Genomic DNA, 72089 nt, shown 5'->3' with positions numbered 1-72089 from the left:
GAGAAAAAAAAAAAAAAATATATATTGTGATACGAGTTTTGGTCCATATGATGTCGCCCAGCCCTAATCACAACCTCTGGAACCAAGATGTGAATTTTTTGAATGTGGCCAATGATGAGGGATATATATATATATTTATTTATTTTTTTTATTATTATTATTATTTATTTTTTATTTTTTTTTCCCCAACTGATCCACAATCAGCCAATTAATCTGGATCCCCTCCCGAATTAAATTGAATTTCCCATGGTGTTTATAAGGTCTATCTTTGGTGAATACTCTCTCCTTGAATGGCTAAAATAACACAATCCAATGGGTTTTTTTTTTTAATCAAAACGTGTTAAATCAAATGAATAAATACACAGTTTAAATAAGAAATTCCCAGAATGAGTCTCATTTTTTTTGTTGTAATATAAGAGACTGAGACTGGGAATGAGTCACCGCTGGATGACTGAGGCCAGTTTGTAGCTGTTCCCAGTCCTCCAGCAGTGACTCATCCTCTGCCTCTTACTATGAGAGCAGCACAGTTTGGCGGCTGCGGGAGGGACTACACGCCGATGAGATCACTCACAGGCAGGAAGAAGTCAATGTTTTGCCGGCTTCTCGGGACCAGCTGAGCGCTTCCCACACCGTCTGTAAAACGCGTGACAGCGCCTCAGATCCACCGGAAAACGGAGCTGGAGCAAAGCGCGCGTCGCTTGGGTCGTGCGTATTTGGATAAACAGGTGGATTTGGACACCAACACCTTCGAGGATCCTTCTGTCCTCTCTCTCCCTGGAGTTGAGAGAAGGTAATCCCCACCATGTGAGTGGGCGGGCGCGGGTACCGGAGGCGTGTTGTTTCTACATTATTCAAATCCAGCTGTAGCCCTGGTCCTATAAAACCAGAGCTAGAGCTGTGCGTCAGATACTTTCTCTGCGATGGATAAAGGTGAGTGAACCTGGGCAAAGGGGGGGGGAAGGAAGATGATGGATGATTCCGGTGGTGTCCAAACGGCGAGGGCGCTGAAGCACGCCGCCCTGTGCCTGATGCTGCTGCCCCGGTTCCTGCTGGCCGCCGTCATGCTCTGGCTGCTGGATTTCTTGTGCATCAGGAGAAAAGTGTTGTTGAAAATGGGTCAGAGCCAGCTGGACAGCCCGGAGGACCCGCCGGTGTGCGTGTCGGACTCCAATAAGATGTTCACCTTGGAGTCTCTCAGGGCCGTGTGGTACGGACAGAAACTGGACTTTCTCAAATCCGCGCACCTCGGACGCGTTGCGCCCAACACGGAGGTGGTGCTGGTCCAGGAGCGCAGGCCGGTCCGGATCCTGGACTGCATGAGAGGCAAAAGACCTCTGATCCTCAACTTTGGCAGCTGCTCCTGACCTCCGTTCATGACGCGTCTGGCTGCGTTTCAGCGCGTCGTGAGGCAGTATGAAGACATTGCGGACTTCTTAGTTGTGTACATCGAGGAGGCGCATCCGTCGGACGGATGGGTGAGCACGGACGCTCCGTACCAGATCCCCAAGCACCGGTGCCTGGAGGAGAGACTGGGGGCTGCCAGGCTGATGCTGGCGGAGGTTCCAGGCAGTAACGTGGTGGTGGATACTATGGACAATTCATCCAACGCTGCGTACGGAGCTTACTTTGAAAGACTTTACATCGTGAGGGATGAACGGGTGGTGTACCAGGGGGGCAGGGGTCCAGAAGGATACCGGATCTCTGAACTCAGACATTGGCTAGAGCAGTACCGGGTCGGACTGCTGGACTCACAAACTACAGTGCTCCATGTATAGAGTCCATCTGCTTTTTTGGTTCTTTATATATATATATATATATATATATATCAGGGATGTCAAACTCAATTTAGTTCAGGGGCCAAAAACGGACCAGTTTGATCTCAAATGGGCCACAGATTATTAAAAAAAGAACAATTTTAACATTATTGTGCCATAGTTTTCAATATCAGTTCCAAATCTTGATTTTGTGCCATCGTTTGTGAGAAATTGCTAGATTTCTGCAAGCATTGGTGGTGCTTTCCACAGTTTTAAATTAAAAATGACTGCATTCATGTGGTATAAACAAAGCAAAACATGCAAGCCCCCTAAACATTTAGTAGAGTTTCATTAAATTGCTGAATTTTTCCATCTACAACTGGATCATTCGAAGGTTTACACAATTCATGGTTTTTCTTTTGTGTTATTGTTTGTAAGAAATTGCTCGATTTGTGAAACAAAAAAAAAAAAAAATTAGTTCTTTCCACAATTTTAAATGAAAAATGACTGTTGACATGTTGTATAAACAAAGAAAAATATGGCATAATATAGAAAAAAATATAGCAGAGTTTCATGAAATTGCTGAATTCGTCCATCGACAACTGGATTATTTGGTCATTTACGCAATAATGAATGTTTACATTTTGTGCCATTGTTTGTGAGAAATTGCAAGATTTGTTTTAACACTGAGTTCTTTCCACAATTTGACATTTAAAATGACTGCATTCATGTGGTATAAACAAAGGAAACATGCTATCCCCCTAAAAATATGGTAAATTTTCATAAAACTGCTGAATTTGTCCATCTGCAACTGGGTTATTTGGTAATTTACACAATAATTTTTGTTTTCGCTGTCATTTTTTACTTTTTCCTTCATGCTGCGAGCCAAACTGGATGCTCTGAAGGGCCAGATTAGGCTCCCAGGTCTTGACTTTGACACTTGTTATATATCATTCTGAAGATGCTGCTATAAGGGAAATAATATATATAAATATATATAAAAGAAAGGACTCCCTGAATGGCACACGATGTTGATTAGTCCCACTGACATCAGAACATTGTGCATGTCACAACCTTTAATGTTTATCTCTTTATCAATGACGTGGCTTGATCTTTGAATGAGGTGCAACTGACGATCACTTTAGACTTTTTATACAATAGTCGACCCCCCTTTGTGTATGTGCGTGCGTGTGTGTTCTGGTGAAGCTCTCACTCCGGTGTCTTTGTGAAGTTCGGTTTCTATAGGGTTTCAAACCAGGAGACTGACACTGATGTTTCCGACACCGGCTGCAGGACGTTTCTCCTCCTCTCATGTGCTCATTCTGCCAAATGATGTAAAAAAAAAAAAAAAAAAACAAATGTGAACAAATGGTATGAATAAATGCGTCAGATCACCCACTGATGATGTCATGTTGACTACGCAACAAAAACGCACTGTGAACACTTTTATTTACCCAAGAAGAAAAAATCTTTTATTTTTTATTTTGATCATAATTTAGTGATTCCCAACCAGGGGTACATGTACTCCTAGGGGTACAGGAGCACATTGCAAAGGACACCCAGAAACAGTTCTCAATTCATTCAAAAAAAGACAAGAAAGAAACTCAAAACGTTTTCCTATTATTTTTAGACACATTTACCTTAAACTAACAACACTATTGCTCCATAAAATACTGTATTTTCTTGTAATTTTTGGAAACACGATTGATTTATGCTGTAGAACTGATTTAATCACACTTCTAACATTAAGAATAAATACATTAGTTATATTTTACAACAGAAACTGTATTTACTTATGAAGTAGTCATAAAAGTTTATTTATCTTTGTTAAAACACATTTTGAGTAGATTTAGCCTTCGGTAACCAATGTTAGAGAGACAGGATGGAGTTTCTATTCGTAGAGTTTGCCAAGAAACAAATGAAACCACATTAAATTATAAAGTATGTACTTAGGAGACAAAGAGGGGCTACGCATGATTTGGCAAAAAGGGGTCTTCAAGGGACAAAAAGGGGTTTGGAATCACTGCATGCTTTCCTTGTTGAAACTCAATATCTGTTTTTGGAGTGGGTCCATGAAAGTATCACTAAAACCTAAAACACCTGAGGAGCAAAAAGCAAGAAAAAAAAAAAAAATTGTTAAGCATAAAAGCTTTTTTTAGTCAGCTTAAAAATGCAACATATAGGGCCTAATGTAGCAAATTAAAATATGGTAAATCATTAAGGGGTTGGGGGATCAAAAATGATATGTTGATGATGCATATTAATGGTACTATTATACACTTTTAGGAGGTAAAAAAAAAAAAAAAAAAAAAAAAAATAGCAGGATTTTGATTGGATACTGAGTCTAATTAAAGAGAAAGAGCCATAGTAGCTTTCCAAACATATTAGAGAATATTCAAATAGCAACTGAGAGACATATTTTTTTTTATTTTAATTGGAACCACTGAGAAATGATGTCAATCTAAGATAATCAGCAAGTGTGTCTTACATACATTGAACTGATTTTCAATTCCCAGATGTTAGCGAATCTGAATCTTAGAAAGAAAAAAAAAAAAAAAAAACCAGTATTGCTTATATTTAACAAGAATACTAAATATTTTCTTTAATAACAACATGTATCCAAAAACGACTGATCACGTTACACCATTGATAATGAAGCATCCTCTTTAAATAAACCAGATTAATTAACATATGCATGAAGCTAATCTTCCTCATATAGGGGCTGCACTGTAAAAAGAGCATGACGAGTGCAGCACATCCCAGGAGACCCTTGCCGTGGGGTTTAATGTATTCAACTCTCATCATGCTTCACTTTTCTTCCCATACATCCCGACATATATGTGCTCCACAGCTATGTGCATCCTTAAAGTATTCATGTTGTGCTGCGATGTATAAAGCAAAAAGCCTGAGGAGCTGACACGTAACCTGCACGTCTGACAGTTTCTCTGCTAGATAAGCAGCCATGCTGTGCTCCTCTAAACAGGTCAGGTTTAGATAAGCAGGAATCAGAGGAGGGTTAGAGAGTCCATCAACGATCTTTGACCAAAGACCGTTTTCTTAAGTGAAATTTACACTGTAGGCCTAACTGTAAAAAAAAATAATAAAAAAGCTGTAAATGACAATACTGTAAAGCAATAAACCTCTATTTTGCTCCTTTTTCATGACTTTGTTCATCCAAAGACACACTACAAATAGAAAAAAGCAAAATTCAATCACACAATCTTGTATCAAGCAAAAATATGCCTTTTTTTTTTTAACTTAAAAACAATCCTTAAAGCAAGCACTAAATGACTTGTTCGCTCTAATCCATCTCCCAGAATGCAAAGCTTTAGGAACCTGTTTTCTATAGGGTGGATGTACAGTGTTACATAACAGCCCATTACAGTGAGGCTTTGAACAGCGATGACACACTGTGTGGAGCTGTATTACATCACAGAACCAGTGGCACCAGACAATATACAGTAATACTGTGAGGAATCCTATGTTCATTGTCCCATTGACTCCAGTTAAAGTGCTCTCTCACACTATACAAGGAACTACAGTGGGCGGGGTTAACGCACAGAGCATTTATGTGCGTTGTGTGTGCGCGTGCTTGTTTAGGAACACAAATGAAAAACTTTCCACTCTGAGGTACATGCAAAGTGATGATGCACGTCTCAGTTGGGCTGAATATTCAAATCCTCTTAAGTTTGTTTGAACGTTTAAACTCCGCCCACCTTTAAAATTACTCTTTACCGTCAAACCCAGTGTGTCAAGCTTCTGAGAACATATGCACTTAGAGACATATTATGCAACGTTCGAGGGGTTGTTGTCCTCTTCTGACATCTTGTTTAAATCTATTGATTTAATAATATTTTTTAAATAAAGTATATTTTCATTTGATGAACCACTATTGTCTCTTAAATGACTTCCTATTCTGATTGGCTCATTAACATCATCTGTTAAGGTTTCATTTATTCAGATATTTATCTCATGACATGTTTTGACTGTCAACTGCGCGTCTTCTTCACAGGCGTCTGCTGATTCCTTGCAATAATTCCAGCAAGTTCTCTTTGTCGTCTTTTTAAATAATATGTTAAGCTTAAAATTTATTCAGACAACCGTTTTTCACGAGATGTACTTTGACCTTCTGACATGTTTCAGCAGACGCCTCTGAAGAAAACTGGCAGCTGACAGTCGAAACATGTCCAGAGATCAAAGTACATTTCCTGAAAAACAGTTATGATGTTAAAGCAGAACTAAGTAACTTGCGCTTAGTGCTCCCCCTAAAGGTCACTTTTGGTTTTGTCAATGTCGTAAACACTCCACACCCCACCGCCGCCTGCCCAACCCCACAGCTACATGCGCACCCTTGTCTCCCAAGATGGTAGCAACCGATCACTGAAAAATCCTAATAGAACAGTGACACTAAGGGTGCTTTAACACATAGTCCCATGTGACCATGTGAACAGTATGAGGAAGAGAGACAAGTAATACGGAGTAATACGGAAGGGAGTATGGAAATGTGTGATGTGCAGCTCTGAAAATGGATGGATAGATAGATGGACATTTGTGTGTGTGCTGCCTGATGGAGCACCGGGTTGCGAGTGTGTGCGCGTGCCTGTTGCCGTGACGACAGTGTGTGTGTTTACTGTGCGCTGCTGCTGAGCTGTCACTGCATGGAGCTGCTTCGTTCCTTGGACAAAGGTCTTCTCTGCATTTTTTTTTTTTTTTTTTTTTTTTTTTTTCGCTGGCTCCGCCATGATATAACTTTGGTAAAAGTTAATTTGTAGACAACTGTCACCAGCCACGGTGCTGGTGATAGCCTAGCTTTAGTGTGCATTGGGCTGCTGTAAAGCAGTACATATTACTGCGAGAACAGAGCTGCGAGACTGCCACCGGGTTGGAGGCAGCGAAAGTTGCAAGTGCCGTTTTCTGGCCATCGACAGCGGGGGGGTGGGTGGGGGGGTGAAAGACACCACAGAGTGTCACACCTGACACCATAACATATTATTCAAAAATAACTTGGTGGAGAGTTTGTTGAGGCATGTATGAACTCCAGTTTAAATACTCAGGATGGATTGCCTTCTCCTCTGTGTCTGGAGGAGTTCCTCTCCTCATTCTATTCCACCTGCTCTGACATTTTAGACACCATTCCCCTTTCATGCAAAGGTCCAACAAACCCAAACCAGACCCCTGGTTAAATGACACTCGTACCCTGAGGGGGCACTGTAGGCAGGCAGAACGCAGGTGGAAAAAGGATAAGCTGCATGTATTTCTCGGGATCCTTAGACAGCTTTTATTTATTTATTTATTTATTTATTCAGTTCATTTTTGACATGGTTGCAATCACAGAAATTCATTTTGACATTCAGAGCAAAATCACATCATTGTTTTTTTTTTTTGTTTTTTTTTTTTGTCCTTTTGCATGCCGGAAAGGGTGACGGAAAAAAGCATTATGCTTATCCAGATCCGTCCCCTGATTTGAACACAGATAATTTTACATCAAACCTCGTTTCTTCCCTTGTCAAACATTCTCATCTTCTTCATAATTTCATCTTTTCATTGACGTTTTTTTTTTTTTTTTGTCCTTTTTTATGTGATGTTTTCTCGTCTGCAGTCATTGTTCCTGTTGTTACTCCTCCTCACTGTCCTTTTTTTCCGTATCTCCTCGAGCTTTCTTTTCCAGTCGTTGTTTACGTTCCTCCAACTCTCCAAACGAAATGCAGGCAAAAAAGCAAAACGTAAATATTTGTCAAATGTCATCTCTACTAACGGCAACCGTCCCCATGTGTTGTGCAACACAATGCAATCAGTTACAAATCCCACCGGCAGTGTTTTTAAAAATGTGACCAAATCAACCAGTGAAGATTTCCTCCATTTCTTTGTTGATAAAGCGGCTGCAGTTAGACAAAGTATTAATAGTGCTGTGTCTAGTCTAGCAAACATGCCTTCATCAGATGTCCACAAGATGTCTTGATTGTGTTTGAGCCTGTGTCACTCTCTCATCCTCTGTGGTTGTCCAAAGGTTGAGACCCACCAGCTGTCCTCTCGACATTCTTCCATCCAAGATGCTCAAACAGGTTTTTGACACAGTAGGGCCATGTCTCCTCCCATTCTTCAACAGCTGCCTGAGGTCAGGGTTTGTTCCAACTGTTTTTAAGCAGGCTGTGGTCAAGCCACTGATTAAAAACCCAACCTCGACCCAGTGGTTTTGTCCAAGTTTAGACCTGCGCCCCATCTGTCTATTCACTCTAAAATCCTTGAGAAACTTGTATTCAATCAGTTACATTCATTTCTAGACCAGAATAACATTTTTGAAAAATTCCAGTCGCGCTTCAGGAAAACGCCACAACGCTGAGTCTGCACGACTGAAAGTGCAAAAAGACATCCTGTTGTCTCTGGACTCTAAAAAAAAAAAAAAACCAGTATTGTTGGTGATGCTGGACCTCACTGCAGCATTTGATACGGTGGACCACTCCATCCTCATGACCCGCCTGGCCCAGCAGGTGGGCCTTCAGGGACCCGCGCTGCAGTGGTTCAGGTCCTACTTAATGTACTTTTTCCATTGTTATCAATGACTTTTCCTCCCCCACAGCCTCTCTGTCCTCTGGTGTGCCACAGGGTTCCATTTCAGGTCCAGTTTTATTTTCACTTTACATGTTGCCCCTGGGTTCAGTCATTGCTAGCCATAGTCCTTTTACATGTATGCAGATGATCTCCAAATCTACCTCTTGGTTACGCCAAACTTATTCATGCATTCATCAGCTCATGATTGGATTACTGCCATGCACTGTATTTTGGACACAATCAGACCTGCATACACATATTACAGCTTGTGTAAAATGCTGCTGCTGCCCTGCTCCTCATCGACAATCGCAAACATGACCATATCACACCTGTCCTTTACTCCCTACATTGGCTCCCGGTTTTCAGAATCCAGTACAAACTTTTGCTTTTTGTTTTCGGTTCCATCCACGGCCTCGCACCTGTGTATTTATGTGAGACTTTGACCCCTCACCAGCTGAGCAGAGCCCTACGTTCTGCCTATTGCCACCTGCTCAAGGTGCCCAGGTCACATTTCAAACAGTGGGCCGATCGTGCTTCTGCTGTGGCAGGTCCAAAACTCTGGAACTCGTTGCAGCTCTTTGTTACGTGACAAAGACCTGCCTCTGTTCAAAGCAAAACTAAAGACTCACCTGTTCAGAAGGGTGTTTGACGCACAGTTCTGTGGCACTGTAATAATGGTCTGTTTTTAATGATATATTATGCCGTTTTTAAATCGCATTTTTATTGTGTACAGCGCTTTGGTCGACTTTGGTTATTGTAAAGCGCTTTAGAAATAAAACTTGATTGATTGTTAGTCACCAAAATTATTCCAATCATCTTGTATTCTGTCCATGCATACCTGTAACCACCTTCCCCTGTGACCTCCTTTCACCTGCAGTAATGATTCAACAAGGTACAACTGGACACATGTGTTTAATATGACACAGATAAGACATTTCTTCATCTTTTTTCCATGCAGGCTTTAAAAGTCATGTGACATGTGAGAACAAGGTTTGTAATCACAGCCGAGTCACACCCTGACCTCAGAGCAGAATGCAGATAAAGGTGAAAAAACAGGAGTGTGAAGTTTCTATATAGGCTACAGAATGCCACTGATGTTACTGTAATTGAGTTGCTTTTATGTGTACTTGTACGTTTTAAATAAGTAATTTGTTACATTTCTACACCCAACCGTTACTGAGTAAATTTTTTATTTAATTTTTTCCGTTTCCTTGTCTCTTCAGAAACTTATAGTGTTCATAAATGTAGCTATATCTTGAGCCTAGGAATGTTTTTATTTTGTATTTAATTTATTGGTGTTATTTCATATATATATATATATATATATATAATAATTGCACATTTTGTGGAAAATAAATGAAGTTCCAATTGTTAAAGATTTGGTCTCTTCCTTTTTAAGTTCATACATGAGATTGTTTACAGTATGCAAGGAAATCATGGCAAGATTTATTATGGGGGGGTGAAAATAACTAGTAACTTTTACTTGAGTACTATTTAATTGAGCTACTTTTTACTTGTCCTTGAGTGTTTTTATGTATGACTTACTTGCACTTGAGTACAATTTCAATCAAATAACAGTACATTTACTTGTTTTTCATCTGCCATGTAGACAGTAATTAGGAAACATAAATTGCCAGAGGAAAAACCAATAAAAACTCTATTCAGTAAATAGGATTACATTATGATTAAACCATTACATTACAAAGAAATAAACCATCTAAAAAAAAAAAAATCAATTACCCCAAGTTTCTTATGTGTTAGATTTTAGATTATCAACAACTAAAGGATGGTGCTTTTCGGAAATGGCAGGAGGATCATTAAAACAGGCAGGGAACTGAAGCAGTAGAGTGATGCAGATAATATTTTAGGGATGGAAAAATAGGTGAATTATTCAATAAAGTTGTTTTTTGTTTGTTGTTTTTTCTTTTGGAAAAAAAAATGTCAGCCTGGCAGACAGTCGATCTCCCATTCACCTCAGCATGGCATCTGTATCCTGGTTGCTATGGAAATGTGGTTGCTATGAGATCAGTTTATCTGGAGATCTGGCAGATGCACATGTCACCGGGTGCTGCTCTCATTATGAAAAGCCTTGGTCACCTGACAGAGAGCGGGGACGCGTCACTACTTCTGACTGAAATCGATGGAAAAGTCCTCATGGGAATAGAAACGGGTCAGTGGTGCTCCAAACTCACCATGTATGGAAAGCCATTTGAGCATAAATGTGATATCAACCAGCTCTACTAGTACTCAAAATTAGAGTATGTGTACTTTAGTAGGGCCCAAGTAGACTTCTGAGGCAAAAATAGTCACAAATAGTAGTATAAAGCCTTATATGGTGGGGGGGCTATGGCAGACATGGTAACAGGTGGCCAAAAATGGTCCAAAAGTGGCAAGAAAAAAGTGAAAAGTGACTAAAATGGGCAAAAAGCAGTCAAGAGTGGCCAAAAAAACGGGCAATTTAAGAGGAATCAGGTAGTATTTATTAGAAAAGGGTAGCTTTAATGAGTAAAATGTAGCAAACTATAGTGAAAAAGGGCAAAAACGCGGAACAAAAAGAGGCAAAATGTAAGGAAAAAAGGAAACAAGTGGTATTTATTTGGATGAAAAGTGGCCAAACAAATCATAGAAAGGACAAACATTGGATAAAAGTGTCAAAATTAATTTGCAAAAAAGGACAACAAATAGGGAAAATTGATTATTTATTAGCTAAAGGTAGCTAAAGAATGAAAAAAATGTCAGAACGTTTTGAAAATGAGCAAAAATGGGACAAAAGAAGTTGAAAAATGGTCAAAGGTAAAAAGGGGGTTAAAGTTTCCTTTTTTAAGGTTTTGTGAGGAAATAATAATTAAAATTCAGACATAATAAAAAGCCACACGTTGAGCTTCTACATGGTGTTGCTGATAATGTAGTGGGCTGGTCTCGACACAAAATGCCAGGACTGAATTTTTGTCCCAGTCCACCCTGATTAGATCTACTAGTACTAATCCGTTATCTTTACTAGCGCTACTAGCGGTCTAAAAACAGTCGACTTGCAGTACTAATGATTTTGAGTGTACTTGTCCTGGTTTAAAAAAAAAAAAAAACATTTTATTCTACTAGTAAAGAAAAAGTGTTGGTGAACTAGTACAAAATCCTCTACTGGTACACAAGTTTGTGTAACTAGTACTACTCGTAATAACCGTAAAATATGTTAATGGTAAAAACTCAAACATTTACTAGTAGAGCATCATTTTTGTTTACTAGTACTATTAGTACACTCATAATTACTAGTAGGTTTTTAGTCTACTAGTAGAACTAGTAAAGCCAAAAGATTCATTAGTAGTACTAGTAGACCTAATGCAAACAAAGTAGGAGGGATTATAACCAAATCCAGCCCCGTAATTGGTTGTAATATTTTCAAAGGCAAGCCTGAATTTGCTATTCCCCGCCCCCTTATTCGCATATAAGGTTGCTTATTCACACGTATAGTCCGGTGGACTCTGTGAAATTCAGGCGGTGAATCTGCAACATTGTTTTTCATTTGTTCCGGTCCACTTTCACACATTGTATTTGCCAAGTGCACCAAACTTTCTGAACAGTGTCACACAGGCAAAACGGTCGGTCGCTGATTGGACAGAATACTTCAGCCTCCAACGCCGTGACCATGTGGCGCTGCCCTGTCACTACTGACAGTCGTGTCGTCACATCCTAAATTTGGTCTCTCTTCCTATGTTCTCCAAAGGAAATCTCAAAACAATTCCCTCAGAAATGACAATAATAATTAAAAAATAACCCATAATCACAAAGCCACAACCTGCGCTAATGCTCTACATATGTGAGATGTGACATGTTTTTGTGTGTGCGCTGACAAAGCGACTCTGAAAATAGATGGATGGATGGATGGATATTTGTGTGTGTGTGTGTGTGTGCGCCGTGACGACAGGCACAGCGGCTGCTGCGTGCCTGTCGTCACTGATGGAATTGCTCCGTTACAATAGTTACTTCACTGCAAAGTCCTACGTTTGGTCCTGGTTGCTTTCTCACATGGTTAAAGGCCGCACCATGCTTCGCTTGAGCCGAACCAAGACCTACATTTTTCAGAGGAATAGAGTTTGCTCGTTTGCTCCGCACCAGAGTTTCAGTGAGGACCCCCTCGAAAACGAGATGTTCCATCTCAAGGGGCATATCCTCCAATAAATAAATAAATATTAAATATCAGTGACCTTTCACATATCACAAAAAGACCGGAGTATCCAAGTAAGAGAAGCAAAGAGGTACTGTATGTGTGAAAGCACCATAAGGCTTACTAGTGACACTTTACTTCACTAGTTAAGTGTACTTGCACACTACTAAAACTAAATTGACACACAGTATGTACTCCTAATTTGAGCACTAGTAGAGTTTATATGGTTGATATTAAATGTATGTTGCTATACAGCTTTCTGCCCTAGTTATCTATCCAACAGTGCATGTACAGTACGTGCACCTCAGAGGTCAGGGTACCACCTACAGTACCTCTTCTGTATCTGATAGGAGGAGTCACATACAGTGGTCTGCTTATGTTTAACTGTCCCATGTGTGTCATCATGCTCTTTACACAACTACAGTAATAGTGTGCTAGCAGAAGTGTTATCGAAGCGGGGAAGGTGTTGGTGTGGGTGTGTGGGTGAAGGACAGCAGACTGTCGTGAGTAATGGTGCTACAATAAGGAGGCACCGTGACACATGTCACATCTGAACTCCGGTTCATCAAACCAAGTGACGTTTTAGATTGTGTCTAAAACTCATGTTTGTGTGGTTTTATCAAAGTGCCACAAAATATTCACTAACAGGGCTGTACTCCAGACCAGTGGTTCTCAAAGTTTTTTTTTTACCCATGTACCCCCTTTCTATTATTTCTGAACCCACGACAATATTGTGATCAGAATTCTATAGAAAAAAAAACAAACTATAGAGCACAATGAGTGATAACACACATTTGAAAGAATCCCATTTTAAATAAGTGGAATGAAACAGTACTTAGTGTCTCAGAAATAGATTTATTTCTATAGTTTTTATCATTTCTGGTCATCTAATGCCTGGTCTGGGACCAAGAATGACCCTTGAATTTTCTGTTCATTTTCAAATCAAGATTATTATGATTATCATTTTCAACTAAAAAATAAACATTATAACACCCCATATTTTTTATGTTTTCGTTTGTTAATCTTCCACTTTCTCTGACTTGATGACCGTCCAGTTATGTCAATATTCAACATCTGATAAGGTTACCTATCTTTTACAACTGCTATGCATGCTTTGTTCTTGCAACAAATCCAAAAAAAATATATATATATATTGCATTTATTATCTTGCTTTTTAACTAAACATAAACAATCCAAAACCTCGCATTTTTTTCATGTTTTCGCATGTTAATTTTCTACTTTCTCTTGCTCTAGACCACATCTGTGACCAAGACTTGCCAGAGACCAGAACGCACCACGACAAGACAAGACAAAGACATTCAGGAGTTGAGACCCAAACCATAAAAATCCATCTGAAAAACCAACCCAAGGTTGAACAGTTACAGAGCATTCTCTCTTTAGTTTAAGTTGTTTTTTGTTTTTTTGTTAGATTGACAGACACTCGGGAACAATGAAGAAAAGCAGACTGTCTGAGTAATGGTGCCACAATAAGGAGCTCAGTGTGACACATGTCACATCTGAACTTCTGTTCAACTAAACATTGTGTCCAAAAGTCTCATATTTCTGTGACGTCAACGTGATTTTAGCAAAAAGCTTTGAAAAGTGCCAAAAGAAAAAAAAAAAAAGTGTTGCTTACGTCTTCTACAGGGCTGTACTCTAGACCACATCTGAGACCAGGACTTGCCAGAGACCAGACTTTCTGGAGTCGAGACCTAGTTCACACCAAACCATAAAAATCAATTTTAAAAACCATCACAAGGTTGAACAGTTGAGCATTTTCTCTTTAGATTATCATTAATATATATATATATTTATTTAGTTTTTTTTTTTTTTTTAATTGACAGACAAAAACAAGGCGTTTGCAACACTTTCAAAGTACAACATACAATAAAAAATAAAACTCATATTGACCATTGACTTTTGCTGAAGACAATTTTTTTTTTAAAGTATACAAAAGCCACCAAGAAGTCTAAGAATTACTTTAAATATCTGAACAATAAGATGTTTATTTCTTTGGTGAATGAGACCCAAGTTTAGCATCCTGAGAGGTATTTCTGACTAAAAAGAAGATTTCCAGGTGTCTGACACGACGCGGGGAAAAATTTTCCAATTGGCAAAAACAATCAGTGAGCTAACGCTAAGTGTTTAAAGTCAAATTACAGCATTCATTAATCAGGAACAGTTAATGCATCAATTTATATATAGTGCTTTTTTTGGACACTTAAAGTCGCTTTACAGAATGAAGGCATTATTCTTTCACTCCACACTTAGTGGTGGTAAGCTACTACTGTAGCCTCAGACTGACGGAAGTGCGCCTTCGGTCCCTCTTGCCACCACCAACACTTACTCACACACTACATTCCTACTAGGCAATGTGGGTAAAGTGTCTTGCCCAAGGACACAATGACAGATACAACTGGGGTGACTGCCCCCCCACTGTGGCACGTGGAATTCTCAGTGGTCTCCCATCCAACTACTAACTAGCTTCAGAAATCTAACGGGATCGGGCAATGACAGTTCCATCTGATAGCATGCTTACGACATACATACAAACTACCCAGATAGCACGCATACATCTCGCCGATGTCAGCCTGAGATTGTGCGTTGCCATTCTACTCATAATGCGTCATTTTGTGTGTTTTTTCCCCCCAAATTGGTGATACCACTTATAAAAATTGTAAAAACAACTAAAAAAGTCACTTCTGTGTGCCTCTCTTTATTTTTTCCTCACATAATAAGCTATTAAGTGGTAGTATATTGTTTTTGTTGTTGTTGATATCGCCATATTCCTATCAGATTTAAGTAAATACTTGACTATGAATAGATAAAGCTAAATAAAAGGTTAATATAAGCTGTAGAGAGGCCGCGCTGAGCATCTTTAATCCATCGGCCAAACACCGATGTCTCCGCGACGTCTTCCCAATGACCGAACGCACTTCAACTTCATTCATTCTGCCGACGTCGGCGAGATGTACGTGCGCTATCGGGGTAATCGTCACCAACTTTTGTTGGAGAGGTAAAATGATGGCCAATGGATACACCCTCTTCAGAATAAAAGCACAACATGTTTCTCTTTCCTTGCTAAAGAAGTGAACATTGGATCATGATCTTTTTTTGGATCCCAACCCATGAGTTGAAAACCGTAGTGTTTCAGCACCAAAAGGTGGAGCAGTTAAACCTGTCATGACGCCATGATGTATATAGTTATTATCAAGACTCCAAATTCCAGCAGGAAACGAACACGACAGGATCATTTACAACAACCACATTTTAATGTATAGACGTCAGAACTATTAAGAAATAATAATAAACGTGATTTAGACTTTTATTGTTGGTAGAATTTTCTAGCACAAGTTGATGATTTAGGTAAATAAAGATTAGCGTGACAGGAAACGATACAGTATAAACATGGCTTTAGTTGAGAGTTGAGTTAAAAGCCCATAAAGAAGGTGAAAGTATGAGAAATGTGATCTTGAACCGTAAAGTGGAACGTTTACCTTTCTCTGAGCTTTTTACACTTTGTTTTATTACTCTATGAATCAGAAACCATCCATTGTTCATAAAATGACTTCTTACTAGAGTTCAGGGAAGAAATGCTATGCAAAAAATGTGTGCATGATGTGTAGGTGCACTGACAGCGACCTACACAAACCACCATTTGTAACACTGTTTTTTTTTTTCGTCTTCTTCTTTTAAACGCTGACAAGCATTTATTCCCCTGCACTTCACATGCCCTGTTGAACCCTGACCAGTGATGTTTCCAGTTCACCGCTTTCTGTTCTTTGGACCTCTTTTGAATTCAGAAAACACTCCAAAGGAGCTCGACTCAGTTGTCAACACAATTTTACCTTTGTCATGCACACGCAGCAACACAGTGAGACACCAAAACAAATCAGTGATGGATATAAATAGAGAAATGATGTGTTTTATGTTGTCCAGACATGGGCAACTGGCAGCCCATAGACAGCATGTGGCCCTAAGTGTCATTTTACTGTGGCCTCAAAAGTAAAGGCATGGAATTATTGCAAAAACACACAAAATACCAGAAAAATACACAAAACAGCACCAAAAAAAAAAAAAAACATACAAATTTACATAAAAATACACAAAAGGACAACAACTATACACAAAAATAACTCGTAAATTTACAAAACATCAACAAAATGACAGAAAAAGAATCCAAAGACAAACAAAATGGGTGGAAAATAAAGAAAATGACCTGAAAGAGGAAAAATACCACAACAAAAATACAAAACATAACAAATCCACAACAGACAAATCTACAAAACTGGAAATATTTACAAAACGTCAACAAAATTGCAAAATAATGACTCCAAAAACAAACGTAACAACATTAATACACAAAATGACAGAAAAATATGGAAAATGAGGACCAAACCCATTGTTGTTTAATATATTAATGATCAGATTTATGGTTATTCTAAATTATCTTTATTCAGGGATGGCTCTGACACCATGTAAATCATTTTTACAAAAGATTTTCAAGACTTTTTACAATATACTTTTACTATATATAGCTATGCATGTTTAATTATTGCAATGAAACAAATACATTTGTTTTATTGCAATAAACCAGACATAGGAAACTGGCGGCCCCCAAAACAAGACTGTATTTGGTGAAGTTGGAAGTTACATGAAGCCCAACACACTAAAGTCCAAAAACACAGAAAATGACGGCAAAATGTCAACAAAAGTACACAAAATGATAACAAAGACGCAAAGACTACCACAAAGATGCAATTAAATAAAGGAATTCATTGAAATGCAATAACAAAACATGCATTGCACTTCTTGTAGACGCACTAAACAACCACTTAAACACAAAATGACTTCATAAAAACAACAATTACCGTGTATGTGATCCTCTCAAACCATAGAGGATAGTTGGGGGTTTAGAACATATCAGTTCCCTCTGCAGCTGTGTTACATCTGACTGATTCCACAGGTGTGATCCTAAATTACCTGTGGTCACGGTGACTCGCCTCGTTCCCGTAAAATGAACAGTCCACACTTTTAAACCGTATTCAGTTTTTTGTTTTTTCTGACAAATTTCTTTTCTGTTTTACGTGCAATTTTTTTTTTTTTTTCCCTGTTTTTTGGACTATTTGTTTTCGAAAAACAGAAGAAGAAAAAATGTGTCCGAAAAAACTGAAAAAGTTAGTCAGAAAAAAAAATTACTCTAAAAAAACAGAAGAAAAACAATAATCAGAATTTTTTTTAAAAAAATTAGTCAGAAAAACAGATTAAAAAAAATTAGTCAGAAAAACAGAAAAAAATTACTCTGAAAAACAGAAGAAAAGAAATGGGTCCAAAAAACGGCAAAAAATTATTATGAATAACAGAAAAAAATTACTTTGAAAAACAGAAAAACAAAATAAGTCCAAAAAACAGAAAAAGAAATTGTCAGAAAAACAGAAAAAAATTACTCTGAAAAACAGAAGAAAAAAAAATAGCCCGAAAACATTTTAAAAATTAGCCAAAAAAACTGAAAAAAAAAACAAGATTCAGAAAAACAGAAAAAAATGACTGAAAAACAGAAGAAAAAAAATTTGTCCAAAAAACAGCAAAAAATTACTTTGAAAAACAGGAAAAAAAATAACTTTGAAAAACAGAAAAAAAAAATTACTTTGAAAAACAAAAAAACTAAATTAGTCCGAAAAACAGAAAAGAAATTGTCAGAAAAACAGAAAAAAATGACTGAAAAACAGAAGAAAAAAATAGTCCAAAAATGTTTTAAAAATTAGTAAAAAAAAAAAAAAGAAACTGAACAAAAAAATTACTCTGAATTTGTCTGTATAAATTATTCAGAATTTTTTTAATTTTTTATTAAGTGAATGCAATATGCTTCTGTACAAATGAACTTAAATGCTTTTGAAAACAATCACAAAAAAAACAAAAAAATACCCTGGACAGATTCAACGACCGTCAGAGCTACAAGCAGTTTCTCTCGTGGGGTTCCTGAGGTCACTGGAGGGTCACTAGTATGTGTTTGTGTGTGTGTGTGCGTGTGTGTGAAGCGTGACTTATGAGTTCAACCCGAGAGGTTACGAATGTGGAACATGACCCTCCAGGGAAGATTACATATCTGTCATCCTGAAGGTCGACATCTAGCAGATTATTCCTAGTACACGTAGGAAATCAATAAAGAGCTTTTTCATGAGTTCTAATTTGACGCTCATATGATTGATTGTCTATAAATCAATTCCACTTGGCAATGTTCACAAAGTAGTATTTTCAGTCTGATTTCTTCCATTGAGAATGTGTTTGTGTTTTCCTACAATAAGTATAGAAAATAACAATTAGCACATGAATGTACATCCACTGCTGTGTTTTCTCATGTGAACATCCCCCTCTATGAGATACTTTCTGTAAAACGTCCGTCGATCAGTCAGCAGAGTGGGGGGGAGAAGCATGGAGTGTGAAAGTCCTCCCTCTCTGTGTGCGTCTGTTTCTCCCTCTAATCTTTTCCTTTTTTCCTCTCTTGCGCACACACAGGCCTTGATTCTGCGCCTTTGTGTCTGTGGAGCGAGACTGGAGACAGTCAAGTGAGGCCGCTGTTCTGGTACACGCAGTCCATTTTACAGTCTGACGCTCACTTCAGTCCCCTTGTGCAGACCCAGTGCTTGGGTTCTTTGTTAGAAACGTGTTTGGGGTGTGTGTGTGTGTCCCCATGTGATCCACATGAGGTAATGATAATGAAAGTTTGGAGTTTTTCAACAAGTGTCCAGGTTTGACTTTGTGAGGGGGAAGTACAGGGGAAGTGTTTATTTTTATCTCCTGATTACACGTACACACGGCGCGTTCCCAGTCATAAAAGTCTGATTTTATCACAAAGGGAACAAAATACCCTGAGATTCATACTTTACAGTATCTGCAGGGATGACCTTTCTGTGCAGTGTGCAGTTTAACATGCATGTCAATAGATTTTACCAAACTGATCATGTTTCCTGATTAGCTTAACCTTTCTAGTCCTCCCATGGCTTTTCAATAGTATTGGGGAATGATGACTGTGATCAGGCTCACTTATTGATCCAGTCAGTCAAAAATTAACATAGCCATGATCTGAAAACTGTGTTTATGTTCTTGACTAAAGCATGAACGAAGCTTGAAAGAAAGCACAAACCCTGAACGAAGCACCGACCACAAAACCCAAACGAACCACAAATGGAGCCCGAACCACAAACAAACCGCAAAGCATGACCACAGCTTGAAAAAAAAGCATAAACCTTGAACGAAGCACAAATGAACCACAAAACCCAAACGAAGCACGAACGACAATCGAAGCCCGAACCCCAAACAAACCACAAAGCATGAGTGAAGCATCAAAAAAAAGCACAAACCCCGAACGAAGCACAAAGAAACTATGAACCACAAACGAACCGCGAACCCCGAACGAAGCTTGATAAAAACAAAAACCCTGAACGAAGCACAAACAAACCATGAACCACAGACAAACCAAGAAACCAGAACAAAGCATGAACCACAAACGAACCACAAAGCGTGAACGAAGCTTGATAAAAGCATGAACCCTGAACGAAGCACAAAGAAACTATGAACTATGAATGAAAAATAAAAAAGCACAAACCCTGAATGAAGCACAAACCCTGAATGAAGCACAAACGAACCACGAACCTCAACACCAAAATGAAGCACGGACCACGAACCACAAAGCATGAAAAAAAGCATAAACCTTGAGCGAAGAACCAGTGAACCACAAAACCCAAATGAAGCACAAACCACAATCGAAGCCCGAACCTCAAAGCATGAACGAAGCATCAAAAAAGCACAAACCCTGAACCAAGCACAAAGAAACTATGAACCACAAAGCACGAACAAAGCACAAACAAACCATGAACCACAAACAACCGAGAACCCTGAATACACCACGGACCACCAACCACAAATGACATGTCGCTTTTACCCACTAGATTGGTGCTTTGTGAGAATGCTTTTCATCGACTATAGTTCTGATTTTAACACCATCATAGCACACTTTAAAGTTCCATGCTGTCCTTTTATCAGAGTTCCTCTCCTGGTCGAACCAACACTACAAGAGGAACAGTTTTTGGTCTACGTGGTTTCTAAAACCACGTAGACCAAAAACTGTTCCTCTCTTCTTATCATGCAGTGATTGAGTCCGTGCTGACATCCTGGCTGACGGCGAGCTCTGGAGCCCGTTCTGCTGCTGACAGAAAGAAAAAAAGCTGCAGGCGGTCGTGAAAACAGCAGGAAAAATCATTGGCTGCCAGCTGCCACCAGTAGAGGATGTTTCCTCTTTGAACTGTTACCTTCTGGAAAACGCCAACGTTTCACAAAAACATGCACAGAGACACTTTTTGTTGCGTTGAAGCCTTTTCCACCGTCTGAATGCTTTTACTTATTTTTGTACATAATTACATGTCCACAATCCATGTCCTGTGTTTTTATGTCTTTTTTAATACCGACTAATTTCATAGTCCGCTTGGCCTTACAATGACCTTGTCTGCAAGGTCAACACAGTAAAATGTTTTTACAATATACAGTACTTTTACTATACAGTATATAGCTATGCATGTTTTATTATTGCAATGAAACAAATACATTTGTTTTCTTGAATAAACCAGACATAGGAAACTGGCGGCCCTCAGTCTAGTTTTGTGCGGCCCCCAAAACAAGATTGTAATTGATGAAGTTGGAAGTTATATGACGCCCAACATAACACACAAAACTCCAGAACGGAAATTGCACAAAATGACAACAGTAACACAAAAATTATAACAAAAACACACAATGACTCGAAAAAACACACAAAAAAGCAACAAAAAAATGCCATATTGACAAGAAAACAGGCAAAATTAATTCAAAAACACACAAAATGTATTAAAAACTGAAAAAACACACCAATAAAACCCGCACAAAAGGACTACAAAGACCAAACCTTTTCTTCTTTCCTGTATCAATGCTCAGCTTGGTCTTTATTCTAATTCTACAATCAGACAATCATATTTTTGTGGGCCCAGCTCTGACAGAAGTTGCCCATCTTTGGAATAAACTCTCTACGTGCATGAATATAATATATCACATAGGATGCATCCTTTATAGCACGTATTTGGTCCTTTCAGTGTCAGCTGGGATAAGTTTGGCCCTCAGGCCATAAAAGTTGCAGACCCATGTGACGTTTTAACAGGAAGCCACTAGTTCACTCTGCTGAGGTTCGACAGGAAACAGGAAATTAGATCTCTTGTCTCAATATAAACAGATTTAGACTTTCATTTTTATTTTTGTCATCAAATTTGAAACCCAGACTGAGCACTAATCAACAATGAGTCTAAACACGTCGGCTGCATCACATGCTGGAGGTTAAGGCACCCTGTGACGTCTCTTTTCAGCTCCCATTTTCGCCAAAAAAAAACAACCCACAGACACAAAACGCTGCTGATTTCGAGCCCACAGCTGTTCAGAGAATGAAGTCATTAGGCACTGAATGCTTCTCTGAAAATCTGACGTCTTCACCCATAATTGAGGTCGACTTTCCAAACTTTGGACCACTGTTTCCATGGCAATCGGCTCTGACATCTTCGATCACAAGTTGCTTTTCAGTTGCAAAAACCTGGAGGGGGGCGCTGAGGATTGGATTACACGGAAAAATGATGACAACCAAGGGGAGAGCAGCATGAAAACGTGACATTGCATCTGTCAGTATATCCAGAACTTTAGGGACAGCAGTGATGATCCCACGAGAAGCGAGGGATACACGCACACAAAACCTTTAAATTGTTCTTTTTTTTCATTTTTTACATTAGCTTTAAAATCTTTTACTCATTTGTGTGATAAAGACAACATCAATGTGTCGTTTTTACAGCGTCGTCCTTGTTGACCAAACGTTTTGTGACTTAGGGACAAAAAGTACATGTTGATCTGTTTTTCAAATCCACCTGCAGGTTCATCTGAGTTCAGAACACATCCCAGCAGGGGTGCCAGACACAGGGGACAGCTAGACAGTAGACAGCCCCAAAAATAAAATAAGACAAACTTAACTGACCTCAGAGGAACTGAGTCAGAGAGAATGATGAATATTGTGAGATAATCACACCTAATGTATACCGAAGTGAGAAGTAACCTTTGAATAAAAACGCAGGATGACGGAGCGGAACCAGTTTGAAGAAACGTGAATGAAAATCAAAAGAAGAGCAAGAAATCAACATCGAGGTTCTGATTTGAGATAAATAATGTAATCATCAACTCACAAATGCAAACTAGGTCAAGATTTTTGGAAAGTTTGTCAGATTTCTGATGATTAAGTTAAGTTTTTTTTAAATAATTTTTTTAATTAAAATAATAATAATAATCAGGTTTATGTGCATCATTTACATTGGTTTGTCTTTATGTTAACGTGTTATGATGTGTGAACTATGGTGTGAATGATCCGTCCTGTATAAATCAATGAATTAATGATTCAAGGTGCATAAAATAGAGAAAATGTCTTAAAAGATAAATATGTCTTTTTTGTTTTTAGATTATTCTTTAATGCACACATAACTCATAATAAATATGCTGTATGGGAGGTTCTAATAATGTCTGAGGAAACAGAGAAATTTTCTCAAACTTAAATATTTACATGTGTGCAACTGTAAAGATAGTGCACATGCAGTATAAATGTGAAGATAAACCTCAATTACCATTGAAGAATTAGTGGATATGTTAATATTGTCAGTGTTGAATTTGGCAGAGCAAAGCCAACATATTGTTTACAGGGCAAAATAGCATCCCAATGCTGTATATTAAAGGGATCCTCCACTATTTTTACAAGTTTGGTCTAAAACCAGAAAAAAATAAAGATGCTGATGTAACCCTCTAACTTTTCCTGTTTTTTTTAGAGCAACCTAAAGCATCACAAGTTGCTGTTTTGACTGAAAAAGCTGGCTAAATAATCTAAAAAGCAGGCTGAATGCTCCCCTCTAATAGAAAACAATGGGATGTTTACAGGCAGTAGGGCCCTGTGACATCATCAATCACGTGATTTCAAAATGGCCGAACACAAGCTCTAAAACGGTAAAGTAGTCCCACTTTTAAAAAGCAATAAAATAAATATGGGGCGTATTAATGCATTTTGTCAGGCATAGATCTTCTAATAAGTAGATTTAAGAGATTTTAATTAAGCCAAACCTGTAAAAACAGTCGTGGATCCCTTTAAGAAACCATTGTGTTATAGATACCGTAGGTTTCATAAAAGCTTGCATTTTAGAGTAGAAAAAGCCAGAAAGTCCTCTCGTTTCATCCGCTCTATGACTAATACATCCAACTGTCAATCATCTACCTAACCCATAAACTGAAAGTGGATGACACAATTGGAACTAGAATTTTTGCATTTCCTGAAGAAAATGCAAGTGAGGATGCATGTGCTGGCCCGCGTCGCACTACATTAGCATAGCATTAGCCTAGCGATAGCCTTAACGTTGTAATAACTTAGCAACAATCGCTTTAAAGGTTGAAAAAGGTTGAAAAGGTTGAAAAAGGTTGAAAAAGCTTGAAAAGGGTGAAAAAAGTGAAAAAGGTTGAAAAAGGTTGAAAAGGTTGAAAAAGTTTGAAAAAAGTTGAAGTTTGAAAAGGTTGAAATGGGTTGAAAAAGTTTGAAAAAGTTTGAAAAAGTTGAAAAAGTTTGAAAAGGTTGAAAAAGTTTGAAAAGGTTGAAAAAGTTTGAAAAAGTTGAAAAAGTTTGAAAAGGTTGAAAAAGTTTGAAAAAGTTTGAAAAGGTTGAAACAGTTGAAAAAGGTTGATAAAGTTGAATGGTTTGGATCAGTTTCAAAATGGCCGACAATGAAGAGGGTCTAAGTGTCAAAGAGGGTCAAAAAGGTTTGAACTTTCAATGTAAGTGGAAGAGAGCAAAAATTTCCACGAGAAATAACTCAAAAAGTTGAAAAGTTTTCAAAACACAGATCTAGCAGAGAAGTACAGAATTTTCTGAAGAGTTTGATACCTCAATTGTTGAAAATTGTGGAACGAGTTAGAGGATACGGAAGAATAAGAACATATAAAAAGAAATATAATAAAGTACGACGAATACAATAGTGAGGATGCCAATGCATCCTCACTAATAATTCCCACCTGCATCTGAGAGTGCGTGTGCAATCAACAGAAGCCGTTCACAGAAGATTGGCCACCCTGTTAAACCAATCACACAATCATGTTATTTCCACCTACAAAACCATAAAGATGAGATAATCAACTCTATTTATTTATTTCTTGTTTGCTGATATTCTGCAGGTGCGTTGAGGTGAAAAGTATTTTCTGTAAAGTGGAATTTTTTGCTTTTCACAACAAAATTTGACTTTGAGTCTTTTGACTAAAATGCAACTAAGTCTTACTTAAAATGTAGTCATCAGGACTATTTCAGTTACAGTCTAGTTTTAGCCAACGAAATGACATTGAGATTTTAGTCGACTAAATCTATTACAGATACAGTTGACTAAAATATAAACCACTAGATTTTATGCATTTGGTAAATTTTTACAATGATGGTACAAAATAATTATTAAGCGTAAATACACAGAAATTTGATATGTGTCAGCAAAAAAAAAGATCAGCTTACTTCCTGTTGTCCACGTGTCCCGCCGCGTGCCACGCAACAAAAGTAATTTTGATTGGATGCCTTCAAAAGAAATAAACTTGGTTCTGATTGGATTTTGTCCCATGAGTATATTAGGGTTTCGTTTTTTTAGTTGAATAGTATATATATATAATTTTTTTTTTTTTTTAAATAAAATTGTATTCACTTATTTTTAAAAGAGAGAAAAAAAAATGTATTGTCACTTAAAAAAAAGAAAGAAAAAAAAAGTAGCAGACAATAAAAAATAAATTCAACAAAATTAACACTGGGCGTCAGAGTCCAAAATGTTGCATTTTGGTCCTTGGATAATGATATTTTGTGAAGTTGTGTCTGTCAAGTCATAAAATCTACACATTTTTATGCAGCTAAGAGTTTATGAAACCGGAAGTGAGTTAAATGCACACGCTTTTATGTTCTAACAGTATTTGTCCACTAGATGGCAGCAAAGAAATGGATTACAGATACCCTTGTAACTTTTCTTTGAGCTTGTGTTTTGACTTGTGCTGTCATTTGTATCAGCATGGTAGTCTATATCAGAGTTAGTGTACACTTCTAAAGTGAAGCTTATACAAACTCAGTTTATTTTAAACAATTGTATTGATGTCATTTTAGGTCCCAGTTTTACATTTTAAACCACTAAAGTAATACCAATCCTAATAGGAAGGTTTTTAATTCAGAATTAGACTAATTATTAAAAACACTTAATTTATTCTCCCTCTGTTTGCTCCTTTTTATCCTGCTGAGCCACATCATCTTAAATAAGCTAATAATAATATTATGCGTCATTTATTAGTTCTGAAATTGACTTCTTTCCACCCTCGACAAACAAACAGCATGTGAGGACTTTTTACTTAATAAATCACATTTCTGAAAAATAAACTCACAAAAAGACATCTCGGTCAAATCAATACAAGACGATGATACAAGAAACATGCAGCTTTTCTTGAGAAAACATTTTTTTTACAACGTAATTTAACTGTGAGGTGTAAATTTGATGTTTTAACAGATTGTATTCACTGATCTCATTGTTGCTATGGCAACATTATGAAGCAAGGCCAATGTTGCAGAAGAAATGATAAGGGATAGAAAAAAAAAAAAGGTTGCATTATATTCCCTGAAACCATGTTTCTCATACACTGGAGAATTTCCTCAAGAACCATGAAATGCAAAACGTTTATATTGCAGATTCCTTAAAAGTAACCAATAACCACTCGACAAAGTTTGGTTTTAAGATGAAAATATAAAACTCACATGTTCTCTTTATTGGCTTGTTATAGATAGATGTACACCACTGGAGATCTGGATGAAAGCGCACACACACACACACACATACACACAAAAAGCCACGTGTATGTATGTAGGATCAACATGTGTGTGGAGGTGGAAGAAAAAAAAAAAAACTGAACGGAAAAAGGTCCGAATACAAAGATTCAAAAACTACGCAAATACCAGTTTCTAAAAGAAAATAGTTACATGTGTCGTACACGGTTCCATCTGCTAATAACCTCTACGCTGTACATGGGATGCTTTGTACAAAATATGAAATCTACTGTTTAATAATAGTTAACGTAAAAGTACATTATATGTACAATAAGATGCAGCCTTTTAGTATAAAATGTATACTTAAAGGACACATTTAAAACAGCTTATGTAAAATGAGGAGAGCTCCAAAGAAGCCAATGTTAAAGCCATTTTAAGAAGAACAGCAGCCACCAATGAGACGCCGCAGCAGTCACACACTGACAGGTCTCCCATTAGCGCTCCTTTCCTTAGACGTTAATGGATGCTGCAGGGCGAGGGTGCACGTCTTTGGTAACTGTTGTTCTTCAACACAAATGAAAAGAGCAACAACGAGAAAAATAAAAGGAAAAACAATCTGGACTGCAGGTTTATTTACAGTTTGCTCATTTAGTCGAAAACACTGACTCGTGGATCTGCGCGACCACAAAGAAAAGAACTCACAAAGATTCTAAAAGTAAGGAGCCCTAAAGATTTTCAGGTTTTTAGGGACAGAACAGAGACCAACATGGAACACAGATGGGTAGAAATGGGACCACAGAGGAAGGGGATGTGGATTAATCTCCTGCAGTGACCAGTCACACCCAAACAGACAGCATCACGGATTTCAACTCGTGGGGGTTGTTGTGTTTGTTTTTTCAGTTGCGTTTCACTTTTCTTTCAAGTTTAACCAGGAAGTGCTTTTTTGATGTAGTGGTTTGGGAACGACCCCGCTGCTAGTTAGCCGTCAACTACAAAAAAAAATTAAAAAAAAATCACTTTTTAAGCTTCAACATGACCTGCGCTGAAGTAGAAACCACACTGGGACTTCTACGCTTCTTTTATCCGCTTTTCTTTTCCTTTTTAAAACTAACATTACAATACTTTCGAACAAACAAACATGCCAAGACTGGATTCTGACTTGAGTAAATCTTCCCTCTGTCTACACAAGGCACTGTGAAAAGAAAGGCTTCTGTTTGACCTTTTTTGAACCAAACCACTGCCTCTACAAAGCAATCTACAGAGGGTTTCAGAAATTAAAAGGAAGCAACCTGAAAAGGAGTAGAAAAATCAATGGCTACCGCACAGTTCCTTCCCCTGCTCCACTTCTCTCTGCGTACGCTGACATCGTTTGAGTGCGTCTTTAATAAGCCTCGTGTGAACAGCTGACCTGTACTGAATGCTAATGGTTGCGTTAAACACTGGCTGCATGCAAATAATTAACTAAAACCTTAAATAAACCCACTTGCATGTAAATGGTGCAGCGAACGATGGAATGAAATGGATCCGACCATGTAAACCGTTGGGAGACACGGATGCACAACAGATGATCTCTCAGGAAAAGAAGCAAGCTTGGCACCAAGCTAAGAGATGGAAGCGTTGCCTGCATCTCAAAATGTCACCCGAGTGTGTTAAACTGAACTGCGGCGTGATACTTATTGTCCAAACAAACACATGATCACATCCCAGGCCACAATGTCCAAAAACTTGAAACCGTCAGAGAAATTTAACAGTAAGGAACCGATCAGTCACACAGTCAGGGGTATTGTTTCAGTCTGAGATTAAATGACTCAAATGAGACCAAAGACATCCTCTGTGGAGCTTGTATTAATTACACAAGCACTTGACATCTATAAAGAAGAGGCAAAAATAGAGGAGCAATAATACACACAAACACCTGAGAAGAACGGCCAGACGAGGGCAGCACAGCACCCGAAAACACAAATGGAACAAGGGAAAAGACAGGGAGATGGTGAAAGAACAGAGTCATGGGTGCACAGAGGGGGGTGGGCACAGCTTGTCCTGAAAACCAAACCGGTGCCTGGATGTGTGTCTGTCAGCTGTTGGGGTCAGTGTTGTGCTGGATTGAAATACTAGAGTTGTGCTGACCCACTGCGAGGGTGGGGCAGGGGCCTGTGGTTCCTTGGTGGTGGATGCTGCTGGTTTCCGGTGAAGGTGTGGGTGGTCTTTCAGTGGCCGTCGTGTGTCGTCAGCATTTCCTCAGCCCTTCGGTGTAATTCCAATGCTGTGACGGTGGAGATTTCTTTGGGGAGTTCTGACTTCCTGCGCATCAGCGGACGCTCTCTGCGCTGATCCTTTACGATCTGGATTAAAGAAGAATTCATGTTTTAAGTAAAGCTGGGACTTTAATGCGTTAATTGTGATTAATTAGCATCAAAGCAGATGGCTGCCACCTCTGAGCCTGGTTCTGCTGGAGATTTGTTCCCGTTGAAACAAACTTATTTCTCCCCACTGTAGCTGGTGCTTGTTCATGTTGGGTTTTTTCTTTTTTCTTATATATTTTATACTTTGATAGTACTTGGAGATGACCATTGTTGTAATTTGCGCTATATAAATAAAGTTGAATTTAATTTAATTACAGAAAAATAACACTAAAAAAATAAAACACACACCATTAATCGCCAATTTTTTGCACTCCAAACAGCGCGGAACCTTTTTCATTTTAAGAGTTTCCGGTATACCTATCATACTGATGCACAGACTACAATACAAGAGACTGCTGTGCTGAGTTGGCATTCATTTTGTCTTTTAAAAACACCGAATGGAAAACAAAAGTCCAGTTGTGTGCAAATTGTGCAAGAAAGTTTGCCGAACACCAGAGTTTTTGTAGTCTCAACTAGCACCTCGACGCTAAACATGTAGCAGCTAGCATGGACATTTGGACAGTGCCTCCAACCCGCACTTGACAAGATGACAGGGTTCGCAGCCAAAATGAATAAGTCCATGACTGACAAATGAACAAAGTCAGTGGATAAGTATTATCTGCAGGAGAGAAAAAGCAACAATTTTGGTGTTCAATAATTGTGTTGCTCAGAAAAGTGTTCTTACCATTTTTGATGTGCTAACTTTTTAGCACTACATATGGACCTGATGTTTTATTTCATTTGTATTTCCTATTACTTGGAAACTGACAAAAGTACGATTCAATTTTCCCCCCAATGGTCAAAACTAAAGGTAGCAGAATGAAAATGGCTACGCCTGCGTCTGTTCAAGTCTGTTAAAAACAATAAATAACTTTATAAAGCCACTTTGTTATTTATCAATCTTTTGATCTGCCACAATAATGTAATTCATTTAAATGAAAATACTTCAAGTTGAGGGCTTTTCTCTGCAATTTTTTAGGTGATATTTAAAATTCATTACAGAGCATAATTAATTAATCGCTCAATTTCTTGACAACACTGGTTTGAAGCAACAAAGCATAAAAACTTTAACAGCTGAAACTAAGAAAACAAAACAAAAAAAACACGTTTGCATTCATCTACATTATTTAAATCCTAATAACTGCGAGTTGTTCACCTAAACCTGTGAATGTGACATCTGTGCACACTAACCTGTGTTGCTTGCTCCTCTACGGTTTTCTTTAGCATGTTGACGTCTTCTAGCAGTGGTCCATCCGTCTCCATGTCCATCAGAGTGCCTGGTTCCGTCAAGTCGACGTACGTCAAAAACTTTCAAAAGGAGAAGAAAAGTTGCATGTCAGATAATTGAGGTTTTACAATTACCTTAACGTGTAAGGTAATTGTTTCCCCCTTACCTATCAAGAACAGCAAACACAGGATTATCTTATCTTTTGTAAGATTATCCAATCAGATTATCCTGTGGTCTGAGGTGTGTTAGGAATGAATTTGTTCCAATAATTGGCTCTGAGATGAGTCGGGGCTGACAATCGTAAATGTTAAACCTGTTCAATATTTATGACCTCATCACCTCACGTGCGTGGGGAAAGCCAACTACCACCGATTTATGACCCTGTGATTTGTGACGTGGAACAGAACGTAGCCAATCACGAAGCCGCTGAATTCGAATGATCTTGGAGATCAGAATTTTCATCTCGGAAATACGGAGTTCTGAGTTTCCTGGAACGCAGAATTACGTGTTTCTCAGTCAGCACGCTTCATTTATTGTCCCTGTTAAATAAACAATAAATGAAGCAAGTTGAGTGAAAACACTTAATGCTGCGTTCCAGACAACTCGGTAATTCGGAGTTGAAAAGTTTAGCAGCAGCAGCACATGAAAATAACTCAAACATGGCTGCACGCTATAGTATTATTATATCAATATTAGCACAAGTAGCAGCTCTGACTACAGATGGCGTTCCAAGTCACTTTTTCCAAGTAGGAGGTTGGAAAATCCTTAGTTTGGAGTTGCCTTGAACACAGCATTAGATCATGTCGTTAGATCAAGTGAAATTTCTGTCTTAGAGGTGGGATAGAATGGTACAATACGATCAAAACTGTTCCATGTCTGATATTTTATCTTCATGTGTGATTTAGTAAATCCTTGTGTGTGAACCCTGCTATACTGTACATTTTTCAGCTTATGTGCAGTTTATCACCCTCAATGCAAAACCTGGCTTAATCATTCACTGGCGCACTACTGAGACCAAGCTTTAACCAGGAAAAGGTCAGCAGGACAAACTGATTTTTATTTTTTATTTTTTCTACTCACCTGTGGGTTTGACTTTGCGAGGTACTCAATCTTCTGCCATGCCTCTTCTCTCTCTTTCCATTTCGCTTTTTCTCTAAAACACCAAACAATTCACAAACAGAGTGAAAATACAAATAATTCTTTATTTTGTTCTGTTTTTTTCCCCCATTTCTAACCATGTCTGAGGGTCCATTTCTATGATGCATCATAGAGCACAAAACCCTAGACTCTGACAACATAGACTGAGTTTATTGCACTAATACTCCTGTGTGTTTATTGGTGACTCACTTGCTTTTCTCTGCTCTGAACTGTTGAGTGCAGTCATCAAACAGCTTCTGGTTCATCTCCATGAAGAGCTTCAAAGCGTTGTAGATCAGCCCGTGGATTGTCCTATGAGGATTGCCACATGGGTTGCGTTAGTTAGTCTACGTACATACAACAGTGACTAAAGAAGGCATGTGTGAAGACGCACTTGTTCCAGTGGGTCTTGGAGTTGCGGTAAAGTGCGGGGAACATAATGGGCAGGATCTTGGCAGCGTTATCACTGATGAGGCTCATGATGTACTCATTGTTCCAGTAGTACAAAGCTCGCTCAGCCACCTGTGAGTAGTGGAGTATGAAGGCATTTACAGTGTGAACAGGAAGGAGGCCAAACCATGCAACATGATCTATTGATCAGAGGGCCGATCAGACCTGAAAGTGTGGGCTGGACACACACTTGGCCAGTTGTCTGAAGAGAGGCTCGGTCACTTTGACAAACTCTGAGGGCTCGATGACATCCAGTATCTCCTCCAGTTCATTGAGAAACATCACCTCTTTGGGACTGTGGGTCTTTGGCCAATACTTTAACAAAGCCATCACCGTCTGCCAAAACATAGTTGGGTCACCGGTTTGGTTGTACCATCATATCGCAGATGGGGGACAATAGAAAATAGCTGCTCAGAATTATGATTTTTTTTTTTTTTTTTTTAACTCAGATATAGACAGTGTGGGCCTCAAAGAGATGTAAAAAAAATTGGTTTTGATCTCCACTGTAAATATTCTCTTATTGACATTGTCAAAAAGTTTCACGTATTGCATTGTGGGATGTGGAGTCCTGTAGACCAGTGATTCTCAAACTTTTTTTGGCTTAAGTACCTCCTTTCTCTTATTTCTGAATCCAAGTACCCCCTTTGTAGGACGACAACCTTTTGCTTAGAAAACTATTTAAAAACAACTATAGAGCATAATGATGGAATGAACGAGTGATAAAAACAGTATTTAGTGCAGTGGTTTCCCACCTTTTTTGTATTGTGACCCCATTTTGTTATTTCTGGCGACCCCAAAGACATTTTTTTCTAGAATTAGTTTAATAATAATGTAACCTTTATTGATCATCATAGTGACATTCTTCTCTGCATTTGTTGGGGGTTCAGGGACTTGCTCATCATCCCACAGTGTTGGCCCGGGTGAAACTCAAACCAGCAACCCATTTACAGGACTCCACATTCCACAATGCAATGCGCGACACTGTCAATTAGAGCCTGTTTAAAGTGGAGATTAAAAAAAGTTTTGAACAGCAATTTAATTTCATTCAATTTTACATATTTTTTTTACTCAGAGCAAATGATTGATCTATGAGGCTTATGCTATGTCTTTATCTGAATAAAAAAATATTGTCACGAGTAGCTTTAAAGTTTGATGTACAAATAGAATAAGCTACAAGAATAAATATGGTTTAAGTGTAATCAAATTACACTGAAGTAATTTTGCAATGAGTACTAATTGTTTTTTTTTTTTTTTTGGTTAACACAAATATGGAATTAATTTTAGTTCTCATGCAAACATTCTGAATTTTCATAAATGTTGCCCAACGCAGTTCTACTGCTCTGGTAGATTTCCTCATAAATAATACTGATTTATAATGTATTTTATCTAAACAGTGTGATATACAGTACATTAATTATTATAAATATATATAAACAATATAATAAAAAAAGAAAATTCTATGGTAGAAAGTTTAATGTTGGTAAGGTAATATTGAAACAACTATATATAACTGAAATTATAGTAATAAACTCATGCTTACCGGCTCTGTGAGAGTGCTGTCCTTTTCTAAAAACTGTACAACACAGTACGCCAGCTAAAAAAACACCAACACATTTTTACCGTCAGCACATGAAACAAAGTATACACTCATTTCTAACACGATGGAGAGCATCACAGTAGTTACCTGTGGATGATAAACACTAAGAGACTTGACTTTGTGCAAAGGCAGCAGGACTTTCAACAGAAATATCTTGTGCTCTTCTTTTAAAGGTAACGCAAATCCATTGATTATGCTGCGAGAAAAGAACAGCTCAGTTAGTAAAGAAAGGAACCGACAGCTAATCGCAGTGCGATGCCATCTCACCTGCCCAGTATTTCCAGTAGTTCTGCTATTCCATTATGATGCTCAGTCTCATATATGAAGCTGAAAAATAACAACTAAAATCAGCACCTTATGACAACGAGCGTTCTGAGATGTTAATTTACTTTTATTGGTCACTCACCTATAAAATATGTTATTTATCTGTTTCCTAATGTACGCTCGCAGGCCGAGAAACTTGCCGTAGATGCGATGAAGCGTAGTCTTTAAAAAATCTCTTTCCCTGGGATCTTCACTGTCAAACAGTTCTAAGAGCTGGAGGAAGAAAGGCGATGCTTACCCATGGTGTCATACACACATAAAACAAAGATGTGAACCAAAGTGTTCTCGTTAGCTGCTCACCTGCATTACAAACCTCAGGTCTATGTACTTTTTGGCTATGTTTGGTTGAAAGTCGGGGGACTCTAAGAAACGTAGGAAGAATTCATAAACGAGCTGGGGAAAAAAAAAAAAAGGAGCAAAGATTAAAAGATTTCAAATTCTCTCGACAAATGAATGGATTGTGTTATTTTGGCGTACTTGTAGGTGTGGCCACGCAGCCTCGAGCGTAGGTTCATCCTCCTCTGGGTCAAACTCTGCACCGGTTGGATTGGATGATGGCGGTAAGGTCCGGAACATATTCACAGCAAACTAAGAAAAAAGAAAAATCAAGCCACTCAGATATAATTCAGTACTCTTACTAAAACACGTGTTGCTTGATTGTCAATTTTTATTTGATTTGAATTTTTTCAGTGCAGAAAGTGACAATTTGAGCCAGCTCAGATATCATTACGCTGCATTTTTTTCAACTAGATTTATATTTGAGAAAGTGAAAGTATAGAATACAGTGGTTTGAGATTATGTGATGGTTTACTTTGAAAATTGCTCTTCCTGCACCCTATATACATTTCTATATCACATTTTTTTAATTGTGCTAAATAGATTAAAAATAATAAAAATACATTAAAACATTTTGAGAAATTTTTTAATTTTTAATTTGAATCAATAATTTTACTTTGTTATACACTACATGTATTGCAATGTTTTCATGACAGCTATGCATGTTTTATCATTGCAAATAAATAAATGCATTTATTTTATTGCATAATTGCGATCATCACCAGCCCTCCCTAAGGAAGGATAAGAAAAACCTTATTAAAGGGAGGATATCAAAAGAAAAGGCAGTGTATAACTTGGTGAGGGGGAAGGGAATAGGGAAGAGGGAGTTGTGGTAGGACAATGAAAGGGGGTTGGGAAGAGTTGACTATTTTAAGGTGAAAGTGCAACGTGGCCAGGTTACCCCAAGGTTGAAAAACCCTGGCCTCAACAAACATTCAATTTTTGATTTCCTGACAAAAACCAGTGAGAAGTTTGTTTTTGCAAACAACAAACAACTAACATTGTATTCAGGCTCCATTAGACACACCCAGAAACCTGGCAAACATTATGTTATAAGGCTAAACTCTTACTTCAACATTATCAGCTGCAGAATGTATGGAGCCAAAAGCCCCAGATAATGTATTAATAGTCAATAAGCTGTGGAGCACAAACACAAGCCGACCTCCAGATGTAATTAATGGGAGCCGTGAACTGTTGCTCTCACCTTCTATAATACACTACATTCACTAAGTCTCTGGACAGTGCAGTCAACCACAGGTCAAAAACACACGCTCCATTATGTTTGCACTCTAAAGAAAACCCTTTTTTTTTTTTTTACTTCCTGGGGCTAATGGAACAACCATGAGCATGTGACCCAAAGGTCTGCTCAGAAACGGTGCTAAAGTTTCACACTGTGAATCCCTGAGGCCTCATAGTAACAGTGTTCATATACAGGGTTCGTACAGCTTTAGTCAAATTAAATTCAAGACTTTTTGTTGCCATTTGAAATTAAATGTAAGACCAACTTCACAGTGATAATAATTGGAGGGGGAAAAAGCCATGTCAATTACATAGGGATTGGGTCATTTTTTTCCAGTGTCTAGTGCAGAAGTGCAACTGGCGACCCCCAAATTAAACACAAAAAATGACAGTAAAATACAAAAAATAAACAGACTAAAATAATCACTATCACTCCAAAAAACACAAGATGAAGACAAAAACAGCCAGAAATCTATAAAACAAAAAATACAAAAAAAAAAAAACCATTAAGAAAAGCCACTAAGAAAAATATTGTTTATATATTTTTTAAAAAACAAATGTTGCCATTTATTTTGAAAAAAACGAATTGCAATCATAAAATCATTGTGTGTTGTGTGTTTTAAGACTTTTTAACGATCCGCGGGAACCGTGATATAAGTAAACGCTCCGTGATATGTTCGTCTATGTCCTTGGAGGATCAAAGCCATGAGTGGACATCAAAGATTTTTTTCACCAAGGAGGCACCCAGTACTAAAAGCATATATTCACGCTGACTCGGTTGCTCAATTGCAATTTCAGCTGCTCTGATCAAATGAAGCCAAGACGGGGAAGGACGGGGTGAAATTTGCTCCTTGATCAGCAGCAATTTATTACGTGAGGTTGGGATGCAGAGCCTTTGATTAACATCAAAGGATTTGCGATTTGTCTTGGGGGGGTGAGCAAAAGTAGTGAAATGAACTCAACCTGAGTGCAACTAGTTTCCTCTTCCATCGCTGACGGCACAGATACATGAACAGGTTCTGGGCACAACTCTACCATCCTGGGTTTGTGACCTTTAAGATCTTGAACCAACAAAGGGATGGTTCAAGGAAACCAAAAACTAGCTCACTTAGCCATGGGGCCCCTTTGGGCACCAAACCTGTACCTTCTGCTTATTCAGTGTTTTAGAATCAATATCTCATTCAGTTTAAAGCCTAATTGTATGAACTTTGGCTATGAGTTTTCTTTTATTCATAATTTTTTTGTTCATAATTCCATGATCACTTTTATTGTAAGATGTATAGAACAGGAGATGAAAAATGTACCGACACTCTGAGTTCGGGACTGATTTGGTCCCAATTTACTCCCATTTTATAACCACATATTTTGGATATACTGTTATCCTGACATATAAAAGTGGTTTTCCCAAAAAAACTAATAAATCTCAGCATCTACCTTCAAAATACAGTGGTGGTGTGAATGTAATTGAGAATATATTTTGTGTATGTGTGTTAAGGAGTGTGTAAAAGTCAAATAACAAAAGGCAAAAATTAACTTTGGTTCATCAGGGGTTTATGACAAAAAGGACATAAAAACTTCAAATTTATGAGAAAAAAAAATGTAAAAAAAAAATTTTAGGTCTGAAGTTCTGACATGAAAAAAGTGGGAAAAATTATTTTACTTTAATGAAGGGTACCGTTGGGGTAAAAAAGTATAGGTTTTTTCAATAAATGCTCATAGCACTAAAATTAATAATGTCACCCAATCAATGTTCCTATCAATTACTGACCTACTCAAGTCTGTAATAACCATATGTCAAATATTTCACTTTGCACCATATTTTTGAAAAAAAAATGACAGAAAGGGCATAAAAACATTTTATTAAAAAGAAATATAATGAAAACTTTATATCTATGAATAGGTCTGGAGTTGTTGAAAAAATCTGATGTGAAAAAATGGAGAGGGGGAAAATTCTATACATCATTTTTAAGCTCAAAAAGTGCAACTTGTTTTTTTTTTTTTTTTTTAAGGTGCCCCGAGGGTTAACGCCCGATTGACATTTACAGCTTTAACGTTTAATTTCTTTTAACTAAAGGGTCAGCAATCATATCCCAGACAAACAACAGTCTCTCTCTCACTGACCATGTGAACCACTTCTGGGTAGATGGGCTCTGTGACGACGTTCCTGTTGTGGGTGATGTATTCCACCATCTCGCTCAACGCGGCTCGCTTTACCTCCTTCCATTTCAGGTCGCTCAGCGGGTCGGACACAAAGTCGAAGAGGACGCAGCACTGACGCAACTTCTGGATGAACAGCTTCTCCTGCTCAGCGAGCGGTACGTCTGGAAAAGAGGAAATGAACAGCTCTATTTTAATGACTGAAGGTCTTACATTAAACTGAATTCAAAACATGATGGTAACAACACACATTTGCTCTGACCCTTTGAAAACAGGTCATTTTATCATGTGTTGTTCATCCTATGATAAACAAACTGTTAAGCAGGGCAATCGTCACTAAAGTCCATGACTTTGTATTTAAAAGAAAAACCAAACACGACATAAGTGATGCAGAGATGTTTCCTTTGAATCAGTGCTTTGTAATATGAAGCTTTGTCTGTTACGACACCACACAAAGGTCAGATAAAACCCCAAATGCATTTAAAAGTATGAAACTAGCCTGGAACAAAACAAGTGGACAAATGAGACTAGAGCTGGGCAATATGGCCTGAAAATAAAATTTGATTTTTCTCAATTTTCCCTCCTACTTTTTAAAAAAAACAGTAAGTGTATATGACAGTGATGTCTCAAAACAAGTTTTGATTTTCTTTTGTCAAATGTAACAAAAATAACCTGTATTTACCTCCTGGAATTAAAGTACCAGCTGTTCTTTTGCTAAAAATAAATTGCAGTTAGAAATTAGATTAAATTGTTAACATTCACATTAATAGCTGCACCATTGAAGAAAAATGCAAAAATAGCAGCATTTTTCAAACAATGCCACAGCTTACAGACCTACATAGCATGAACGTGCAGTGCACTACATCTTACTTTTAGCAAAACTCCAAAACTTTATAGTTCTCTAATAGCTATGCATTGCACTTTATTTAAAATACATTTTCAAAAATATAAACAAAAACTCTTTCTTGAGTAAAATACTTCTGTAAACAAAAAGGTAGTATAGCACATTTTATGCAAAATAATACAACTGTCTGACTCACACGTCAGCCTCGTTGCACCATTAACATGCTCCATCTGCATGTGTACTGTCAATCGCCATAGCAACCGCATGCACAGCAGCCAGGACTTTGGACCGAGTGCTGACCTTTGTTAAGGTGAGATGCAGGCGGCCTGTGGTCGGAGCTTTAGCCAGTGATCTTCTGACCACAGCATCAGTTCAACACAATCTGTTATTATGACGCATGTAGTATTATTCAAAACACACACTTTGTTTTCAGAGCACGTAGGAAGACGACACATTCAGACAACAAGAAAATGTGTTTACAAACATCTTCGGAAGAAGGAGAGTTACCTCCATTTTCATGCCATGGTCCAACAACAACGTGTTTTTGGACCAAGCACAGTAATACAAAGGTCATTACAAGTTAAAGAACAAGAAAAAAAAAAAACATTCATTTTAAATGGTAATATCTATTTTTTCTAGACATTATAACAAAAAACTAAAACAGCCTCAGATATTGTTCGATATCTTTGATCAGGATGTCAATCCAACACAATATGAAAGACACGGCGAAGAAACAAACAAAACAAAGTTAACTTCCAATTGACATTAGTCAACATTGACTAATTTTTTTTTTAAATAATTGCTACCACAGGACTCAACTTTCATAGTAAAACAGAACAGAAAAAGTCAAAACATACTTTAAAATATGTCACTATTTGAGGGGAATACAATGGGAAGTCATTAGTCAATGTTTAAATCAATGGGGAAAAAAGCTGGAAATCCATTCAAATGTCTTTAATTTATTTATAAACAAATACAATTAAAATAGATTAAAAAAATAATTGAAGGTGTATTTAAAATATAATTTTAAAGAGAATAAAGTTGGAATGCAAGTTTTTTTAAAAAAGCTAATAGTCCAAACGTTTTAAAATGAAGCCTTGCCACATTTGTTTATCTTCAGTATCTCTGCATACAAAGCTAGATCCGGAAACATGTTTGCACTGCAGCGCATCAATGAGCCTCAAACCATGAGTCGAAGGGTTTACCTGCTCGCGTTACTTAACCGAAATTAGGTTTCCAAACAGGTCTAAAATATTAAGAAGAGGCGTGCTGTGAGGCTGTCGACTTCGCATAAGGGCAGCGCTGCATGGGTGAGCGCATAACCTTTACTCATCACAAAGCTCCAGCTTTCACTCAGGAAGTCAGCACAAACACGCTTTCAATGCAACAAACAGATACAACTAACAATCACTGGGTCAGAAACTTATCTGCTCTTAATATCATATTTACAGTTGAAATTTCTGTTTTAATTTACTAAATAAAGTGTTCAAACAAATTAAATGTCACAGCTTCAATCAAATGATCATTTCGCCATGTTGACCCTAATAAAAAGCTGTGTATTTGCTGTGTTTAAGGTCACGGACTGCACCTTTAAAGCACAGATTGCAACAATAAAGAGCAAACAAATCTGTGGCGTTACCTCTTCAACATATCTAACTAACTTCATGTTTCATGACACATGTAAACATGTGGACTGCACTTCTTAAACACTCTCTGAACTCAACAGGACTTTAAATAAATAAAATAAACAGATTTAAAAAAAAAAATAAAGCTTACCAGTATCCAGTCAGTAACATCACACATACGAAAGTGCAGGGAAATTAAGGAGAACTCATATCTGCTTTAACCAATTGGACATTTTAGGTACTTAAAATAAATTATTACTAAAAAATACAAAATAAATAAATAAATCGCAGCCTTTGCAATTAGAAAATCACATTTTATGATATTGTGATAGTATCGCAAATGCAATTAATCATTCAGCCCTACTTTTAAACCACATTTTATACATATGTCAGGTATGTTTCTATTGTAATTATTCAACTTCACTGGTGTTGCATGTATATATTTATATGCTACACTGGTTCATTCTTCATGTTAAAACTTCACTGCTATCTGTGCTAAATGTTAAAGTGCAAACACAATTGTCAGCCTTGGATTTGCTTAAAAAATGCCTGATTTTGGTGCTCAATCAGTCCTGCGTGCGTCCCAGCTGCCTTCAGGTCTGAGTAAACACACAATAGATTCACAGCGTGGCAGCTTGTTTGTCTGATCACAACCAAGAGGATGTTCACCTTACAACACAATACTGGCACACACACAAACTATCAACAAGCTTTGACCTCACATCCTATGACATCAGCAGCCCTGATGGGGGGAGGGGTGAATGCAAACTGGCACTCTCACCCTTCCTTCCTGACTGAACTTAAGCTTTACAATGAATACACACAGTAGTGCATAGCTTTCTTCTGCTAAAGTCTCATGCCAACAATAGGATAGACGCCTTTACTACCTCCACCTACTCACAGGAGTGTCATCTGCTCTGTGTCTGACACTGAATAACAAGGTGCTAAATAATAAAAATTAAAATAAACACTCCAGTCCATCAATACAGAGGAGCTAGTGAGGCAATGTTCCTATTCTCACCTCTAAAAAGCATGAGGGCCACAGGCTGGAAAGGCCCATTGGAAGTGGGTGCATCCAGAAGCATCCCACTGGTAGCTGGAGAACATGCCAACATCAGAGAGACGTGGGAGGCTAAGGTGAGCAGCCAGCCTCCATTTTAACACGAACACTCAGAGCAGAAAATGAAGCTCTGCTGCTGCTGGAGAGAACCAGCTAGTTAGTGATGTCATCCCCCACAGTAGACACACTATTGGTTAGTGGCAGTCACATGTGGAGCCTGTCAGAATAAATAAAAATGAGGGAGAGGATTGGACGGTGGGCTGAGGGGAGGGCGGATGGGAGGTTGGCAGCAGTGGCTACATCGTCATACCACGGATCTAACATCAGCTGTGCTGGTTTCAAAAGTAAAATACTACTTGATTAAGCAAGTTTTTAATTTTTTGTTTGTGGCTGGGTGGACACATGCGCGTGTCTGTGGCTACATCTAAGTGTGCAGGTAGAAGAGTGAGTATGGTATGTGTGTATATGGAAATAGTATATATGTATGTACAATGTACTCTTGCTGGCTGCTTTTTTGTTTTTTTTTCATTTTGTTTTATAGTTATAACTTTTTATTTTCTCAACACTATGTTCACTATTTTGATTGTACATCATAACTACGCTTGTGTATACATGTTTTGGGTGGTAATATATAGGGTTTGTCTTTTGTCGTTGTCGGAGAAAATTGTTCTATATCTTTATTATATTGGTTTTAATGATTTTGGTGTGGATGTATGAGCCTTTTTTCTGTCAGTATACCCCTAGATTCACATCTTTTTTTAAATGGTAAAATGATCCCAGAGAGAACCGAGAGGTTAAACTTAATAAACATTTTAATAATTGTTCAATACCGGTACATAAATGTAAACCACAGAACTATTGTATATGACAGTTTTTTATACAATCTCCATGCCAATTTCAATGACAAAGTCAATTATCTGAACTCAATTGCAATAACATGATGATTACAACAGTTTTTTACCATTACAATCAAAATTATGTCATAATTGTAAGTAATTATCTATTACACGATTCCAATTATAATTGACATTAGCCCTGAGACCCATGCAACTTTTAAACCATATTCCAGGTGAAAGACGAACACTTTAACTCTATGATTTAAACTGAGTGCATGCCTGTTCTAGGAGTGCATTTGTGTGACAGATGGTTCTACAGCCTGGGCTCAGGTGTGCGCAACAGAGAAACAGGAAGACAGGAAGTAACAGAGGGAGCGGTAAAGCAGGGAGAACCTTCTCCACCATTTCTGGCAGTGGATGGACAGTAAACTGTAAGCTGGGCTCGCTGAGGTTAATGTAGAGCCAAATATACTTTCCTGATAACAACACGACAGACTGAAATATACACATAAGAAGGTTTATTTACAGGTCTGCTGATCTTTAATGTCATAGGTCTGGATGAATGATATTAGCACAAATCATACATATTTGTATTGCCCACGTTCTAGTGTGTAAGGTTAGAAAAGGCTTGATCAAGTTATATTACTCCAACAGAAAACAATAGTCAGCAACAGTAGGTATCAGACAAATGGACACATTTCATATTAACCAATTTGTTATATATAAAACTTTTAACCTTAAACTTAATACTATTCTACAATTGAATAAGATAAATAAAAAGATTACTTTGAAGACCCTGAAAAATAACATGAATAAATCCAATAAAAACTAAAAATCATTTTTTAAAGTACACAATAGGGCTGCACAATTAATCGAATTTTAATCGTGATCATGATTTTGGTTGCCATGATTAAATTCATCTGACTGTCAGTAATATTTACATTTAAAATAAGGGCTTTGCACTCTGTAATAATGTATGTATTTCGTTAGGCTTTTTAAATAATCTTTTTAGTATAATTCTTATTTAAGGCATCATTTTGCATTATAAACTGTAGACATATGTTTGTTTATAAATAGTGTAGTAAAAACACAGATTATTTTCCTAACATGATAAATAATCGTGATTATCATTTTGGCCATAATCATGCCGCCCTAGTACACAATGACCATTAGTTTAACTAAAACATGAGAACATTCTACAATTGAGTCGAATCAATAACAAATAAATTAGAAGACCCTGAAAATAACCACTTGAAGTCCAATTATATTTTTCATGTGTACTTCAGTTAATAGTGCTGGAACAGGTCTAAAAAAGGCCGCTTGTATTGCATGTTTCTTGTTTTTTTTACTGATATCATATCGGGACACCCCTGCTTATAACTCCCTTTGTTTGGCAGTGAGTCATTGCTGCATCATCAGAGGTGTCCATGCTTAGGAAAAGATAGAATAATGACAAAAAACTGGAAGCATTTACAGGTGTGAATGGAACTTGGCCTTAAAGAGAATAAAATAAAATCATAAAAAGATCATGGTGAAGCAACAATATAAAAATATAAAAGGCTTAAAAAAATGGGATTACATAAAGCTCACAGTCTGAAAGCTTTACTCGGTTCACCTACATACATGAACTATGAAGAGAAAACAATGGACTTCTTTATTTTACATTAGGGGTTCTCACCCTGCAACCCACATTTTTGCCACGTTTATTTAATCGTGATCCACTTTCTTTAAGAATTCAACCAAGCAAATTTTGTTTTTCAAAAATAGCTGTTGAAAATACATATATAATCTTTTTTTAAAATGTAAATCTATATATTTTCCAGTGCAACATGTATTTCACCACATGCCTGTCAAAAGAAAAAGTTTCTTTCAAAATAAAAGACAATCCAACTTGAAACATTAAGTATTTATTTATTTTAGTACATCTCCACAACCCAACCAGTACAGGTCTGCAACCCACCTTTTGGGTCCCGACCCACCAGTTGAGAATCGATGCTCTATTGTATTGTTTTCTAACAATTCTATTTTGCTATGTTTAAGATGTTTTGAATAAATATTGAATTTTTAAAGATGGTTTGATATCCTTATTGAGTAGTTGAATAGTTACATTGATTAAGTACCGGTAATGTTAAATAATCAATAACTAAAAAATGTATCGTTATATTAGTCTATTAATCGAGAAAATAAATGGTTTTGGACAGTTCTAAAACGTATCGTCATTGTGTTGTGATTGGTTTTGTTTCTTCAAGCCCACATTATGACAGAAGTGTTAGTAAAAGTACATCACCTTTAGGTATACACAAAAGAGTTCTTTGTTTTTTTAAAGGACAATCTACCATCGTAATGTGAGGTCAGCTACTCATTTTTCACCACCAAAATGATGTCCAGCTGAACACTTCTGTGAAGCGCGTGTGACATGTGACACAGAGCTGCTAACAGCAGGTCACAGGTTCTATGGACGTCTCTGTGTGCCTTGCCTCATATTGTAGTAACACCCAGTCACAGGTCCAGGTTCATCCATGTGTGGAAGCCCCACAATCAATTACAATTACGTTTTTAATTACCCATGTTCAACAACAATTCAATTACAATTACCAGCATTTTTACCAATTACAATTTAATTACAATTGTTTTTTATCTTCAGAAAGTCAAATACAATTACATTCTCAATTAGAATTAATCACAATTACTGAGCCTGAAATAAATAACCTAATAAAAGTTATCCTTCCTCGTGTGTTAGCTTTCTGTTAGCATCTCTCATGATAACGGGTCCTAAATCAACTGTGAAATACGCTAAAAACAAATATCTATCATCTAATTTATTTTCCCATCTATTGGTTACCTTGTTAGACTTCATAATCCATGAAAATATATATTTAATATTTTTGATGTGGGCATCTGAGCCTTTTTTGCGTCAGCATACCCCTCGCTTTAATGGCAAAAAGTTGGAAAGTTTTATATGGAACATATTTTAATAATTGCTTTCTACAAATGTGTCGAACTGTACACAGAACTGTAACATGGTTCCTCAGTTTTGCGTTAAACTATAATTGACAATTTTTATAAAATTTTCATGGCAATTACAGTCAATTATTTGAACTCAATCATAACAATTGGATTACGACAGCAACAGATTTTTAAAATTACAATTACGCCTTAACGGTAATTAATGATCAATTATGCAATTACAATAATAATTGACCCCCACCCTAGCCTGTGTTCACTAGTCTTTACTGAGTGCTGCAGTGTGAAGATTTCAAACCCAGTGTTTGTTTTGATCTTGATGTATTACCCAGTGCACACTGGACCACAGCTGGAACATCCCACTAGCAGATGGCAGGACTGTGACTCAGCTTTGCAGCTCCCATGTTACTCTGAGCACCTTATGTTTAATCATGTCATATTTACATGGGATAAAATAAAACAAATCTGGGCACTACGAAATGAAATTTGTAATATTTCAAGAATAAAGTGGCATCTTAATAACATTGTAATTTTATGAGAGTAAGGTCATATTTCAAGCTTAATGTTGTAAAATTTCAAAATTAAAGTCGAATTATTTCAAGAATAAAGTTATAATTTTATGAGAATAAAGTAATATTTTATCAACACTAATTTTATGAGATTAAAGTCATATTTCAATATTAAAGTTTTACAATTTCAAGATTAAAGCTGTAATATTTCAAGATTAAAGTCGTAACATTTCGAGAATAAAGTCGTAATTTCATGAGAATAAAGTTGTAATTTCACGAGAATAAAGTCGTAATTTTATTAGTGTAAAATTGAATTACAAACAGGATCGTGTTTGCATTTAGTGATATTATACTTCTCATTAGGTTTCACACATGGTGAAATACTGAGCCTTTTGGCCCATCATCACCACCACACTGTTATAAGTTTAAGGACTTTAAAAAAAACTGATTTGGAGCAACAAAAAAAAGCCCCTTTTGTTTTGGAGGAGGAACTGGCTGGAAGTGGTCAACTTCAGACCGGGTTATCGGTTTTAGTTCCGTTCACTTCAACAGGGAACTCTGAGCGCTAGACCATTATGAGTTTTTTAAAATATGGCTTTATTCTCATAAAATTACAACTCTATTCACAAAATATTACAACTTTAATCTCAAAATATTACGACTTTAATCTCATAGTGCTCAGATTTGTTTTTATTTTAATGTTGCCCTAATACGCCATTGCATATTTCTATTAGGTTTCTTTGATACTTTTATGAACGTTCTACATACCAGTTAAAATATGTGACCAGCAGGGGGCAACAAACATTAAAAGAAAAGCACTTTAACAGTGTATAGTTACAATTTTTTATTTTTATTTGAAATTGAATCACTATTCTGCAGTTTAAAATAAGCTAACGTGAATTTAGGTGAAAGATGATGGGATAGAGACGGTATAGAGTTGGTGTTTCCATCAGGAGGAGGTGGGGGACATGCTCGGAATGAAAACAGGCCGAGCGAGGAGCCTGTTTGGACAGGACCAAGTGATAACATCTACTCGGTCACTGTGGGATAGTACTTTGTACAATGTTTTCACAGCTTTTTTTTTTTTTTAAGGTCGAGAGTAGTAGCCAAGCTTTATTAGAAACCAAGAATGGTTTGTGCAGTGAGTGCTTAACATACATCAGCTGCAATGAGAAGTGAAACCTCAAAAAGTGGCGCCTTTAAAACGTCACAGGACATTGTTTTTATTATCTAAATACGTGTTAAAGTCAATGATCTTGAATCCACTGAATATAACTTACCAGTGCAGGAAATATCTGCCTGTCCCAGAAGATTTATTGTTTTTACATTGCTTTACTTATAAAACAAATGTCTTTAGGGTGTCAGCATTTAAACTCTAGTCTAGGCTTGTGAAGCGTTCCACTTTTAACTGATTGGAATTCAACAGTAGATGTTATTTCTAGCCCTAAACCATGCAACCAAATCATAAAAACCTATTTATTAAAAAAAAAAAAAAAAAAAAAAAAATGATGGCATGTAAATGTTTATGCTTAGTCATTCACAGGTAGAATGCAACAATATTACACACACTGGCCTAAACTTAATCTACTTCCCTTTTTTTCTACACAAGGTAAACAAACAAATTAAAAACCTAAATAAATAACCCTATAAATAATCAATGTATTGTATTTTTAACATATGTGAGAAAAACAAGGAAGAAGAAAAAGAATAGCAGAAAGCCTGCCAGACATTTTTTGTCGAGTCACCAGCAACATTGTGAAGCACAAGGACCATGGAATTAAAGCTTTATCTCTGGATTACCACTAAATATAGACGCTTGAGTTAAATCCACCACAAAATCCATGCCATCTACGTCCTCTGTTTGTTTCCATGTATTGCGTAATATCATGCTCTGCCCGGTATTACAATCAGGATGATGCAGCAAGGATCTGCTTTTCAGCAGGACATGAATGTGAATTGTTGGTGATTTTAATTATATGTTTTCCAAGCTCATAATGGGATGAACAGAATAAGCAGGTGACAAGCTATTTTTCTTACAAACACACAAAAAGATGCTTTTTTGGTGCCTTCGTTTTTGAAAAGAATTGCTCATTATTTTGACCACAACAGTCACATTAACGCTTTAATGCAAGGGCGTCAAACTCATTTCAGTCCAGGGGCCAAATATGGAACAGTTTGACATCAAGTGGGAAACAGATTTAATGCTGGAAAACAAGTAATTTCAACATTATTATGACCTAGTTTGCACTTCTACGTATACATAAAATACTAAATATGTAAGAAACCGACAACATCCAAGCAATAAGTGATAGATATCTTCACTTTCAATTTTCTGGATTTTGTGATAATTTCTATTTAATTAGGGGAAATATTATGTAATAACTGAAAATTGAAGGACTTATAATAATAAAATTGTCTGCAATCATGCAATATCAGCACCAGGAGTGCTGAGTTTCATTTACACAATGATTTTCAAAACCAGTTAAATTCACTTAAAAAATTATTGACTGTCGCCAATTTTTGTGTCATTTAGAGGAATTTTGTATAATAACTAGTTTGTGAGAAACTGCAAGATTTATAGAAAAAATAAGTTATTTCAACAATATGCAGTTCAATTACTGCATTAATGTGATGTAAACAAAGGAAAATTGCAAACCCATAAAATATTTTGGATTTTCATTATTGTGAATTTGAGATATCTACAACTGGATTATTTGGTAATTTACACAATAATTCATGTTTTCTCTGTAAATTGTACTTTCTCCTGCAGAGCCAAATTGGATGCGCCAAAGGGCCAGATTTGGCCTCCGGGCCATGAGCTTGACATGTGTGCTTTAATGGACTACAGGCAAGTGTTTCAAAGATTGAAAACAACATGTAGAAAACGTATTTATGAGATTAAGTGAGAAGATTTGGGGTGTTTAGTTAGAGAGGTAAATTACCTTTAAACGCTGGCAGTTTTTGCAGCTCCCTATTGTTGCTCAGGCTGAAACGAGAGGAGCTTTGTCTCCGGTCCTTTTTCACAGGTGTCTGAGAACCTGGCTGCTTCCCCTTCAGCAGCTGAGTGGTGGGAGGAACGCTGTTGCTCGTCTTCCTGTTAGAGCTCTGAAATACCAAGAGGAAACGCTAAGTTAGACACAAAGAGGGAAAAAGGCCAGCTGTTCTTTAGAAAAGGTGGAACGACTGTGAATGAAGTGCGAGGAACAACGTTGTTATGACTGGCATGTGCGAAATAAAGTTCAGCATTCAGTAACCTGACACGCGTTTGGTATCATGCTGCTGTGGGGTCAACTTCTTCAGAGCTAGTCTAATGTCCATTCTTCAACACCCCATGGTAGACATTTTCCACACTGAATCCAGCTGTAGAGCTGGGTCAGTCTAAGTCTCAGAGGATTTACCAAATTCATTTAAGACCCTACTAAAGTTGGCCACAGTCTGCGCTGCATTACTGCCACTGAGGCTTAGGGCTATACTCCTGTAAAGAAGTCTAACAATGTAAAAAAAAAAAAAAAAAGTCAGCCTATGGCTGGTAAAGGTAGCAGAAGTTTACTTGTCCCTGCTGAGGATGAAGCATATGCCTTTTTAAGATGATCTTTTTTTAATTATATCTTTACTTCAGTTAGAATCAGAATCAACTTTATTGACCAAGTAATGTATTGAATACACACGAGGAATTTGTCTTGGTGAACTGTGCTCTCTGTGTAAACATTAAATAATAACAATCAACTAGAATAAAGAAAAATAAATAAAAAAGAAGTATAACATAAATATAAAGAGCAGTTAGACTACTAATAACAAACAACTAGAAAAAAGAAAAATAAATAAAAAAAGAAGTATAAACATAAATATAGAGTAGTTAGACTAATATGTGCAAACTAAATAAAATAACAAGATAATAATAATAATAATAATAATAATAATAATAATAATAATAATAATAATAATAATAATAATGAAATCAAATAAAAATACAATAATAAGATAATAGTGCAGTAGTGCATTGATGAGTAGTGCAGGTGAACATTTAAACGAAAATATGTCAATGAACATTTCTCAGTGACAGGTTGATCTAGGGTTGTTATGTTTAGTTCCATAGTTATTTCACAGTAACAGAAACAGGTCTGACACTCTATGACTGTTTAGTGTTGATCAGAGTCACAGCCTGGGGGAAGAAACTGTTAGCTTTAATTATCAATATATCAAATGTTTCTGATAGAAACAGGAGAAAACGTGGAGGTTGGTAATTAATCCGTGTACCGTTCATTCTTTCGTTATTTTGTTTTGAAACCAAATCAAAATAACAAATAAACAGTGTGGTATTTTTTGTTTTACTGACTTAAAACCAAAACAGAAATACAGAAAAACCAGATAAGCAGCGTTTTTCTGTTTTTTTTTTTTAACTTGTTCTGTTTGTGTGATATTTCGATATTTATGGGAAACTAGGAAAAAAGTTTCATGTTTTAATCTCACCACACAGAGAGGACCCACAGACGGGGGTGGACTTTTACTCCCTGACAAAAAATAAAGAATAAAAAAAATGGATGGAATCAGAGGTGGTGTAATGAGTCAACTGGTGCTCCTTGTTTCTTGTAGTCAGGTTCTGTGTGCGTTGACGACTGCCGTAAGTGGCTAGCGGTATATTATAACCTGCAAAATAAATTGTTTTACTGCACACTAAAAAAAAAAAAAGCTGCGTAATTATTTTGCTTAAGTGTCAAATCTTAGAAGTTCTAACATCTGTTGTTCCTCAGTTGATAATCAGTAACCTGTTTATTTAGATACTATTTGGACCGTAACACCATAAAACCAAACAAACGTGAGTAGCTTTATAAGAGCTAAAACATCCAGACTACATGAAAACAGGAACAGGACCAGAAAACTGCTGAAATAAATCCTAAACAGTCCTATTGTGTGAGGAGACCTGGTCCAGAACCTCCAAATATCTCAAAAACAGGACTAGATTTAATTTTTAAACAGAAAAATGCTGCTTATTATCTGTTTTTTTTATGTTTCTGTATTTCTGTTTTGGTTTTACGTCAGTAACACACAATGTTTTGTTATTTTGATTTGGTTTTAATACAAAACCATCAACATCCCATGCCAGATTGGTTCTCATTATAAGTCACAACATTTTCCTAAATGTCCAAAATCTAACTTGGATGTATACATAAAAAAAATATTATCACACCAGAATATAAAATTACTATCTTAAATGTTTTCTGAGAAAAGTTGTCCCCTTTGAAAATACCTCAGAGTATAAAAAAAAACAAAACAAGGTCAATAACTCCGGAAAAAATAATTGCATGCTTCTCATTTTCGAACTCCATCAAGGTATTGATACCCTGAAGCCACACACCGAATGTGGTTATCCTATCTTAAACAGTTTCTGAGAAAAGCTGTCCCCTTTAACTCTGACGGACGCACACACGGACGGACGGAGCTCAAACCTATAGCCCCCTTTCCACATTTTGTGGTGGGGGATATTAACCAAAGATACACGGACTGTAATTGGTAGGGTTGGGCATCGTTTGAATTTGAAAGATTCCGGTTCCAATTCCGATTCCCGATTCTTTTAAGAGGCACAGTTAAAAAAAAGTATATATGTTTTAAATGAGCTAGCTAACCAGACTCGGTCATTCTGGATTAATTAGTTTGAACCCCTCCATGAATTTTAATTCTATGAACTTTTTACAAATTTTTGAAGAATTTCCCACAGGGCTGTTTTCAACTATATAAAATCTATAAACTTGAATTAAATTATTATAAATGTTCTTTCCACGAGAGCTTTGTGTTTGAAATCTCTAATACTTGGCAGCCAAGTGATGTAAAGTTGACTTTTAAACATTAGCTAAATGTTCCTGAACGTCACCTTGATTCAGATAATAAAAGCTAGTAGCACAGAGGTGTCCATCACTTTTATTTTGGCTCTGTGGCCAAACAAACCAATGAGACGAATCAGAAAAAGCCAGAAATAATTTTTTTCAGGAAGAAAAAGCAACTTCCTCATTATTTCGCAAAGTATGAACGATGCTGTTAGGCAAACTTAAAGTATTCAAATAATAGGTCACAAATATCTCGACTTAAAGACTTCCTTAACTTGCAAGCATTTTATTTTTTTCAATAATTGCAGGAACTGTGTGGGATAATTTGCAGGGTTTGAGAAAAATTCAGAGTTCTTGCGATTACAAATTACTACAGAAATAGGGACTGAGATATCTGGAAATGAATAATATTGTGATTTATTAACTATTTATATTCACTCTTTCCTTTTTTTTTTTAGTTTGAACAAAATCTTCACATGGGCTGAATTAAATACTCTGGCAGGCCGGATTTGGCTCGCGGGCATCAAGTTTGACATTCCTGTTCCAGCAGATTAAATCACAAGCTTAAAAAACTAATATGAGCCAAAAAAAAAAAAAAAAAAAAAAAAAGCTTTTAAATGTATTTTTGTTGAGTGTCACATTAGGATAAGTATAATCAAAGAACATTTTGAAGTTATATATTGTTCCATCTTCTTATAAATTGTTAACATAGTATGGGATTATTGTACAACAGCGTATGCATCAAAATAAATAAGTGATTTTCCAGGTCAAAACTTCCAACATGGTTTAACATAATGATTTACAACAATAAAAGCACAGCTACAGTGTAAAGCAGGTGCATGTTGACCTTGTTATAACCATTAAACACAATAAGGAAAGAGTCTTATCTTCCAAGTAATTAAAGGGTTTTTTGTTACTGACATCCCAAAAGATTATTAAATGTTTCCTTTAATAAAGACTATGAAATGTAATAATTCTCATGTTTTTATTTTGGTTTTTACTTCATCCAAAAATTCTACTAACCTACACTGTGCATATGGTTCTATAGGGTGCTCCTGAAATGACCTTACAAGTACTTTGTATGAACACTATGTGCTTTCCCTGATGTAATGATTGAACACCACATGCTTGTGCCACGAGACGTCCAAGGAAATGTTTAACAGTTGCTCACTTAGGTCAACACTTTTTGGAAAAGAAAAAAAAAAAAAATATATATATATATATATATATATATATACACACATATACATTATTGGTAATAGTGATAAGTTGTGTTAACTTTAAAATCAGATGTATTTATTTTAGTTTCACTCCATCAGTACCTACGAATGGAATAATTATAATAAAAATCATCATTAAAAAAAAAATTCTTTACTAGAAACTCTCTTTACAAAAACATTGTTTTTATAACTATCTATAAATACAAGGAAGGTCTGTGTGCGTGTGTAGCGCATGTCTCCCTGACGCAGTGTGAAATGTGGTACAGTTTGCGCATGGCCCGAGGGTGTGCATCCATTATTTTTTACTTTTTTGGTGATTATATTTCAAAACGTTTGCTTTTCACTTTTTTTTTTTAAATCAACACGAGTTAGACGGGACATGAGAGGGGTGTATGACCCGCACGCACACTGATACTACGGTGCACTGTGCGCTTCCGGCGGTACGCACCGGGGGGTGGGAGAGAAGCTTAGCAGCAACATGGCTGCAGATTACTGGGAGGAAGAATGGAGTCCGTCAGACTAAACCGAGCTGCAGGATCCTCCGGGCCAGATCCTCCCGGTGAATGTGTGCAACTGTGTGTATGAGGGTTTAGTTTGAAAGTGGAGGAGTTTAACGGAGTGGCCCCACCTCCGCTGCCATTCACAACAGTGCAGGAATTAGACTGAGCCGCTCACAACCTTTGCGGTACCTGGCAGCTGTGACGTCACAGGGCCACCCAGTAGGTTACCTGTATGTGACCGACAACTGTCAAGTGGTTAAGTCAGATTAAAGCGGGTCAAAGTGATGATGATCATGCATTTTACTTTTGCACCTGCTAATATACCCCTTTATACCACTACAGAGTATGTACACCTCTTTGTACATCCAACTTTAAAACACATACTCATTTGGCCATAATTGACAACTCTACTTAAGCTCCCACTATATGAATGCATACATCTGATAGGTACTGTACTAGTGTATATAATTGCGATGTCAGCTCCTGACTAGCGCATGCTTCATGACACAGCAGCCAAATCATGTGCATGGCAGCTATGACCTTGTGGTGACATCCAATTTGTGTCATGAATGTGTTACACGCAAGACAACTAATGTGAAACTCTACATATACCACTGACAGCTACGCTGCTTGAGGGTATGTCGACGCCTCCATTTTGTTTGTTTTATTAAATAATTAATCACAAAAGTCTATTAAATGACTAATCCTTCACCTCTCATAGTTTAAAATGCACCTTAGCTGGTGCAGCACATTTGCTCACCTTACAATAAACTGTGTCATATGTACATACATTCATATATTAGCAAATAATGCATTACTAATACAAAAAAAGTATAAACCAGTATATATCATGAATGAAATAACTTGCTGCTTATTGCAGTGTTGTTTTTTTCTAACCACTGTGTCAGATGTGCAATGTAAAAGTGTCCTATTTTACTTTGCCGTCCTCATATTGGGTTGTTCTGACTACCATGGCAATTATTTTATTATAGATGATAATTTGGACTTTTATTTTGTTATTTAAAGAGTCAAATTATCCTGTGGTGCGACTCTTCAGCCACGACTGTTGCTCTGATTACTCCGAATTAATTTTCTGCCCTATTCCTAAGTGTTTTGTATAAAATTTTAAAGCATTTTCTTCCCCCCACATTATAATATTCATGCAAAGTTTGAAAATCCTTATACATACTGTATGACCCATTTAGGGAGTGATGACAAAATCCTGCATGGCAGTAAGTTTATTTCTTCCTGTCGGCTTTGTATTCATTTTTAACCCAGAGTGTTATCACTGCCAATGTGATTAAGTAAGGTGTGTTTAGTTCAGTTAGTGTTTTTAAACTCACCTCATGCTCTGAATTCTCCTGTCCTCCACTCTTTGCTACTTTGCCAGATTTGGTTGAGTCCTGCAAGAAAAGAAAAAAAAAACAATAAAAATCCATTCAGCTTGAGAGAGAGAAAAATAATCATGAAAAGCAAGTTGAGAGCATAGGTGAGCAGATAATCAGAAAAAAGCCTCCTTCTTCAAATCCTGGCTAAATATAGCATGCCTGCCTGCCTGCCTGCCTGCCCACCCAGTCTTGCAGTATAGTTTGAACCCATAGGCGAGTCTGCCATTAGCTAGCTTAGATTACTACACTCAGTTCTGCTCACACGACCAAGGAATTAGGGTTTAAAACTTGCATATATTTCACAAAAAATAAATTAAAAAAAAAATACCTGCATGTTGTATGTACAAGCAATGTAGCTAACGGTGCAGCTGTGTTTAAATATAAAGCAGGACAGCGCACCGTGTTGGTAGGATAGCGGTTAGCAGGTAATCACTGCTGTACTGTGTGATGGGACGCTGGGCAGGGAGCTAACGCCTTCCTCTGCACCCAATCAAACACGTACACACCAAGCTTCGCCCTAGTGCAAATAATAAGGTCTGGACTTAGAGAACTTTGCGGTAAATGGTGTTACTCACCTTGTCTTTTTTGGTTTTATTCGGCATTTTACAAGAGTAGCCGCCCTTTCTCCCCTGTCGTTTGCTCCAAACCTTGACAACTCTCGGGGCAGCACACTGGGGGCGGGGCAGCGCACCCTCGACCTGTGATTGGCTGGTTTCTGTCAGCTGACTCAAATGTGTCTGGATTGAAATGTTCATGATTTGCTTTTTTTTTTTTTTTTTTTTTTTTTTTAAGGAAAAAGAAATGCAAAGCAGACAGGGCTTCCTAGCGGCGACAGGAGGTATTACATGACATCTGGCAACCAAAAAATAAAAATTAAACAATACATCATTAAATGAATTAGTAATACTCAAAATAGTTAAATACTGTCGTTAATTTTTATAGCTGGAATTTCTTTCTTTTTTCTCATCTTAATCTTTTTGGGGGTAAAATTTAACAATATGATGATCTTTTTCTTGAGACGGTCCTCTTTGTTATTTCATCATAGATTCCCTTTTTCCAAGAGCTTCTTTTCCTTATGCCTGAAAGCTCCCTCAGTAACATTTCTCTACTCATGCTGGTGTGCTACTGTTATACCAGTGAGGTGGGGGCCACAAAAATGTGAACATCTCATCCAAGGGCCACATTATTAACATTTGTGTTAGTATTTAGAGTATCATGACCATCCTCAGCATTAATATGAGGAAAAAACAAAGGCTTTTTGATTGTTTTTGCTGTCATGTTTAGCTGTTTTTTGTGTGTGTTATTATTGTAATTTCATGTGTTTTTATGTTTTTTTTCTCGTGCATTTATTTATTTTATTTTTTTTTGGTCATATTGTGTATTTTGCTGTCGTTTGTTTTATGTTTTTCCTGTTGTCATTTAGTTTTTTGTGTTTATAGTGTATTTCATTGTATTTTTTTGTCTAGTGTATTTTTCTCTAATTTTGTATGTTTTTCGTAGTCATTTTGTGCGTTTACTTTGGGGGCCGCACTAAAGTAGAGCGAGGGCCGCATGTAGCCCTGGGGCTGCCAATTGCCAATGTCTGGTCTAGCACCTCTTGAAAATTTCCCCAAATGATCCACCTTAGTAAGTTTACTGTACTCATTCACAATCCTCTTTATCTCATCAGTTTTCAAGAGGAAATTATATTTTGTTATATCTTAAACATTTTTAACTTTTCAAGCAAATCATATTCAAGTTTACCAATTTAATTCATGGGATTTCTGATATTCTCACCTAAAGTCTAAAATGTAAGAAAGAAAAAAAAAAATATTTTAACAATGGCTGAGGCTTAACCCGAAACACTTGTTTTGCAAAAATTGTCATTGGGGACATCTGCTGGACAGTCTTATCAGTTAGTGTTTCTCAAACTTTTCTTATTTAAATAACCTTGTTGTCAATACTAAACAGAAGTTTTAAGAGACTGCAAATTCAACACCTAAAGGTTGCCCTTAGGTTTTCAGGTTTGAAAGACCCTGCAGCAACGCTTATTTTGCCAGAAAAATTACAATTTATTTTTGTTTTAGTTCAACATGAGATATTTTGTCCTTATTCTCCAAGCTATAAAAGGTTGAAAAAAAAAAATCCTTCTAGTGGCTATAAATGCTAAAAATCTTAAATTTGGTTGATTTAAAAAAATAAATTAAAAACTTTCAAAGACCTAATGATTTTTATCAATCCAAATGCAACTTTATAAATGCTACTTATATCACTGAATTACAGAAGCCTGCATTGTTAACATAATAAACATTTTATTTCTGAAGTCTTTCTGAAACAGTAGTTACAGTACAAGTTAGAAGACAAACTTTGGAATGTCAATAAATACAAAAAAATGCATTGCAACAACTCATAATACAAAAAAAAGGTAACAATTTCAACAAATGACGGGCACCGTTGGTGCTCGGGCCCTAATAAGACTGCCAAAGAAGAATGATGTGACCTACACATCATAATGCGGGGTGGGGTGTGTGGGCATTATCAGACATTCCAGGCTCATTTACAACCTTACAACTTTACAACTACCTCTGATATTGTACAGAACACTATTTTGAAAAATCAGCAGAAAAAACAAAGACGACTTAGTCGACCTCTTCCATTCTTGATGTATCGTCGTCGTCGTCCCCTTCAAGAGGGGGCATCTCCTCAGTCGGAGCAGTGATAACCTCATCTGTGGTAATGTCATCCTCATCGATACCTGAAGAGAAACAAATGAAAAATATGAGTCAAATGAAACCTTGAGTTTAACTGTACTCAGACATAAGGGCAGATACCCACCCAGACCCAGTTTGATCATCCTATAGATGCGGTTGGAGTGAGTCTGGGGGTCATCCAAGGTGAACCCCGAGGAGAGCAGAGCGGTCTCGAACAGAAGGATGACCAGATCTTTCACTGATTTATCGTTCTTATCAGCCTCTGCTTTCTGCCTCAGGGTCTCCACGATGGGATGATCAGGGTTGATCTCCAGGTGTTTTTTAGCAGCCATGTATCCCATTGTGGAGTTGTCTCTCAGCGCCTGGGCCTTCATGATCCTCTCCATGTTGGCTGTCCAGCCATAAGTGCTGGTGACAATACAGCATGGAGAAGAGACCAGACGATTGGACACAGTGACCTGAAAAAGTGGAACCAATGGATTTCAGTGGCATGAATGCAAAATCTATGACTATTTTTTAGTTGGTCATGGCTCTCCTAACACGATATTGTCACCAAGTTTTGTGTAATTTAGAGAAATTTTGTGCCATTTTTGTGAGAAATTGCAAGATTAGTGGGAAAATTTGAGAGTTCTTTTCACAATTTGAAATTAAAAATGAGAAAAAGGTGGATAAACAAAGGAGACATGCAAGCCCCTAAAAAATAGTTGAGTTTCATTAAATTACTGATTTTTTTAATTTACAACTGGATTATTCGGTAATTTTACAAAATCATGTTTTCTCTGTCATTTTTACTCTCTCCTGTGGGCCGAATTAGAACCTCTAAACATATATATATATATATATACACACATTATCAATATATGGTAGATATATATACATGTAATAAACTACAATATTGTCTATTTCTAACATTTTATTATTTTGTTATATTTTCTGGATTATCCTCTTGGGTGTCTGCTGTCGTTTCGTACTTTTTTTACTTACTCCTACGCTATGTCGCTTCTTTGTTTTTGTCTGTTTTGGTTTTGTTTTGTTTTTTTTACCTGAAGTTTGCAAATTCAAAAATGGTTATGTCATAGAAAAACTCAAAAAATATTTCTATTGTACCATGTTGGCTGAAATGAATAAATAAAAAGCAGTTTAAAATGGTGTTTACCTTCTCCACCTTCTTCTCCAGGATATCCTTCATGATCTTACACAGGTTCTCAAACTGAGCTTTCTTCTCCTCCTGATTCTTCTTCTCCTCGTCATCCTCAGGCAGCTCCAGTCCCTCTTTGGTTACTGAAACTAGGTTCTTTCCCTCAAACTCCTTGAGCTGCTGAATGCAGTACTCATCAATGGGCTCGATCATGTAAATCACCTCCAGTCCAGCTTTACGAAGACGCTCCACAAAAGCAGAGTTGACAACCTGGTCTTTGGTTTCACCTGAAGCACAGATGTGGAAAAAAAAAAATGTCATCACCGAACAGACTTAAACACGTGATTCCCCAAATAGAATTAGACTTGAAACCAATTCTTACCAGTGATGTAATAGATGTGCTTCTGTGTGTCCTTCATACGTGTCACATAGTCCTTCAGGGAAACCATTTCATCTCCAGAGGCTGATGTGTAGTATCGCAGCAGCTCAGACAGTTTCTTCCTGTTCTGGGAGTCCTCGTGGATTCCAAGCTAAGAATCAAATACACAGAAAAGTCATTCAACACATTTCACATTATTGTTGGGAAATTGATTCTGTAGTGTGTAGAACTCAGAGAACTTTGCATTGCTTTGTGCACTGACCTTTATGTTCTTGGAGAACTGCTCGTAGTACTTCTTGTAGTTGTCTTTGTCTTCTGCCAGTTCAGTAAAAAGCTCAAGGCACTTCTTCACTAGATTCTTGCGGATCACCTTCAGGATTTTGCTCTGCTGCAGCATCTCTCTAGAGATGTTGAGCGGAAGGTCTTCAGAGTCCACCACGCCTTTGATGAAATCTGTTTAAAAAACAAACAATAAATGTTTTCCTTAAAAATGTGAAAAAACTGAAATGATAAAATGAAAATGATGCAATTCGATATGGTCAGCTATGCATTTCAAGTAAAAGTGATTATTTCCACTCACTGAGATACTCAGGAATGAGTTCATCACAGTTGTCCATGATGAAGACCCTTCGCACATAGAGCTTAATGTTGTTTTTCTTTTTCTTGTTCTCAAAGAGGTCGAAAGGAGCTCGACGTGGCACAAAGAGTAGAGCACGGAACTCCAGCTGACCCTCCACTGAGAAGTGCTGGAGAAATAAAAACACGTTTATTTTAAAGCCAGAAACACTAGATGGGGTTTAGGTGATTTAAAATAAAGGCTAACCTTGACAGCCAGGTGGTCCTCCCAGTCATTTGTTAAACTTTTGTAAAACTCTCCGTACTCTTCGTTGGTGATGTCATCTGGGTTCCGGGTCCACAGAGGTTTGGTCTTGTTCAGTTCTTCCTGATCGATGTACTTCTCCTTGATCTTCTTCTTCTTCTTCTTCTTGTCTGAGGACTTGTCGTGGTCGTGTTCTTCGTCGGACCCGACATCCTCGATCTCAGGTTTGTCCTCGTCCTTCTCTTCATCCTTTTCTTCGTCTTTCTCTTCATCTTTCTCCTTTTCCTCGTCTTCCGCTTCGTCATCACTCACCTCCTTGTCACGTTCTTTCTCGACCTGAAGGTTTCCAAAGGAAATAAAGTCACTCAACAAACAGAATAAAAAAACCTAGACCAGGGATGGTCAACTCGATCACTACGGGGGCCACAGACGTGATTGTATCTGATCCGAGGGCCACATGATCAACATTCATGTCAGCTTTTAGAATAATGACCAATCAGAGAATTAACACTGTGAGGAAAAAAAGGCTTTTGTCCTTTTATTAATTTTTTTTGTCTTTGTCTGTGGTTTTGAATTTTTCTCGGTTTTTAGTCACATTGTATGTTTTTGTTGTTTTTTTGTGTTCTGTTTGAATTTTGTGTATTTTCCTGTCATTTTGTGTAATTTTGTTAACAGTTTGTGTGTCATTGGAGCCATTCTGTAACCTGCTGTTCTGTGTGTTTTTGTAGTCCTCTTATTCTAAGTGGTTGTTGTATCTGTCTTTGTTGTCATTTTATGTTTTAGGGGTCATTATGTGTTGTTTTTTGTGTTCTTGTTTTAATTTTGCATATTTTTCTTCATTTTTGTTGTCGATTTGTGTGTGTGTTTGGGTAATTTTCTTTTTTTTAAAAAAAACTTTATATATGATATTCTTTAAACAAACATTTACATAAACAGTATTGTCATATTGTCAGTGTCTACATAGATTAAAAAACTTGAAAATATGAATATATATATGTTACATTAAATTATTTTTTTCATTTATTGATGTCACATTCTGTATTTTTGTTGTTGTTTTCTGTATTTTTCTGTCATTTTGTGTAATTTTGTTCCCAGTTTGAATATCTTTGGAGCTATTCTGTGTACTTTGTGCATTTTGCTGCCAATTTGCACTTTGGAAGTTATTTTCCATATTATCTTGGGCTTCATAATTCCTTCCAACTTCTTGAATTACATTTTTTGGATAGTTGCTTTGGGGGCCGCAAAAAATTTGACTGAGGGCCACATGTGGCCCCCAAGCTGCCAATTGCCTATGTCTGCCCTTGACCATCAGCCATTTAAAAAATGTTTGAGTGGCATTTCTGAATATTCAAATGGGTAGATTGCAAGTAAGATTGTGATCAAATAGATTTTCAGAAGGTAATTTTAAACATGTACTTACAAAAAGAGTAATAGGATAGCCAATAAACTGCGAGTGCTTCTTCACAATCTCTTTGACCCTCCGCTCTTCCAGGTACTCCATCTGGTCCTCTTTGAGGTGAAGGATGACCTTGGTCCCACGTCCCATTGGTTCAGCTGTGTAGGAAAACATGCCACGATGTGATGCGGAAACACATCGTCATTCACGAGCATTAAAAAGTTCATTCACAATACTTACAGGTGTCCACTTTAACTGTAAATGATCCACCAGCAGATGATTCCCACGCGTACTGCTCGTCATCGTTGTGCTTAGTGATGACAGTTACTTTCTCAGCCACCAGGTAGGCAGAGTAGAAACCCACACCAAACTGACCAATCATGGAGATATCAGCTCCAGCCTGCAGGGCCTCCATGAAAGCCTTGGTGCCAGATTTCGCAATTGTCCCCAGGTTATTTATCAGGTCCGCTTTGGTCATGCCAATGCCCGTGTCGATCAGGGTCAAGGTGCGCTCGTCTTTGTTGGGAATAATTTCAATTTTGAGGTCCTTGCCCATATCCAGCTTAGAAGGGTCAGTGAGGCTCTCATAGCGGATTTTGTCCAGTGCCTGAGGAACAAAAACACTGTCAATATTAACCCTTGTGCACTCCATTAAATTTACATACACTTAGACACCTTATGTACACAAACGGTCCAGCTCATAAAAGTGCAATTAAAATGTACTCCTTGATTATTTCTTTTTACTTCCTCACATTTGGAACTACTTCAGACCTATCCATAGATGTATTATAATTTTCCAACCCTTTTTATGTTTGTATGGACTTTTTATCAAGAGAACCTCACTTTTTTTCAGCAGGAAAAACGCTAAAAATGCCGTACTTCCAAAACTGAATTACTAAGTGTAAGTATGATGCATATCTCCTTTTCTTTACACTTCCAATACACAAGACTTTGAAATTAAGCAAAAAAAAAAAAAACAATAATGGCAAAATTTCATACAACTAGCTTTAAAAATGACCGGAATATTGAGAGGCAGACAAATAAAAACACTCAAAATTTCACTTTTGGTCACAAAAAGGCTTCGAGGGTTAATACACAAATGCATAATTATGAACAATCTTTCACTCTAGCAAATGTTCACTTACATCTGATGAGTTGGAGATAAGCTCCCTGAGGAAGATCTCTTTGTTGGAATAGAAAGTGTTGATGATCAAGGACATAAGCTGAGCGATCTCAGCCTGGAATGCAAATGTCTCTGTTTCCTCCTCCATTGGTTGGTCGTGTGACTCAGGCATCTAAAGGGAGAGAGAGAGAAGTCACTACACCTGCTACACATACATGCAAAATTAATCAGGCACAATGTAGTGCAAATTTTGCATAGAACAGTTGTTTACATTAATATGTGGATCAAATAGGCTACAATGTAACATTTCCTTTTTTTCCCACCTTAGGTAAATGTTTCTAGAAATTAATCCTCAGTACAGTCAATGTTTTCATTTTAAGTTTCACGAAAAGGTTTACCTAAAACAATGTTTGCAGTTCTAGACACAGTTCACATTCATATAAACATGTATTAATCCGTTAAAAAATAAATTAAAAAATCAGGTGTGAATGGAGCTGTACAGTTTCATTTCCATGTATGATTAATACTGCCTCGATCAAAGATCATGGGTAAAACATTGGCCTGGCCATCGAACCAGAAAAATACAGATTTATTTATTGATTCATTCATTATAAGATGCAATATATTATAATAATAATAAGTTTATTAACGTTCACAAACACCCTAGTTTTAAAGCTATGGCAAAGTAAATTGTCTCTATTTAGTGTACTGTATAAATATGTTTTTGCTTTAACCCATGTATTATTTGTTGATTATAAGTTTTTATGAAAATAATTGGATTTGTAAATTAGAATTGATGTGGGGGAAAAAAAACACAGCAATGGAGGTATATTTATTTATACTGCCTTTTACTATACTGTTAAAAAAAAGGATTACAGTAAAGACTGCACTTAATAGTTGGTATAAAAACACGGTTTACATAAATAGTTTAATAGAATATAATATACAGACATTTATGTATAGCAGGTGGGGTGACAGAATGTTTACTCTTCTCTAAAGAAGTTCTCATTTAAGTAGCTGTCTTTAGACTTTCCAAGATGTAGCTGATTTCCAGTAAAATCATTATTATAAAATTATGCTTTTCTGTATTATTTAAAGAGTGAATGAAAGAGCGAGGGCGATTTAAGTAATAGTAATAATGATCTATCTACAAAGAGCGCCCTCTGTCTGTTACAAAGTTAAAATGCAAGTTTCTAGAAGGTACCAATGGCAGTTTATATAGAAACCAAGAGCTCCTCCTTCTGTTATCTATCAAAAGACTTTCCAAGAATAATCGTTAATGTGGTTTTATTTGAATAATCGATCACTTCGAATAGGTTTGGCGTCGATCTTTATGATGATAATGATGATAATTATAATATTTATAATATAATCTCACTGTCTCTGTTTAGTGAATGATAATACCTCTTTATGTGTTTTTTCGTTATTCCACCATACCAAGTGCAAGCCTAAACACAATGCTTTTATTTACCTGCACTTTCGACACAGCAACCCAGATGTGCTCGAAATAAACCGAACTGTGACATAATAACGCATTTTGAATATTGTCAAACATGAATTAATCACATAAATCATTTTTTTTTTTAAATTTTGAATGTATATTTAAATGTATAGAGCGGTATTCCTTAAAATGACATGCAACGGAATACTAGAAATAAAGTAAAATAATAGACTACATGTTTATATTAATTTGTTGGCAGCTGAGATATATTACCTTTGGTCTTGTGGATATCGTTGAGTTCAGAAGCAGTCTGTCTCGAGGTCGCAGACGTTGTGACTACTTCGGATTCCACCGCAGAGAAAGCCTGGCTGTGCAGATTTAATACCCTTACAGACGATTCGAGAAATCCTGACCAAGAGCTTCCAGAACCATCTGGAATCCTCTTCGCCTTAGCCTCAATATAAGTCCGCTGATTGGCTATTGTAGCTGTCAGTGACAGCGTGTAAACACGCCTATTGGCCTCATTTGGTAAAAGGGGCGGGGTTGAAAAAAACAGTGGGACGTGGGAAGCAGAAAGAATGAACCATGAGGCGTGGCCTGAAATTTCCAGAAGGTTCATCTTCTATTTCCATTGAGTAAAAAAAATACTGTAAATTCATCATTAAAGAAATCATATTATCAAAGAAATTAAAAAAAAGAAAATACAGGTTTTAATTCTCAGTGTATTTTATTAGAAATTTGAATACTTTTCATGTAAAATACAATTGTTACAAAAAGAAACACAAGTCAAACCCTTATCAACTTTATATTAACCTTAATAGTTGTCTGTAGTTCAACGTGAGCAGCTGTAACAGATGAAGCACATCAGTGGTGATGTGACGATTGGTTAAAAATCCTATCTTGTAACTACTTGGAAGAAAATTTATTAGTTTTGAAATTAAATATCAGACGAGGTACAATAACTTAAAAAAAGCTATATATAAAAAAAAAAATCCAGCATGCATCTTAGTCAACTTCCTCCATTCTGGATGTATCCTCGTCTCCTTCCAAAACTGGCATATCTTCATCAGTTGGCTGAATGAGGTCTTCAACAGCTGAGTCATCATCATCAATTCCTGCATAGGGAATGTATTTAATGTAGATATACCTTGTCGTTGCTAATTTTGAGCTGATCATCTCGAATGAAAACTGGAAGTCTTTACTGAGCTAATTTACAAAAAACAAAAATAATATATGCAATGACGGGAAAACATACCTAGACCAAGCTTGATCATTCTGTAGATGCGGTTGGCATGCGTCTGTGGGTCCTCCAGTGTGAATCCAGAAGATAGCAGTGCAGTCTCGAACAGGAGGATAACCAGGTCCTTTACTGCCTTGTCATTCTTATCAGCCTCTGCCTTCTCCCTCAAGGTATCAACAATTGGATGCATTGGGTTGATCTCAAGGTGCTTCTTTGCTGTCATGTAGCCCATGGTGGAGTTATCTCTGAGGGCCTGGGACTTCATGATCCTCTCCATGTTGGCTGTCCAACCATAGGCGCTGGTGACGATGCAGCAGGGGGAAGCCACCAAACGATTGGAAACTACAACCTGTCCACAATATATACATGTATCATTGACGTGCCTGAAAGATTGCAGTTCAATCAAATTCTTGATTGATTGCATTTTACCTTCTCAATTTTCTTGTCCAGAATGTCCTTCATTATCTTGCAAAGGTTTTCATATTTGTTTTTGAGTTCTTCCTGCTTCTTCTTCTCGTCTTCATCCTCGGGCAGCTCCAAGCCTTCCTTGGTCACTGAGACTAGGTTCTTTCCATCGTATTCTTTCAGCTGCTGAACGCAGTACTCATCAATTGGCTCAATCATGTAGATGACTTCTAGTCCAGCTTTGCGAAGACGCTCCACAAAGGCTGAGTTGGCAACCTGATCTTTAGTCTCACCTGGGAAGGTTAATATAATGGATTAATTAAGGATTGAGTTAAGTGAGACATATAGTAAATCTTGCAGAATAATAATTACACAAAATTATAAACTTACCGGTTATGTAATAGATGTGCTTCTGGTTTTCCTTCATGCGAGAGACATAGTCCTTCAGGGAGACCATTTCATCTCCAGAGGCTGAAGTGTAGTATCGCAGCAGCTCAGACAGCTTCTTCCTGTTCTGGGAGTCCTCATGGATTCCAAGCTATAGGGAATGAAGCAATGTTTAAATATGTGGCAAAGAAACAAACCCAAAATGTAAAATTTTTGATATCCTTTACAAGGATTCAATAAAATGCCTGATGAGCCGACCTTAATGTTCTTGGAGAACTGCTCGTACAACTTCTTGTAGTTGTCCTTGTCCTCTGACAGTTCTATGAAAAGCTCCATGCACTTTTTGACAAGATTTTTGCGGATGACTTTCAGGATTTTACTCTGCTGCAGCATTTCTCTGGAGATGTTCAAAGGCAAATCCTCAGAGTCCACCACACCCTTGATGAAATCTAAATGATGAAAGCAAAAACTGCTGAGTCATCACAAGCTGATGAAAAAGTACATGTTGATGATGGATATAGGCATTTTGAGTATTAGCAATAATAGGCGTGGTACTTACTAAGGTATTCCGGAATAAGTTCCTCACAATTGTCCATGATGAAGACCCTGCGCACATACAGCTTGATGTTGTTTCTTTTTTTCTTGTTTTCAAAAAGGTCAAATGCGGCTCTTCGTGGTATAAAGAGCAAAGCGCGAAACTCCAGTTGACCCTCCACTGAAAAATGCTGCAGGTACAAATAATAGTTGAACATGTATTACTTTTATAATATATTCTCTAGAAAACTATACCTTTTGGCATAGTTATTATCAGTAAAAAGACTTACCTTAACTGCCATGTGGTCCTCCCAGTCATTGGTAAGACTCTTGTAGAACTCTCCATACTCCTCATTAGTGATATCATCAGGGTTTCGGGTCCAGATAGGCTTTGTCTTGTTCAGCTCTTGAGCATCGATGTAATGTTCCTTAACCTTCTTCTTCCTTTTGTTCTTGCCATCTTCATCATCATCAGAGCCCACATCCTCAATCTTTGGTTTGTCCTTGTTCTCGGCCGCTGCTTCTTTCTCAACCTCCTCTTCTTTTTCTCCCTCGTCAAGGTCCACTTCCTTCTCTCTTGTCTTCTCCACCTGCAGATACACACATGGCATTATGTTTTACCGATCTGCTTCCATTGTTAGCTCTTGACTTTTTTTGAGTTCCGTCTTGTAAAAATGTCAATTTTGTGATGCATGGAAAAACTTACGTAAAGTGTAATGGGGTAGCCAATAAACTGGGAGTGCTTCTTCACTACTTCCTTAATGCGCTTCTCTTCACAGTATTCTGTCTGATCTTCTTTGAGGTGAAGGATCACTTTAGTACCTCTACCGATAGACTCGCCTAAAAGTGATAATGTGTTTGTCAAAAACAACGGTACAATATAGTTTATAGTAACTAAATGTATTCATCTGTCATTGAGAAAAGCCTTACCTGGATCAGGTTTAACTGTGAATGAACCTCCAGCTGCGGATTCCCACAAATACTGCTCGTCATCGTTGTGCTTAGTGATGACAGTCACTTTCTCAGCGACAAGGTAGGCAGAGTAGAAACCCACACCAAACTGACCAATCATGGAGATATCAGCTCCAGCCTGCAGGGCCTCCATGAAAGCCTTGGTGCCAGATTTGGCAATAGTGCCAAGGTTGTTGATCAGATCAGCCTTGGTCATGCCAATACCTGTGTCCGTGATGGTCAGAGTGCGGGCGTGCAAGTCAGGATGGATTTCAATCTTCAGTTCTTTACAGGACTCGAGCCTACTGGGGTCTGTCAAACTCTCGTATCGGATTTTATCTAAGGCCTGCTCAGAAGAAATAGTCTTTGTTAAATTAATACTGCTTTTGTTTTTTAAGAAAAAAAAAAAAAAGTGTGGATTTTACTTACATCAGAAGAGTTGGAAATAAGCTCTCTGAGGAAGATCTCTTTGTTTGAGTAGAAAGTGTTGATGATAAGAGACATAAGCTGAGCAATCTCAGCCTGGAAGGCAAAGGTCTCCACTTCCTCCTCCACGACATGTCCAGCATTCTCAGGCATCTAAATAAAAGCATAAGTTTTCTTTAGTGATTAAGAAATAAATAAAACTCTCATTTTACTTTATTTGAAGTCCAAGGTTTAACAATGTTTGAGCAGAGACATAATTCTAGTGAATTAAAATGTCTTTCTTTTGCCATGCTAAGATGGCCACGTGGCTTAAGTCAGGAGGGGCTTGGGATGAGCACATGTTCTTTATGTCAATCAAAGACTTGGCATTCTGAAAAATGGGTGGAGTTCAGATGATCCTCCACCCATAAATATTTTGTGCATTTCTCTGTAAACTTTTTTTTTTAAATTATTATCATTGTTAAAGCAAAAAGTTTGTAAAATAAAAATTAAAGAAAAGCTAACCTTGAAGCCTATCCCATTTAGAGGTAAAACCTCATTTCTGTGTTTAGTGAACATGTCTTTCACACAGACCAGCTTTTTTAGTTCAAGCACTTTAGTATTTTAATATAGCATGGACTAAATTTGCTGTCCATCTTCCAATATTACATCATCAATGGATTTTGAAATCTTCTATGTGAATAAGCTATCTTTCACATGGTTTCCCTGCTCATCGGCCATTGCTCCCACACTCAGGGTCACCCTGCTATCCATGTGCTCCTCGTACATTACAGCACATGCAATACCATTAAATGATAAATACAAAACTGTTGCCAAACCATTTCATCAACACATATGCATCAGACATATTAAAAATGTGTCAATATATTGTATCAATATTTTTTTCAGTTATGTATCTAGAATTCCGCTTTTTTTTGCAGCAAAACTTAAATGTTCAATTTGGAAACTGTATTTTTTTTTGTCTTACCTTGAATTTGATTTGTGTCTCCTGTCCCTTCTTGTAGATACTAGCCAAAAAAATCACAGATCAGGTATTTTCTTCTCAAGGATTACCAAAAGTGTACCACACTATCAGTACTTTGAGTGAGAAAGTGCTCCTGGTTTCAGTCAAGTGACGGTCTTTTGACCCTATGGACCTCTAAGACATACCGCTGTCTTTTTATACTTGGGGGGTGGTTTCTCGAAGCTCCCATTCAGAAGCTTCCAGAAGAAGCCAACACTACAGTTTGGAGGTGGGGGGGAGTGTAAAAGAACCGTCGGGAAAGGGGTGGCGAATGAGACACTAGAGCCCTATAGTTGATGTGCCCTTATAGGGCCGCAGAGTCACAAGGAGTGCCTGTCACTCACAGTGGGAGCTTTCCTGATAGCTTGTCTGGCTGTTGGGCCTTAAACCCCCACTACAAGCATCACAGCTGTGCACTCCCCTTACTATCAGCTGCTGTCGCGTTGGCCCATGCAGCTTACAGACATTCCTCCTGGTTTCAAAGAAGGCCTGTGAAGCAACATTTGGGCAAATAAAGGTTTCACCAAAACGTAGACAAACTAGGCAAGGCAAGGCAAGGCAAATTTATTTGTATAGCGCATTTCATACTCAAGGCAACTCAATGTGCTTTACATGATAAAACATTCAATTGTTTAAAATCATCAGTAAAATCAATTAAAATCATCAGTAAAAATCAATTAAAATCATCAGTAAAATCAATTAAAATCATCAGTAAAAATCAATTAAAATCATCAGTAAAATCAATTAAAATCATCAGTAAAATCATCATGACATCAACAACATGACTAAAAATCTCTCTCTCAATCATATGCAGTAGAAAAAAAAAGTGCCTTTAACTTTGATTTAAAAATGTTCACATTGGATGCTGACTTCAGCTCTGCAGGCAGTTTGTTCCACTTCTTTGCAGCATAACAACTAAAAGCAGCATCACCATGTTTACTGTGAGCTCTGGGCTCCACTATCTGACAATGACTCTGTCTTGTGGTAGATGGTAAACTTGATTCATTATTGATTTATTGATTCCCTCACTTGAATGATCACCATGTGAATTGTTCCAAATCCCGTATTAGCTTTTACATTAGCAGCCATGCACACCAGGTTTGGGGTCAAATACATTTTTCAGTTAAAATTACGTTTTCAATTATCCATGTTCAATTACAATTTGATTATGATTACAGTTACCAGCATTTTTTTCAACTACAATTAAATTACAATAATATTTTTTACCTCAGAAAGTCAATTACAATTACATTCTCAATTACTAAAGTTCAGTTACGATTAATCACAATTGCTGAGCCTGAAATAAATAACCTAATAAAAGTTAACATTCCTCCTGTGTTTGCTTTCTGTTAGCATCTCTTATGATAACGGGTCCAAAATCAGCTGTAAAATACACTAAAAACATATATCTATCATCTAATTTATTTCCTATCTATTGGTTACATTGTTCGGCTTCCTAATCAACGAAAGTATAGGTTTTAATATTTTTGATGTTGATTTATTTATTCTTTTTAATATTATAATAATTGTTAACTACATACATGTACATAGTAATGTAACGTGTTTCCCCAGTTTTGCGCTAAATTATAATTGACAATTTTTATAGAATTTTCAATTACAATTACAAATTCAGTTATCTGAACTCAACTACAATGTAATTACGATTATGACCGCAACAGATTACAATTCTAATTTTGCCATAATTGTAATTCATTATCAATTAATTGAGAAACTGGAGATTCATCGAAATGTGGACAAAACTTTTTTTTATTCCAACCATATCTGTAGTGACAGGGAATAATTTTGTCCAAATGTTTGTCAAACATAAGCTTCTCTGTGACTTTTACCTTCTGCTAAATATTTTATAATTAAGTAAACCTTTAGAAATATTCACATGTTTTGAAATATTTGTTTACGACAAGTTTGAGATATAATGTATTAATTAAATTCTTAATAAAATGGAAGGTGTGCAAAATGAAGATGGAAAATAACTGTTCATACAAAGATGTGTAATTAACCATGAGTGTGTAAAATAAACATGGAATACTTGCCAATAAACCTGCACGTTAAAAATGGGCCGTACTGCCGGTTTTGTAATGTGTGTATTAAATACTTCCTCGCTCGCTACCTTTAATTAAAATACAACGTGGTAGTCTCATGAAGGACATTTTTACTTGTTAAATCTTGAATAAAGTAGAGTGAAGTGGCTTGTCAGAAAGTTAGGTTGGTGAGTACGGATTACTTTCAGATTTCATCATAAAAGATACAGCCAAAAAAGGGATTATAAATCATCCAAACATCCAGAACGTTATTCAACTTTGATTCAAAAACATTAACATTATATATTGTTATTGTAAACTCCCCAGGGTTTGATTTGACATTTTCTGGAACACTTTAGATCAACTTTAGTGCTGTTGGATCATATTACCTTTTTGTGAATTCTAGATACATCGAGGGCCTCCGGGTCTTCTTCTGACTAATGGATGGTCAGTGCACAGCGGTTTGGATCAGTTATGTCATCCAAATGTACCCACATGTTAAGAAAGGCTAGCTGCTAGCTATCTGTGTACCTGCAAAACATGGGGCGCTGTCGCAATCACTGTAATATGATCTTTACCCAAGCTGGCAAGTCAAATTTCCCATAGTTGGAATACCTTACTAAAATAAGATAGTGTGTTTGTCCTTGCAGTAAATTAATGAAAGTTTAATCTGAAAATAAACTTTCTAAAATAGTGGGGTTGATGGTGATATGAAGAGATGACATAGATGAGCACTGGGACTATTATGGTAGTAATGTTGTGTTTTATGACTATTCACAGTGAATTAGAAACCTTCACAACTACTTGGTGTTGTCTTATGATTATGAGATGTTGTTACTTTCTTTAAATACAAAGTATAACACTAGTTGTGTCATCTGAAGGAGTTTAACAGTGACTCTTTCTTCTTTGAACAATGAGAAAAACAGGTATCTCCTCATTGCCAGAAAGAGCAATGATTGCCCCCATGAAGGACATTCCCAAAGCAATGGTAGAAGAGATCCTTGTGGTCTCTATTCTGCTATCAAGGAGAGTATATACAGAACCTAACACTACAGAGCTTGATAATACGTTTTTGTCCTTAGGCTTACTATCGCACTCGAATGATAATAATATGACTCCACTTCCCTTTCAATCTGGAAAAGCATGATTTCAAGATTTCCACCTTTATTTTTTATCATCCTCATCTACTGTGTATGACTGAGAGGGATATTTTAAATCATTTCATTGTTGATTAATTGTTTTGACAGCTGATTGTAATGTTCTTATTGGTTTTTAAAATTTTTAATGTTTTCTGTTGTAATTTTTTATCATGTAAAGCACATTGAATTGCCTTATGTATGAAATGCGCTATACAAATAAATCTAAATAAGTCTATAAGCCACACATCATGATATTTCTATTCTCCGGTTTAATTTTTTAATCTGCTCTCTCAGCCCAGGGGACAGCTTTTGGTTACATGCCATTCCAAAATTTAACTCCATCTCCTTAAATATTTCAATGTTGTCTCAGTTTTGTTATGCTAAAGGGAGAAAAAAGTTATTTGTTTGTAGTGAAACTCATTATATTAATGTATCTGGTCTTCAATTTTTAGTCTAGTTTCAGTTGAGAATTGTTCCTCTAAAACCGTAATATTTACATGTATTATTAGTTCATTGACATCATGTCCTGCCTCTTCCCAACTTGCCCCAGCCTTAATATTACTCAAAGATTTCTCAAATATATTCAAATGTTTCCTTAGTAATAGTGAATGAAAACAAGGTATGTGGCCCAAATAAGAATAAAAAAACATTTAAAAAAAATAAATAAAAAATTACTGTTCGTTGTGGATTACTTTTAATTAAAGAAAAAAAAATTATAAGCAAGCATGACACCACAAAAGCAGTTATATATGGTTATAATAATTAATAACTATTTCTAAGGTGTATACACCTGTAGGGGTTATTTAAAGCGGTTCAAAAATAAATAAATAAATTAATTAATTAATGAAGTACTTGCAACTATTGTTTATGTATTTTTTGTCTCTTTCTTTTTGGGTTGTTGTTTTCTTTCCATATTCAAGTACAGGTGCGGGTTTCTATGGAAGCCTATTCCCGCCAATAAAAAACAAAAACAAAACAACAACAAAAAACTAGGGTAAAAAAAAAATA

The 72089-nt window shown here is 36.9% G+C and overlaps 4 protein-coding genes across 5 annotated transcripts; 1 reads left to right on the top strand and 3 right to left on the bottom strand.

Annotated features, from left to right (window-relative positions):
* Positions 1-568: 568 nt before the first annotated feature.
* LOC114457658 (thyroxine 5-deiodinase-like) lies at positions 569-3305 on the top strand. The gene has a single exon (XM_028439659.1). The coding sequence runs from the start codon at positions 966-968 to the stop codon at positions 1773-1775; it is 810 nt and encodes a 269-aa protein (XP_028295460.1). The 5' UTR covers positions 569-965; the 3' UTR covers positions 1776-3305.
* Positions 3306-26949: 23644 nt separating this feature from the next.
* On the bottom strand, positions 26950-54673 carry ppp2r5cb (protein phosphatase 2, regulatory subunit B', gamma b). 2 transcript variants are annotated; one of them, XM_028439703.1, is made up of 16 exons: positions 54546-54673; positions 53926-53985; positions 47983-48145; positions 37167-37366; positions 33948-34058; positions 33771-33863; positions 33553-33683; positions 33414-33473; positions 33234-33342; positions 33090-33143; positions 31715-31885; positions 31494-31621; positions 31310-31411; positions 31043-31115; positions 29926-30042; positions 26950-28674 (listed from the first exon to the last, which is right to left on the bottom strand). In XM_028439703.1, exons 1-16 carry the CDS (start codon positions 54570-54572, stop codon positions 28540-28542), a joined length of 1734 nt encoding a protein of 577 aa, XP_028295504.1. In that variant the 5' UTR covers positions 54573-54673; the 3' UTR covers positions 26950-28539. The 2 variants fall into 2 exon arrangements, with proteins under 2 accessions (XP_028295504.1, XP_028295506.1); XM_028439705.1 differs by lacking the exons at positions 47983-48145; positions 53926-53985; positions 54546-54673 and adding an exon at positions 40693-40881.
* A 1571-nt stretch (positions 54674-56244) lies between these two features.
* hsp90aa1.2 (heat shock protein 90, alpha (cytosolic), class A member 1, tandem duplicate 2) lies at positions 56245-63402 on the bottom strand. The gene is made up of 11 exons (XM_028439615.1): positions 63231-63402; positions 61539-61688; positions 60634-61000; positions 60418-60551; positions 59001-59333; positions 58758-58923; positions 58440-58630; positions 58181-58328; positions 57817-58085; positions 56785-57118; positions 56245-56704 (listed from the first exon to the last, which is right to left on the bottom strand). The coding sequence occupies exons 2-11, from the start codon at positions 61686-61688 to the stop codon at positions 56589-56591; spliced, it is 2208 nt and encodes a 735-aa protein (XP_028295416.1). The 5' UTR covers positions 63231-63402; the 3' UTR covers positions 56245-56588.
* A 263-nt stretch (positions 63403-63665) lies between these two features.
* Positions 63666-68130, bottom strand: hsp90aa1.1 (heat shock protein 90, alpha (cytosolic), class A member 1, tandem duplicate 1). The gene is made up of 11 exons (XM_028439616.1): positions 67868-68130; positions 66904-67053; positions 66454-66820; positions 66230-66363; positions 65814-66113; positions 65549-65714; positions 65248-65438; positions 64993-65140; positions 64627-64895; positions 64213-64546; positions 63666-64072 (listed from the first exon to the last, which is right to left on the bottom strand). Exons 2-11 carry the CDS (start codon positions 67051-67053, stop codon positions 63963-63965), a joined length of 2169 nt encoding a protein of 722 aa, XP_028295417.1. The 5' UTR covers positions 67868-68130; the 3' UTR covers positions 63666-63962.
* Positions 68131-72089: the final 3959 nt, after the last annotated feature.

The sequence above is a fragment of the Gouania willdenowi genome, chromosome 24, assembly GCF_900634775.1.
Source record: "Gouania willdenowi chromosome 24, fGouWil2.1, whole genome shotgun sequence".
Lineage (NCBI taxonomy): Eukaryota > Metazoa > Chordata > Actinopteri > Blenniiformes > Gobiesocidae > Gouania > Gouania willdenowi.
The sequence above is the reverse complement of the archived record's forward strand: the minus strand, read 5'-3'. Positions and strand labels throughout refer to the sequence as shown.

What these genes read in the sequence shown, in the direction of transcription:
- ppp2r5cb (XM_028439703.1), bottom strand. Translation starts at nt 54,572, where the DNA reads ATGCCGAATAAAACCAAAAAAGACAAG. An exon ending in ACAGCACTCTCACAGAGCCG is followed by an intron (nt 31,886 to 33,089) that starts GTAAGCATGAGT and finishes ATGTTTTGGCAG; the next exon opens with ACGGTGATGGCTTTGTTAAA. An exon ending in TAGAGGAGCAAGCAACACAG is followed by an intron (nt 28,675 to 29,925) that starts GTTAGTGTGCAC and finishes TCTTTAATCCAG; the next exon opens with ATCGTAAAGGATCAGCGCAG.
- hsp90aa1.2 (XM_028439615.1), bottom strand. Translation starts at nt 61,688, where the DNA reads ATGCCTGAGTCACACGACCAACCAATGGAGGAGGAAACAGAGACATTT. An exon ending in AGGACCACCTGGCTGTCAAG is followed by an intron (nt 58,924 to 59,000) that starts GTTAGCCTTTAT and finishes TTATTTCTCCAG; the next exon opens with CACTTCTCAGTGGAGGGTCA. An exon ending in AGTTCTCCAAGAACATAAAG is followed by an intron (nt 58,329 to 58,439) that starts GTCAGTGCACAA and finishes TTTGATTCTTAG; the next exon opens with CTTGGAATCCACGAGGACTC.
- hsp90aa1.1 (XM_028439616.1), bottom strand. Translation starts at nt 67,053, where the DNA reads ATGCCTGAGAATGCTGGACATGTCGTGGAGGAGGAAGTGGAGACCTTT. An exon ending in AGGACCACATGGCAGTTAAG is followed by an intron (nt 65,715 to 65,813) that starts GTAAGTCTTTTT and finishes TTGTACCTGCAG; the next exon opens with CATTTTTCAGTGGAGGGTCA. An exon ending in ACTTATTCCGGAATACCTTA is followed by an intron (nt 65,439 to 65,548) that starts GTAAGTACCACG and finishes TTCATCATTTAG; the next exon opens with ATTTCATCAAGGGTGTGGTG.